At 42.8% G+C, this 72,089-nt stretch overlaps 2 protein-coding genes and 1 non-coding gene across 3 annotated transcripts; all 3 read left to right on the plus strand.

Annotated features, from left to right (window-relative positions):
- Positions 1 to 5,444: 5,444 nt before the first annotated feature.
- LOC122647761 lies at positions 5,445 to 5,551 on the plus strand. Its single transcript, XR_006330961.1, has one exon. It is a non-coding gene; the product is annotated as a small nucleolar RNA R71 (small nucleolar RNA).
- Positions 5,552 to 19,945: 14,394 nt separating this feature from the next.
- On the plus strand, positions 19,946 to 21,001 carry LOC122647759. The gene has a single exon (XM_043841083.1). The coding sequence runs from the start codon at positions 19,946 to 19,948 to the stop codon at positions 20,999 to 21,001; it is 1,056 nt and encodes a 351-aa protein (XP_043697018.1).
- An 882-nt stretch (positions 21,002 to 21,883) lies between these two features.
- On the plus strand, positions 21,884 to 23,648 carry LOC122647760. The gene is made up of 2 exons (XM_043841085.1): positions 21,884 to 22,334; positions 23,545 to 23,648. The coding sequence occupies exons 1-2, from the start codon at positions 21,884 to 21,886 to the stop codon at positions 23,646 to 23,648; spliced, it is 555 nt and encodes a 184-aa protein (XP_043697020.1).
- The last annotated feature ends 48,441 nt before the right edge of the window (positions 23,649 to 72,089 follow it).

Here is a 72,089-nt window from a genome sequence, read left to right on the forward strand (position 1 = left end):
TGAGTTTCCTTCCAAGGAATTTCGATCAAGTCACCCTGCTTCATGAGGCACAGTGCCCTGTCTAGTCCCAAGGAATTCCACTTTCTTTTCTATTCCTTATTTTTTTCTTTTTCTTTTTTTCATTCACTTCCACTTTCATGCCTTGCCTTGCCACAAACAAATTGGTCTCAACTACTAGCCAAAAGATCAAAGGGTCCATAAAACACATAGAGGAATCTAGCCATCAAATGAAATAACGCTCATATTTTTCAATTCAATCCCTCTCACCGGATACAAACCAATTACCGTCCTTGAAAAGGGATTTTTTATTATTTCGCATGCTAGGATACCTAATTCCCTCTTTCTCTCGCTTTGTAAATCGAAGAGACTTATGCACATACCTAAAAACTATCGCCACAATCAAAATTCACAAAATTCAAATTCATAAAATTCACAATTAAAGTCCAACACACCCCCCCACACTTAATTCATGCAGTGTCCTCAATGCATGCAGAAAAGAAAGAATAAGGACAAGGGAGGGGATACATACCAGGATATCAGGGGTCAAGGTAAAGAGGCTCATGGAGATTCATGACCTCTTCGTCAACTGGAGTAGGCATCTCTATGTACGGCTTCAATCTTTGGCCATTGACCTTGAAAGTAGCTCCTGTACTTGGATTGAGGACTTCAACAGCCCCATGAGGATAAACTTTTTGAACAATATAGGGCCCATCCCATCTAGAACGCAGCTTACCTGAAAAGATATGCAAACGAGAATTGTACAACAAAACATTCTGGCCTACCTCAAAAGATTTTCTCAAAATGTGCCTATCATGGAAAGCCTTGGTTTTTTCCTTGTAAATTCGGGCATTCTCATATGCCTCATTCCTAAGCTCTTCCAACTCAGATAGTTGGAGTTTCCTATGGGCACCTGCAGTGTGTAGGTCAAAGTTAAGCTTTTTGATAGCCCAAAAGGCCTTGTGCTCAATCTCTACAGGTAAGTGACATGCCTTTCCATACACCAGACGGTACGGAGATTGACCAAGATCGGTCTTGAAGGCTGTCCTATGGGCCCACAATGCATCTACCAATTGGTTAGACCAATCCTTGCGGTTCGGGTTGATGGTTTTCTCAAGAATTTGCTTGATCTGCCTATTTGAAACCTCAACCTGGCCACTGGTCTGGGGATGGTAGGGTGTGGCCAACTTATGGAAGACACCATATTTTTTCATGAGGGCCTCAAAAGGCCGATTACAAAAATGCTTGCCCCGATCACTAATGAGAGCCCGGGGAGTACCAAAACGGGAGAAGATGTTCTCCTTCAGAAATTTCACAACCACCTTGTGGTCATTGGTCTTACAAGCAACTGCCTCAATCCATTTGGACACATAGTCCACAGCAAGTAATATGTACAAGTTACCAAAAGAGTTAGGCAAAGGCCCCATGAAATCAATACCCCATACATCAAATACCTCAACCACCAGAATTGGGTTGAGGGGCATCATATTTCTCTTAGTAAGACGCCCTAAGGATTGGCATGAAGAACATGCCCTGCAATAAGTAAAAGCGTCTTTAAACAGACTAGGCCAATAAAATCCACACTGTAAAACTTTGGCCGCAGTCTTATTAGGCCCAAAATGGCCTCCACAAGCCTGATCATGGCAAAAAGATAAGACAGATTGTTGCTCATGATCAGGGACACATCTCCGGATTACTTGATCCAGGCAGGTCTTAAAAAGATAAGGATCATCCCAAAAAAATACTTAACTTGTGAAAAGAAAGCGATTCTTATCTTGGGTGGACCAATGTGCAGGTGTCACACCGTAACGGATAATTAACAATGTCGCAAACCAAGGTTCACTAGACACTCGCCATCGGATACTCATCAGGAAAATTCTCGTTGTTGGAGAATCAACGATCAAGGAATTAGACAGGATAGATGGTCGCACCAAATTTTCACACCCTTTCTTATCCCTAATTTCAAGATCAAATTCTTGTAACAAAAGGACCCACCTAATGAGGCGAGCCTTAGCATCTTTCTTCTGCACAAGATATTTGATAGCTGCATGGTCAGTATAAACAATCACATGTGATCCAACCAAGTAGGGCCTAAACTTCTCTAAAGCAAACACAACAGCTAAAAATTCTTTCTCAGTGGTGGTATAATTAAGTTGTGCATCATTAAGAGTCCTACTTGCATAATAAATCACATGGGGCAATTTATTGATTCTTTGCCCAAGAACAGCCCCTATAGCAAAATCAGAGGCATCACACATAAGTTCAAATGAAACTGTCCAAATTGGAGCTTGAATAATGGGGGCTGAAGTCAACGCTCTTTTCAATTGCTCAGAACTATCATGACACTCAGAAGAGAAATCAAATGGGCAGTCCTTTGCCAAAAGAGAGGTGAGAGGTCTAGCTATCTGGCTAAAGTCCTTGATGAACCTTCTATAAAAACCTGCATGGCCAAGAAAAGATCGAATGTCCTTCACACTCTTGGGTGGTGGTAAATTGGCTATAAGGTCTACCTTAGATCTATCAACCTTGATCCCTTCTTTGGACACAATGTGACCAAGAACTATACCTTGCTTTACCATGAAGTGACACTTCTCCCAATTCAGGACCAAGTTCTTTTCTATGCATCTTTTAAGAACCAAAGAGAGATGATGCAAACAATTAGAAAAAGTAGAGCCGTGAATAGAAAAATCATCCATAAACACCTCTAGGAAGTGCTCTACCATATCAGAAAAGATACTCATCATGCACCTTTGGAATGTAGCAGGGGCATTGCAAAGCCCAAAAGGCATACGCCGGTAAGCAAAGGTTCCATAAGGGCATGTGAAAGTGGTCTTGTGTTGGTCCTCTAGAGCAATATGAATTTGGTTATAGCCTGCATAACCATCAAGAAAACAATAATATTCATGGCCAGCTAGTCTCTCTAACATCTGATCAATAAAAGGTAAGGGAAAGTGGTCCTTCCAAGTTGCCGCATTCAATTTCCTATAGTCAATGCACACTCTCCATCCTGTTTGGATACGGGTTGGAATCAATTCATTATTAGCATTCTCAACTACAGTGACTCCTCCTTTCTTAGGCACAACCTGCACAGGACTCACCCATTGGCTATCAGAAATAGGATAAATGATGCCATGATCCAAGCATTTTAGGATCTCTTTCTTGATTGCCTCTTTCATCACAGGATTAGCCCTCCTTTGGGGTTCCCTAGAAGGTGTGGAACTCTCCATCAGATGTATATGATGTTGAACAATGGAGGGGCTAATACCTTTGATGTCAGACATGGTCCAACCTATGGCTTTCTTATTATCCTTTAGAAGCTTAATCAACTCTTCTTCCTGAATAGAAGTCAAATCAGAAGCAATAATAACAGGAAGAGTATGATCATGTCCTAAGAAGACATACTTGAGGTTGGAGGGCAATGCCTTCAACTCTAATGTGGGGGGCTCAATAATAGAGGATTTGGGAATGGAAGTGGATGGGGGTCCAAGGGGCTCCAAAGGTGGTTGGATGCTCCAGACCTCAGATAAGGGAGTATCATCAACACCCTCCAATTCTTGCATACATTCTTGAAATTCGAATCAAAATCAATCTCAAAGAACGTATCAATATCATCGGGAAATCCTTGAAGCATATGCACCTCTTCATCCATGTTAGGCTGCTTGCCCAACCTAAACACATTGAAGTCAACAGAAGTATTGCCAAAAGATAATTTCATGAGACCATTCCTGCAATTGATTAAAGCATTACTGGTAGCTAGGAATGGTCTACCCAATATGATTGGGATTTGGTCCTTGAAGTTGGCAGTGGGTTGGGTATCTAAAAGAATAAAATCTACAGGAAAAATAAATTCCCCAACCTTCAACAGGACATCCTCAATCATTCCTTTAGGAACTTTAATCGACCGATCTGCAAGTTGAAGAGTAATTTTGGTCGGTTTCAGTTCTCCCAATCCCAGTTGTTGGTAGACATGAAAGGGTAAGAGGTTCACACTTGCACCAAGGTCCAATAAGGCATGATCAATAGTAGTATGGCCTATAGTGCAAGAGATGGTGGGGCTTCCCGGATCCTTATGCTTGGCTGCTACAGGCTGTGAGATTAGAGAACTAATGTTAGCAGCCAAGAATGCCTTTTTGGGCACACTGGTGGTCCGCTTTTGAGTGCATAAGTCTTTGAGGACTTTAGCATAAGCGGGGATCTGGGCAATAGCATCCAACAAGGGGATATTCACCTGAACCTGTTTGAACACATCCAATATCTTCTCCACAGAAGGAGACTTCTTGCTAACCAACCTATTTGGGAAAGGGGGTGGGGTATAAATTCTTTCGGGGTTGGTCTTTTTAACTTCCTCAACAGAATCCTCTTTGGTTTCCTCAACCAAATCATCACGGTATATCTTTAGGTTCATCGAGCGAACCTGAAGCAATGAGGCACTTCAATGGCCTCTTGAGAAGGGGAGAGTCAACGAGTATGAGATGATAAAGGCGAGGTGCACTAGCTGTTGATACTCACGGCCACTCCTTAAAGCATAAACAACATTTAATCGGAGGGCCCTTGGTGCTGTTGGCCTTGTGCAACATTGGTTGGAGGAGCTTGGGTACCTTCTTGAATATGAACCTGATGCCTAGGATTTGGCTCAGGCTGGCTAGGTAACTTCCCTGTTTCCCTCTCATGCAGGATTGTGACAAGCTGGTTGAGTTGTTTTTCCATGTTATTGTGGCTTGTCATGAGAAGAGCTATCTTGTTGTCCATCTCATTCGAGTCTTGTTGCCTCTCCTATATTGGTAAACCACAGGGGTTCTTGATAAGGTGCAAGGAGAGGAGGCCTAGCGAGAATTAATAGAAGGTCTGGATGAGGACGAGGGGGAAAGGGGTTAGGAGACATACCTTGGCTTTGTGGTGCATAGTTGGTCCTTTGGGCACCAACCTGGCCTTGATGGTTAAAGTTGGATGGGCCTGCTTGGTTCCCTTGATTCCATGAGAAATTGGGGTGATTTCTCCATCCTGGATTGTAAGTATTGCTATATGGGTTATTTTGGTAGAGAGCACTTACATTCTCAGTGTTGGAATTGCCCACCAAGGTGTTGGGGCATTCCTCAGAAAGGTGTCCAGGGGTTTGGCACCAACTGCATACCGATACATGGTTGACTTGGTTGACCGGATTAACTGGTATAGACTCTTTAAGAACTATGGACTCTAACCGTTTTATGAGGCTATCAAGTTTGGCCTCCTTGGCTGGCATACCCTCAATGAGATACCCCTTAGTGGTCCTTTCAGCCTCTTGGGAAGATTCCCATTCCCTAGTCTTATCAGCCAAGTTGGTTAAGAATGTCCATGCATCATTCTCCTCAGAAAAAGAAGTAAAGCCTGTTGGACACATAGACTCTACAAGTTGCTTGGTCTGATAATCAATACCCTCATAAATAATTTGGCATAGCTGCCATAAGTCAAAACCATGGTGAGGGCATTCTAAGAGGAGGTCCTTGAATCTTTCCATGAATTTAGAAAAAGACTCATGTGGTTTCTGCCTGAACTGGAGGATGTCACTTTTAAGCTTATTGGTCTTGTGAAGAGGGAAGAATTTTCTCAAAAAGACAATGGTGAACTCATCCCATGTATTAATGGAGTTTGTTGGCAGTCCATAGAGCCACTTCTTGGCCTGGTCTTTCGGGGCAAAGGGTATAAACCTAAGCCTAACTGCATCATCGGTCAAATTACGGACCTTAATTAGAACACAGACCTCCTCAAATTCCCTAAGGAAGAGATATGCATCCTCATTAGCCATCCCATGGAAATGGGGTAGCATCTTGATGAAGTTGGTCTTGAGTTCATAGTTATTCCCTGTAACAACAAAGTGAGACTAATGCATGAGGGTGTGCAGCCCTGGTGGGGTAAAACCTATCCTTAAGAGTCTTGGGTTGTTGGTCACCCATGGTCAAAGGTGGTAGAGAAGGTGGTCTTCTAATAAGACGATTACTTGAATCACGAGTCCACACCTTAGCCACCTAAATAGATATGAGGTCTCCTTTAGAAAAATTAAAGAAAAATAAAACACTTAAAAAAAAAAAAAAAAAAAAAAAACTAGAAACAAGAGGGACCCCAAGGTAGATAGTGCATCTCTATCCCTCAAAAATCGAAACAATGGTTCAAAAGCTGTAAGGATGCCATATAGGTTGTGACAAGGGAACCCGTATAGTCTTCTATAGCCACCTACGTGCGACTCCAATATGGATTCTAATGTAGAATGGAGGTCTACTATACGTTTATGTTTCCAACACTCTCACTATGTCGCTTTCCTGTTATCAAGAGTGGTCACCTCCAAAGATAAGTCACATGTCAATCCACCCAACCAAGTCAAGATGTAGCGTCATAGGTAACTTAATCCTATGAGGGACACCAAAAGATGGAGGGTTGAAGCATATGAAGGACTTTAGATTGGGCGCACACTATTTGAAACAGAAGAGAAACAAGAAGAGGTTTTCAAAAACTGATTTTTTTTTTTTTTCAAAAAAAAAGAAGAGAAAATAATAAACTAAAACACTTCGAACTACTAAAAAATCAGATAAATAAAATGGACAATAATCTCCCCGGCAACGGCGCCAAAAACTTGTTTGAGTTAAAATAAAACCGCAAGCGTACGGGTCAATCGTAGCTACGAGTCGAACACGAGGAGATATATGCCACTCTATTTAACTAACTTAAAAGTAATGCAAAATGAACCAAATTAAAGTGTTAAATTAAACTAATTAAACTAACGAAAATCAATGCATCCTAACTCATAAGCATCTAACAAAATTAAGGGATTAAATCGGCGTCCTAACACATGAGCATCTAACCTATCAAACTAAAGCGAATTGAAAGGAATAAAAATGCAGCCACACATACTAACCACATAAAAAGAAATAAGGGAATAAAAATGCATCCATAAACCACAATCATATAAAATTAAAATAAAAGAAATAGAGGGGGAAGAAGAAGAAGATAGAGAGAGATAGAGGAGATGGAGAATGAGATTGAGAGTTTAGATAGTAAAACCTGGATGTGCTTGCATGAATGTAAATGAAAAGCTTGAATACTTGCATAAACTTACCATGGCCTCCTCTTCTAAATCTTCAAGTCTTGTCATCAACTTAAGAACTTAGACTAGAAGGCTTAAAACCTAAACTAGAATTAAGAAATTACAACCCAATTGAAGACTTAAATTGAAATTAAAGCATAAACTAAACCTATTATAAGCATTAACTAAAAATTATAAAAGCAAACTAGAACTTAGAAAAGCCAAAAATCACAAATTAGAAGGAGAAGAAGAGAAGAAATTTCACTAAGTGAATGAGCAAATTTTTACAAGAGAGGTAGGGGGGTATTTATAGGTGGAAGAGAGGAGAAGAGAGAAGATGGAAGTGTAGGAGAAATATTCCCTAAGAAAAGAGAATATTCTCTTCTCTTTCCTCTTTTACAATGCCTTGAATCCTAAGAAAAAAGAAAAAAATAGAAAGAAGAAGAAGAGAAGATTGTTTACATAGAGCTTCTATTTCTAGAAAAATAAACTTCCAATTTTAACAAGTGCTTCCTTTTCTTTGTAGATATCTTCTCCAAGCAATAAAATCAAAGCATCTTTGATTTTTCAACCTTCCATAGATGAGAAAATATAAATCTATCCCAAGTAGAATTTGAAGTGCCCTTGAGAAGTTGGAGGAGAGAGAGAGTAAGGGTGATGACTAGGATTCCTTCAAGAATAAATAAAATACCCATTCTGTCCTTCAAAAAATGTGGAGCATGGGGTGCTTATATAGGTCTCACCATTGTGTTCCTTGCGAAAAATCACACAAAATAGACCCAAATTTCATCCAATTCGGAGTTGGGGAGCCCAAGATATCTCAAGTTGAAGTTGGACTGTCCAGAGCCTTCCAAATGGAATCTTTCGGGTACAGTAAAGTAACTTCTGATAATTTCATTAAGGCCCCTAAAATCTGAACTTCAGTTTCACTTTGTCCCCATCCGACTGTCAATAATTATAAATAAACCCCTGCAGACCATTTTCACGCGTCGTTACGGAAACGGCCATAACTTCTTCGTTTCAACTCAGAATTAAGTGTCGTTTGAACCATTGCGAAGCTGACTCGATGGGCTATGCATCTATTTACACTTCTAAAAAAGCTTAAAAACATCTCCTTAGCATCATCTCCTTCATTTTCACAAGAATTCACCTAAACCCTGAAAAGCACAAGAAAGCACCGAGTAACTCTGTCCAATGTGGTAAAATGTATAATTTATGCCCTAAAATTTCACACATAAATGTGCTCATCACGAGACTCCACTCTTTTCAGCATCTTGGGTTTTAGGAGCATCTTTTCAAATGCATCATAATATAGGATGTCTGTCAAACCCTGCTCCTGACTGGCTGGAATTTGATTGAAGGATAGAAACCCCTGACTAGGGAACCAAGAACACTGTGGAGTATCACTCCAGCGATTTGGATTGATGAAGAAACCCTATGTGGATCATCCTACATGCCTGTCAGTAGATGGATCACTGACCCTTGTAGCTACACAGCTCACAGCATTATGTATGGCCTGTACTCTAGGTAATCTCTCTCCTCTCCATAACTGTGGGACCCACCCCTGGAAAAGTGTGTAAAAAACTCTAATTGGCATGTGGGGACAATGCCCTAACCATGGGTCAAACCCCTGTGCAAGCCCCACTAAGATTCAGCCTTGCTGAAATCTCTGGGCAATGCACTGGGCGATGCAGACAAGGCCCAGAGACATCACCCAGAGTGCAAAATAGCATATTAAATTGATTTTAAATTATGGGGACCACTCATATTGGACATGGGCACCCTCCATAGGTAGAGGGGAATCTGAGGGACCACCTCATACCCTTGATTCACTGTGAACCCCACTAGTATGCCCAAAATCATTGAGAAATAGTCTAAAAACTCATTTTGAAATAGGGCCTTAGCAGCCAAATAGACCCTAGTATGGGCTGGGCCTATATATACCAGTGCCATGGGTTCATTTAAACCCCTTGGCTACTATTCAAATCGTGGGGAAGGGAGAAGGAAGAAAAGAGAGGAAAAGAGAGGGAGAAGAAGAAGAAAGGGAAGAAGGAAGGAAGGGAGGAGTAGCTCACACATCTGAGCTCAGATTTCGTGGCACCCAAGCTCAGCTCAGGCATATAATCACTGCCCCTACTTGCTGCTCCCCTTGAATGCCTATGTTTTGGGTGATTTTCTACTCTCTGGCAGCCCAGAACAGCTGGGAACTACCTAGAATTGCTCTAGATCTACCATGTAAGTATAAAGCATGGAAGATCTGAGAATTTTAAGTAAAAATACAGATCTATTATGCTGGTCTTGGAGCCAAAATATGGCTATGCATGGCTGCACGGCCAGATGCACTATTATTTGGGTATTTAAAGTCTTGGATGCAAGCCTTGGCTGCATGGGACCTATCCCTAGGTGGTAACAGCCCTAGATTATCATTTGATATGTAAATACAGCTTTGCATGTGACTGAAACCAAGTTCTGAGGCTGGGAAAATTTGTGGGTTACTATTCATTGGGCTGTCTAGACAACCTTTGGCAGCCAAGTGGTGGGCCCAGTGGAGAATCCACATGGACCAAAATGAAGATCACCCCTGGGGTCACCTAACACCCTAACATGCATGGGGAGAAGATTTGGTCACTGCCCATAACCAGCAGCCTTGGAAACTCAGCCAAATCTCGGTTTGAAGACTCTGGGCGATGCACTGGGCGATGCACCCAACGCCCAAAGCCATCGCCCAATGAATGATTTGCTATTGTTTTGATGTTCTGACTTGGGGGACCTCACCCAGTGGCCATGGAACTTATGGGAAGGTGGAAAATGACCTAATTGCCCCTCTCCACAACTGTCCATATAAGGGAATGCTTGGGAACCCAAGTGGGCCCCGTAGGACTTAGAAACCCTGCCTGTATTTGGTCCTACAACATTGTCAAGTTGAGGACAGCACTGTAAGTCTATTATGACCTAGGGTCAGGTACTAATACTGTAAATGACCATTTTACCCCTAGGCCACCATCTCTAGATGAAGCACTAGGACATAGTCCTAAGGCCCAGTGCAAGGCCCAGAGAATTCCAAGTGAAAACCAGCTGAACACCGGGTCAACCCAGTGAGCTCAGGTTAACCCTAGAACTACTAGAGATAGAATGGAATATTAAAATGACAATTTCTACTTTATATCTAGGATTTGATCCCACGCTCAAGGCCTACAACCAAACTGCAGTTGGAACTGAATTTGCAATCGAGTTCTTAGAACTAAACCCAGGTGAGTGAAGTATTATCATATGTGTATGTGTAACTGTGATAATATGCCGGCAGTTAAGAATCTTAAATTATAAATGCTGTGTTATCTAATTTTGTTCAATTACTCAAATTACTACACATTGATTGTCTGTTGATCAACACTGTGAATTTTATCTGATGAATGTGAATGTTAGACTAGATGCCACAGTCGGCTTGGAAATGAGGCCTATGGTAGCCCGTAGAATGGGATACTATTAATACCGCCCGACTCATACGATGCCATATAGACATGGGGCTAGAGTTTCATCACCCATACTATGCACCCTTGCCAACAAGGGTTAAGGTGTTGGATGCCTGTGAGGGTGACCATATGTGTATATGAGAAAAGAAAAAGAAATGAAAAAGAAAGAAATGTGTTTGCACCGGAATGGTGATTATGGGCTATAAGCCAGAAATTAAAAGAAAAGAGAAAAGTAATGGATTGCCCTATAGGTTAATCACAGAGGGTTGGTCGGGTTGACCTTGGTGAACGAATGCGGGAGCTAACTCTCCGACAACTCAATGGGTGTATCACAGGAAGGGGTAACCAAACCCGCACCAGGGATACATGTATTGGGGATTGTAGTAGCACTGACCTGATTTAGTTGTATTGTTAGGTGGCTAATAAATAAACTAGACTTGCATATCATGTAGGATCATGTGGATTGTGGTTGCATGTGCATGCATGATGATATGTTTTGCTCACGAGCTCAGTGGGGCTCACACTCTATTATATATGTTTTTCTTAGATGATTTTGCAGATCGATGTCGCTGTGGCATGGAGGCTCATTACGAGGAGGAGAGCCCTGGTTATTATGATGATATTGGTGTGGACCTCGACGGAGGCCATGCCGATGAAGCGTGCATTCTCGGTGGTCATTGATGAAGACCGTTGAAGAGTGCACCTGATGCTTTTTGTCTTGGGGACTCCTTTTTGTTTTTGTTAGGAGTTTACCCCCCCCCCCCCTTGATTGTGGTTTTGCTGTAGTTTTTCTTACTTCCTTTTTGGGGTTGAGACAGCTCACCCTGTATATATATATATGTATTTTCTTGGCTTTTGTCCTTGTCAGCTTTACTCATCAGTTTGTGGGTAGTTTGGGGAATGTATCAGGACAAACACATGTATGTATATATTATCATCATTTCCCGTATTGCTATGCTTTCTCTCTTTGTTATTGTAATTGTAGTTTATCTGCAGCACTCTGATCTTACCTGTAGTAATGTGATGAATGTGGGACTGTGAATGTAATAACTGCTTCTAGATCCGTGGGATTTGGCAGATTTCCATTACGCAATTCGGGTCACCTACCTAATCCTCCCAGGGGGTGGTTTGGGGTGTGACAATATCAGTTGAACTCCCATTGTCCACCAGGATCCTCCCTACCGTGCAGTTGGCGATGACCATCTTAATCACCAAGGCATCATCATGGGAAGATTGTATATCTGCCCAGTCTTCATCAGTGAAGGTTATGTGATAATCATTTCTCCTCCTTTTAACTATTGCCTCAGCCTGGAGTACAATCCGAGCGTGTTGCTTTCAGGAGTTTGAGGTTTCTCCTCCCATACCAGGCCCACCAAATATGGTTGTTATCTCCCTCAGGGGTACATTCTCGGCATGGGGCTTACCTCAGTGTGGTTCCTCTTTATCAGCTCTGGGGGGTGATCTCTGTCTTCTCTCTGGCTCCCAAGCACGGTAATCTAGCCTACGGTCATTCCCTTCTTTCTTGACGAATCGGCTTAGGCGCCCTCTTTGGATGAGAGCCTCTATCTCATCCTTCAGCTGTCTGTACTCCTCGGTATCGTAACTGTGGTCCTGATGAAAGCTACAGTACTTATTCTTGTTGCACTCATACGCCAGCTTGACCATCTTGGCCGGCCAACGTAGGGTCACCTAGTCTTTGATTTCATTTAATATGTGTGCTCGGGTATGAGTCAAGGCCATATAATCCGGCTCGGATTCCAGATCTGCAGCTTTGGGGACCCAAGCTTTCCTGTCATCTTTCTTTTTCCTACCATCCTTGTCATCTCGGCTGCATTTTGCGCCAACTTCTCGAGGGGTCTCCTCCTTCGTTTCCTGAGCTTTCTTCTCGATTTTATCTTCTTTCTCAGCCGTAAGAACTTTGGCCAAGTTGATATACTTTTCACATCTTAAAAACAACTCATACATGTCTCCTGGTTCGTCTATGATTAAGGACTTTTTCAACTTAACATCTCGGATTCTGCTACGCAATGCCTGGAACATCACCATTTGATCTCAGTTTCGTCCCTCCAGGGTTTCTTTATTGAACCTTATAAGAAAACCCCTGATGGATTCGTCGGGGTGCTGCTTTATGGCCAGAAGATTGGCAACTATTTTCTTATGAACTCTACTACTCACAAAGTGAGCCAAGAAGGCCTGGCCCAGATCTGTGAAATTGGAGAGAGACCATGGAGGGAGCCGAGAGAACCACTGTCGCGCTGCTCCCTTCAGGGTGGAGGGGAAGGCCTTGCACATTATAGCATCTAAAGCGCCTTGGAAGAACAGGAGGGACTTCAAATTTTCCAGGTGATCCTCAGGATCCGTGGTGCCTGCATATTGCTCTATGGTTGGCATCTTGAACGCTTTTGGGAGGGGCTCGAACCGAACCTCATTCGTGAATGCCAAGGCCATAGTGAAGTGAAAGTTGTGAATCAGGGCTTGGTTCTTTCCCCTTATGACTTCTTGAATTTGGTCTTGGAGTTCCAAGACTTTGTCCTTTAGGGCTTGCTCTAACTTTGTCATGTGCGAATCTTAATTCTTGGCATTTCTCGGCATCTCCTTGTTCCTTTGTCGGGTGTTGTTTGCATTACTATGGTTCTCACTCTGCTCCGGGGAACGAGATCTTCCTTCGTTTGGCGGTGGTGGAGGAGGTATGGGGATCCCTTGCAGGACACCATGCTGCATCTCCAACATCTGCTCCATCTTATCAACCCAGCGGCCTGCATTGCGTCGAACTGTTCCACTGTTATGTAGTGTGGTGGGTCCCCTCAGAGCCTTGGCTGAGTCTCGTCCTGACTCGGCAGCTCCTGGTCTTCTGCGATAAGATCTTCACCTTCTTGTCGGGAAGCAGTTGGACGGGTTAAGGCTCCTCCCTGACCAGCGGCAAAAGGTCCTGGAGGAGGAATAGCCGCTACGGCGGCGGCGGATTGAGTGATCCTTGACTGGTTTCTTGTATTGGTCATGGTGGGATCTTCGTAGGTCTTTATTCTCCAGTTCCCACAGACGATGCCAAATGTTGTGTAAAGATTTCTGCCGGAGAGAAATCTATCGGCGGCACAACTGATATGCTAATGAAATAACTAGAGGGAATTTGGAATAACGGAGATGAGACTATGAAATACTCTTTCTTTATTGAACACTGAATATAGGTAATTGAGTTCTCTCTTTACATGAGGGTCTAGCCCTTAATTTATAGTAATGGATGCAAGGTTGGGCCATCCTTCCCCTTTCTGTAGTTTCCTTTTTTGGGTGCACAGTCTTAGGAAAGCTCCCATTCCTATTGAGATTCCCCCGTGAATCTTGGGATCTCCACGATTCTTGATGCAAGTGGGACCTTCTCTTGGTGGTTACGTAACTACCGCAGTGGGGCCTAACTTCATAACCATCAAGCGTGTGGGAGTGTCTCCAAGCACGCCTGCAACTTTCTTTGCTTTGTGAATTGTGGGCAGTCCACATGTATAGTCAAGATTTGAAGTACAAATTATGGCGTATTAGAAACCTTAAGGCAAGGAGCCAAAGAAGGATTTTTCAATTTCATTATGAGGTTTTGCAAGAAGGCATCTAGGATGTGGAAACGTCGGAATGAAGCAAAGCAAGTATAAATGATACTAGAGAACTTATACGGGGAGTACCATGACCATCTCTACTGTCAGCACATCAAAACCTTAGAAGCACTCATCGCTACAGGAAAGCGGATTGAGGACAAGCTCTTCAAAGGAAAGCAAGCCCAGGCTTCGACCAAGGAGGCCTCTAGATCTTACCTTAACAAGAACAGCAAAGTAGGAAGAGGGAAGGGTCCTGAGGTGAATGCAGTCACTACTAGCCAATACATTGAGAAGAGGATTTTACAGACAACCACTGTGCCACTGGTTATCCAAGCAGAACAGCCAGCCTCTCCTAGATAGTTTACTTTTGATAATATGACTCCTACTCGCCTCTTCTTCAAGCTCAAGAGGGAAGGGATGCTGGATGTCATACGGCTAAAATATGTAGATTTGGCCAATCCACCTTCAGGATACAAGCCAAAATTTCATTGCTACTACAACAATCAGAAAGGTTATTAGACCGATAGATACATACACCTTAAGCATGCCATACAAGACTTGATTGACGCAGGGAAGATAGCATTGAAAGTGGAACAACAGCCCAATGTAACTACTAACCCTCTGCCAAACCATGGGGTGAATATATTGCAAGAGGATGTTCCTTGTGAAAACGCAACATTCATGATCCAACCTACAAGGTAAGGGAGGAAATTGATGGATTCTCAAAATTATAGGGCTATCCTAGCAGTCCAAACCAAGGAAAATGAGAAGAAAAGAAAGGAATTGGAAGCTCTGAGGCACAGGTCGAATGAAGGATTCTCCGACTTTGTCAGAAGATTCTGTGAAGAAGCAGACCAAATGCAACCTCGTCTAATGGAGGAAGAGCATGCAGGCAGAATCCTAGAAAACCTACATGGAGTTATCATGAGTATCTTTACCCTCAGAGGTGTGAGATACTGGAAGCATTCTCCACCTTGAAGGGGTCACTTAATGAAAATGAACTTGACTCCCTGAGATAATCCATGGAATCTATAAATGCCTTGGAAGAAGGGACAACGGGTGTAGACCCAACCACTCTAATTTGGCCTGTACGAGGTCTCTTGAAGGAGTTAAAAAGAATTTGGAGGGATAAGGTGCGTCACATGGGGTAAATGGACCTCCTAGCAGAAGCTAGAACCAACATCAGCAATTTCCTAAGAGACATGTATAGGAGAGAAATGATTAAAGCTCAACCAACACCTTTACACGGCCAAAGCCGATACGCTCAGAAGAGGAGGGCAAAAAGGATGATGGTATGTGTTTACTATGCAAGAACCAACTGTAATGGAAAATTTCGAGAAGGTGGACAGCGGTGTGACCGAGGGAAGGGAATAGCTTCCAACCATCTTACGATGTAGCTGGAATACCTAGAGAATCGGTTAGACAGTCTTGGGCCTCATGCACAATTGAGGAAGTTTGGATTCACCGACTACAAGATCAGCCACATGGCATATATGGAAAACTCAGAAGATGAAGAAGAATGTGCTAACCCGACGGTTCACATTCAACCCATTAGGGGAGAGCCACCTGAAGATAATATGAAAGACATTGAAGAAGTCACACCAAGCTTGATCCAGGCCGTATCTGCACTGGCCATTGGCGAGACTCTCTCTGGAGACACTTTCCTTATCCAGAGGGGAGGAGGTACCGATGACAGTGAAGAAGAAGACTTTGAGTCACATTCTGAACATGAGTTCTCCATTGAAACTGCAATAAACAATATTGGAGCATATGATGATAGAATCGACCCAACTGATCTCATCCAACCCATACCTCCCAGAAATGAGGGAAGTAGCAGCAGCGAGGGAGAAAGGTCCCCCGAAAATCCAAGAAGAGCATGGTTCATCAAAGAAGAAGACTTCGATAAATGGGGAATGAGCATCCAAGTGCAAGACATCCTTGAGCTAATATCCATAGCTAACAACATCATGTATCAAGCAACTTCCAGCTTCCCGAACATGATGTGCGGCCATTTGGTAAAATAAGTTGAAAAGATAGAATTACCTATAGAAGAAGATGCACTTTAGAGAATGTTGCATGAGCTGAGGAACATGGTTTGGCTGAACCTGGCATTAACCAAGGATTTTTTTGGGAACCCACCCTAATATCCTATGTTATACTCAGTTCAGTTCCCCTATGCCGATCCACCAAGAATGATGGAAGAGTGGGACAATTGGGTCGGTAACATGAATACCGACGACCCGTACTTTGATCCAACCAAAGGGATTCACCCTATTGATAGTAGTGGGGAAGAAGAAGAGGACCCAAGTCATCAGGATTCTGAAGAACAGTCAGAGGAAGAAACATCTAGTGAAAGTCTGAACGACAAAGTAATGGATGAAGACCCTGGTAATGAACTACCCAGGGAAGCATCTGAAGCAGAGGAAGAACCTAATGCCAACCAGTATGAGGAAATTTGTGGGCCAAGAGCTTGGTCCCTCTCATTTGAAGTAAGGGGGATCCTCAGAATGGTTGATAAGATTCACCAAATGCTCTTTAAGGTAATTCCTACCGACAAAAGCTATCAGGAAGAACTGCAACGGCAATTGTAATACCTCGACCCAAGAATTTTATTTTGATATTGGTTTATTGCCTTACTTTTTATATGACTGGACTGGATGGTAGGGAATCGATTTTCATGTTGATATTGTTAATTTATGGTAAGATTTCATGTAATTATGATTTTTACATGTTTTATAATGAATTATAAGCATGAGTATGATTGTTGGTCATGTATAGCCATGTAAGGTTATTTATGTGATTTTATAACCCTTGATCTACGTATATAGACTATGTATTGATTTTATACATTATGGTACATTTTTATACACTATGGTTTATAATTTAAAGTGTATGAAAGATATATTTGGTTCACTTTTTGATTCATAGTTTACTATTTGGTTCATGTTGGTTCTTTGTGAGTTACTTTTTGGTTCAATGAAATAGGAAAACAAGGACATTATAGAAAACTCACTAGAAGGATTCCAAATACTAATTCACTATAGGTTGTGAACAAAAGGAAAAGAAGAGTTTAAGTGAGGGTTTAATGGGAAAATTACAAAAGGAAAAGAAGAGTTAAGTGAGGACATAAAGGAGATTTCAAGTAAGATATATATTAATGAGGGGATATAATAGGAAAGAAGAAGATAATGAAAGGGCATAAAGGAGATTTCAAGTAAGATATTAATAATGAGGGGATATAATAGGAAAGAAGAAGATAATGGAAGGGCATAAAGGAGATCTCAAGTAAGATGTAAATTAATGAGGTGATAAGATGGGAAAGAAGAAGACAATGGAGGGGCATAAGGGAGATTTCAAGTGAGATAAATCTAAGAAAGAGAGGGAGTCATTTTAAGAAAGAGGGAGAGTTATTCTAAGAAAGAGAGAAGAGAAAGAAAAACAAGAAAAGAAAAGAGAGGGAAGGAAAATCGTGGAAGAGGGGAGTGAGTCCTTTTGGGATTCGAGTGTCCAAATTCCAGGGTTTTGTGCGAAGATTTCCAAGGCTAAGTTGAAGATTGGAGCTTGGAATATTGTGGAGTGAAGGGCCAAAGCTAGGATCAAGACTTGGTTCTTCAACAAGGTAGGTTCCCCATCCTTGAATCCTCAATTTTTGTCTCTTGAGAGAAGATTTCATAAATGGAATGGAAGAATAGGGCTTTGATGCTTGAGGATGCATTATGAATTTTATATGGATTCAGGCATAAATTATTCATGTTATATGGATGTTTTTCTAAATCTAAATCATGGTATTGAAGCATGGAAAATTCGGATACAAGAGGTGATGAGAGAAAAAGTAAATGATTTTTCTTGTTTCTGAAATTTCTGGGTTGGACAGAACAGTAGCCCAAGATTATTCATGCTATCCATTATAGTTAAGGAACCATTAATGGTCTTAAATAATTATTGGGAGTATATATATGTGTTAATATGGTCTCCTGTAAATTTCATTAAGAAATAAGTTGATTTGATATGTGTATAAATTCGTGCTCCCAGACAGGTAACTATTAGGGTAGTTTTCTGTACCCGACATTGAGAGATGTGTTTGAGGTACCTATAATTTGAATTTTAATCTAATTTTTGGAATGAATGAACTTTAATCAGTCTTATAAACCCTCAAAAAATATTGAAGACATTTGAATTCAGGAGAATGGATTTATGATTTTTACAAGTTCATGACTCCAATTCTGTCTTAGTCAGAAGGGTGTTTTTGATATATTTGGAACTCTATGTTAGGAGGGGTTTCAAGATGTATGGTCTTATTATGAAACAACTAAATGGATGTTAGCTTTCAGTATCCACTGACCTTGTGCAATATTAAGCACTTTAAGTATTTATTTTATATTTTTATATCACACTAGGTAAAACAGTGACATAACAGAATTTTACAATTGATGATTTCCACTAGAATCTATCTTGGATTGAAGAGATTTTAAGCTTGTTTAAGGATCTGAGATAAAAACCCTAAGTTTTGGGGTTTTGTTAGAAGAACAAGGACCCTCGAAAGGCTGACATTAATTGGACGATCGGAATGCAAAAGTGTTTGTAAGGAAGCATTGTTAATCGATGATTAATATTGTAGAATGAATACATATATGTTTATGCAATGTTTATGGTGATATTTAGTAAAGATTCCTTGATATGACTATGTTAGGCCTCTATATGCTTGAATGTTGAATGATCTTATGGTTATTAATGAGAATGTAAATGGTACATGGTTCTATGAATGATGACAAAAAAAAAAGATTAACAAAGAATGAAAATGAAAAGAAAGTTAAGTGCCGACAAGCCCAGCCAACATACAACCCGGTGCTCATGAAGTGCCTATGAAGATGGGTGTTGAGGCCATCACTGAACCTATTCCAGTGGTTTGTAACTGGAGCCATTTTGATGGTACGACTGAACCCATTCTAGTGGTTTGTAACTATAGCTACTTCGGTAGTACGACGGAGACATACTAGATAAAGATTTAAGACTGAAATGAAATGAAAATGATAAAATTAATGAAATGTTACTGATAGATAAACAATTGAAAGATTGATGGAAATTGGCTGATTGAATGAGTATTATTCAAATGATAAGGAATGATGCCATGCTTATATATAAAAAATGAAATTTTAATTGCATGTTATATTGTGAGCATGATTGGCAATGTCATTTCTTATTGGGTGTTAGCTCATTCCTTGAATGATAATCTTTTTACAGATAAGACAGGCGTGAATAAGGACAAGGGCATTGCTATTATCGAGCAAGATGAAGACTGATGATCTGAGGATCATTTTGGAGTCTATTACTTTAAAATAGATAGAACTCTTCTATCGTAAAGGATATTTATGTTGAAGGAAAATCTTGAACCCGGATGACTGTAAATATTTTTAAAGTTCTATTCCTCTCCTTGGAGAGTATGGATTGTAGACGTTAGAGCCATCAGTACCATGTTTTAAGTTTTAAATAGTTATCTTCCACTTACTATTATGTCTTTAATTTTATACACTTTGATTATACTGAAGGCTTAACCGAATGTTTTCCTGTGCGGTCCCGACTGGACTTTGGTGTCATGGGCCCCACCTAGTCCTTGGATCGGGGTCGTTACAGTCTTGGTATCAGAGCGATGGGTTTAGATAGATTCTGTAGACTAGTGGTCTGATGGCATAGAAATGCTAACTGAACAGAACTGAATTGAATGAGAACTGGATGGAATTGATTATCAATGTAAATGGACTGTTTTGAATGATGGATGATATTGAATTGATAGTCCTTTTTATGGATGAGGAATTGATTGAATCCATGTTTTTGGTGACCTGGTAATGGCACCCAAGAGAAGAAGAGGTAGAGGCCAGATTGAAGTGCCCCAAGAGAGCCCTGCAACACCAGTGAATGAAGGGCAAACTCAGATGGAACCAGTACTAGATGCTATTGGCAACCTTGTGGGGGCATTACAGAACCAAACTAATTGGGTAGAGGTGACTGCTCAAGCTACACCAACTGTTGGTAGTGGCAGCAGAAGGGAAGTGACTGAGACTGAGGACAAGCATGTCCTTATGGATTTTAAGAAGCTCCATTCGGTAGCTTTCAAGGGAACAGATGCTGATCCAGCTGTTTCCACACAGTGGATTAGTGACTTAGAGAAGGTTTATGAAGTGATCAGGTGCACTAATGCACAAAAGGTTATGTGTGCCACCTTTATGCTTCAAGGAGAAGCGGATCAGTGGTGGAAAATGACTAAGCCCATATTGGAAGCAGGTGATAGGCAAATCACCCAGGATGAATTCAAGGTAGCTTTTGATCATAAGTTTTTCCCACCTTGTGTAAAGCAAAAAAAAATCTTTGAGTTCATGCATTTAACTCAAGGAAGCCAAACAGTGATGATGTATGAGAGGAAGTTTGAGGAACTATCTAGGTATGCACCACAGATGGTGAGTACAGAGGAGATGAAAGCTCAACAGTCTGAGCAAGGCTTAAGGGTGGAGATCCAAAAGAGTATCTCTCCTATGCAACTAAAGACATATGCTGAAGTAGTCCACAAATCTCAGATTTATGAGGCTGTGGAGAAGAATGCAACAAAGGATGAAGAAGTTGAACCAAAGAAAAAGTTCAAGAAGAGTTTTGCTACCCATACAGCAAACAAGGACAATTGGAAGAAATTCCATAAGAAAAAGCCCCAAGGAAATGTTGACTGCAAGAAGTGTGGTAAGAACCACAAGGGTGATTGTTTGGGGGGAACGTTCATTTGCTTCAAGTGTAAGGAACCTGGACATCTTGCAAGGAATTGTCCAACTCTGAAGGAGCAGCCAGAGCGAAACCCCCAAGGAGGGCAAGCCAATCAAAATTCCCAGAACAGAAAGGACACTCAGGGAAACTAGAAGCCAAGAGCCCCTGGTAGGGTTTTTGCAATGACTAAGAAGGATGCAGAGGCGTCTCCCTCTGTTGTGGCAGGTATGCTGAAAATCTCTGGAATACCTGCTTATGTCCTATTTGATTCGGGATCCACTCATAGTTTTGTATCAAGTACCTTTGCTACTAGATTGAATGTTATGCCAAAAGTTTTGAATTACCGATTGTGTTTGTCTACACCTTCTGGACGAATGATAGAAACAAAATTATTTTGTGAAGCATGTGATGTAGAGATTATGGAGAGAAAATTGGCTGTAGACTTAATTCTATTAGAAATGAAGGATTTTGATGTTATACTTGGAATGGATTGGCTAGCAGCATATTATGCTAGTGTTCTTTGTTTTGAAAAGAGAGTAGTCGTAAGACCTGTGAAGGAACCAAAGTTTGAATTTTCTGGGATGATGATAGGAACTCCGCCATCGGTGATAATTTCGATGATGCAAGCCCGAAAGTTGCTAAGGCAAGGATGCCAAGGATTTTTAGCTTCAGTTGTTGACACTTAAGTGAAGGGATCAGTTTTAACTGATGTACCTATTGTGAGGGATTTTTTTTTCGGACGTGTTTCCAGAGGATTTGGAAGAATTGACACCCGAAAGAGATATGGAATTTGATAATGAGTTGGTTCCTGGTACGGCGCCAATATCCAAAGCACCGTACCTGATGGCTCCAGTAGAACTGAAAGAATTGAAGAATCAATTGGAAAAGTTGTTGGACAAGGGTTTCATATGGCCTAGTATTTCACCGTGGGGAGCTCCAGTCCTATTTGTGAAGAAGAAGGATGGTACTATGAGGATGTGTATAGATTATAGGGAATAATGACTGCCCTTAGTCGGTAGAAAAGCTATGCAGATATGAGAATGAGGCCTTTAGAATTTGAGGAAGGGGATAAACTGTTTCTGAAAGTTGCACCAATGAAGGGAGTTATGAGATTTGGCAAGAAAGGAAAGTTGAGTCCGAGGTATGTAGGATCCTTCGAGATTCTTGAAAGACTTGGACCAGTGGCTTACAAGTTTGTCTTATCGTCGGAGTTGTCCAATGTTCACAATGTTTTAGACATGTCAATGCTGAAGAGGTACATTGGTGATTCATCTCATATTTTGGACTACCAACCGTTACAATTGAATGAAGATCTATCTTACGTGGAAGAACCTGTGAAGATTCTAGACCGGAAGGATAAAGTTTTGCGAAATCGAGTTGTCCCATTGGTGAAAGTCTTGTGGAGGAATCATACAAGCCAAGAAGCATCATGGGAGCTTGAATCCAACATGCGGGATGAATATCCCCAGTTATTTGATGATCAAGGTATGTCAATTTCGAGGATGAAATTTTTATCAGGAGGGGAGGATGTAATACCCTGACCCAAGAATTTTATTTTAATATTGGTTTATTGTCTTACTTTTTACATGACTGGACTGGATGGTAGGGAATCGATTTTCATGTTGATATTGTTAATTTATGGTAAGATTTTGTGTAATTATGATTTTTGCATGTTTTATAATGAATTATAAGCATGAGTATGATTATTGGTCATGCATAGCCATGTAAGGTTATTTATGTGATTTTATAACCCTTGATCTATGTATATAGACTATGTATTGATTTTATACACTATGGTACATTTTTATATACTATGGTTTATAATTTAAAGTGTATGAAAGATATGTTTGGTTCACTTTTTGATTCATAGTTTACTATTTGGTTTATGTTGGTTCTTTGTGAGTTACTTTTTGGTTCAATGAAATAGGGAAACAAGAACATTATAGGAAACTCACTAGAAAGATTTCAAATACTAATTCACTATAGGTTGTGAACAAAAGGAAAAGAAGAGTTTAAGTGAGGTTTTAATGGGAAAAATACAAAAGGAAAAGAAGAGTTACGTGAGGACATAAAGGAGATTTCAATTAAGATATATATTAATGAGGGGATATAATAGGAAAGAAGAAGATAATGGAAGGGCATAAAGGAGATTTTAAGTAAGATATATATTAATGAGGGGATATAATAGGAAAGAAGAAGATAATAGAAGGGCATAAAGGAGATCTCAAGTAAGATGTAAATTAATGAGGTGATAAGATGGGAAAGAAGAATACAATGGAGGGGCATAAGGGAGATTTCAAGTGAGATAAATCTAAGAAAGAGAGGGAGTCATTTTAAGAAAGAGGGAGAGTTATTCTAAGAAAGAGAGAAGAGAAAGAAAAACAAGAAAAGAAAAGAGAGGGCAGGAAAATCGTGGAAGAGGGGAGTGAGTCCTTTTGGGATTTGAGAATCCAAATTCCAGGGTTTTGTGAGAAGATTTCTAAGGCTAAGTTGAAGATTGGAGCTTGGAATATGGTGGAGTGAAGGGCCAAAGCTAGGATCAAGACTTGGTTCTTCAACAAGGTAGGTTCCCCATCCTTGAATCCTGAATTTTTGTCTCTTGAGAGAAGATTTCATAAATGGAATGGAAGAATAGGGATTTGATGCTTGAGGATGCATTATGAATTTTATATGGATTAAGGCATACATTATTCAGGTTATATGGATGTTTTTCTAAATTTCAATCATGGTATTGAAGGATGGAAAATTCGGATACAAGTGGTAATGAGAGAAAAAGTAAATGATTTTTCTTGTTTCTGATATTTCTGGGTTGGATATAACAGTAGCCCAAGATTGTTCATGCCATCTACGATAGTTAGGGATCGATTCATGGTCTTAAATAATTATTGGGAGTATATATGTGTTAATATGATCTCCTTTAAATTTCATTAAGAAATAAGTTGATTTGATATGTTTATAAATTCGTTCTCCCAGACAGGTAACTATTAGGGTAGTTTTCTATACCCGAGATTGAGAGATGTGTTTGAGGTACTTATACTTTGAATTTTGATCTAATGTTTAGACTGAATGAACTTTAATCAGTCTTATAAATCCTCCAAAAAGATTGAAGACATTTGAATTCGGGAGAATGGATTTATGATTTTTACAATTTCATGACTCCAATTCTGTCTTAGTCAAAAGGGTGTTTTTGATATATTTGGAACTCTATGTTAGGAGGGGTTTCAAGATGCATGGTCTTATTATGAAATAACTAAATGGATGTTAGATTTCAGAATCCACTGACCTTGTTCAATATCAAGCACTTTAAGTATTTATTTTGTATTTTTATATCACACTAAGTAAAACAGTGACATAACATAATTTTACAATTGATGATTTCCACTAGAATCTATGTTGGATTGAAGAGATTTTGAGCTTGTTTAAAGATCTGAGATAAGACTCCTAAGTTTTGGGGTTTTGTTCAAAAAACACGGACCCTCGAAAGGCTGACATTAATTGGACGATCGAAACGTAAAGTGTTGGTAAGGAAGCATTGTTAATCGATGGTTAATATTGTAGAATGAAAACATATATGTTGTTGTAATGTTTATGGTGATATTTAGTAAAGATTCCTTGATATGACTATGTTAGGTCTCTATATGCTTGAATGTTGAATGATCTTATGGTTATTAATGGGAATGTAAATGGTACATGGTTCTATGAATGATGACAAAAAAAAAAAAAAGATTAACGAAGAATGAAAATGATAAGAAAGTTAAGTGCCGACGGGCCCAACCGACATACAACCCGGTGCTCATGAAGGGCTTATAAAGATGGGTGTTGAGGCCATTACTGAACCCATTCTAGTGGTTTGTAACTGGAGCCATTTCAATGGTACGACTGAACCCATTCTAGTGTTTTGTAACTAGAGCTACTTCGGTAGTACGACGGAGATATACTAGATAAAGATTTGAGACTGAAATGAATTGAAAAAGGATAAAATGAATGAAATGTCACTGATAGATAAACGATTGAAAGATTGATGAAAATTAGCTGATTGAATGTGTCACGCCCCTATCCCGAGCTTATGTCACAAGCACAGTCAAGAGGTTGATTGAAAGGCACTCGTCCCCAATACCTACCAGGATCAACGACACAGTGTCCTAGCGTATGATCATCACCCAAGGACCCACCCAATAAATACATTGAGTAAAAAAAAGGAATACAATTCCAATATTTGTCAGAGTCATAATGAGCCAAAGCATTTAATTACATAAGCAGTTACAGTATGTTCAGCCATCTAAATGATAATATAATAGTAGTACTAACATCAGCTGACCATGACATAACTACTCAAAGACTATAATAAGTTATTACAAAAAAGTGTATAACGGGTACCATACACCAAAAAAATCAAAAGTTAGGGAAGTATCCCTGAAAGTGTCAGTGCCCATAAGCACAGTCATCACAGGGGCAACCATCGCCGTGTTCCTCCGACACGTACTCAGGTTCCCCGGTCCCAATACCATCATAATCCGTCGACTGTACATCCAGACTGGCCAAGTAACCATCACTTGCATCAAAATCTAAAAAGTTGTGTACACGGGGGGTTAGCTCCACTAAGCCAATGAGGGGAAAGGGGAGTGCACATACACACAATCACACATAGTCTATGATGCATGAAATGTTAAATTCATATTTTTCACCTAACAAGTAATCTAAGGCATGGCGTATGCTATTGTGATAACTCGGGAAACACTGAGGGTCACTTATCCTATCGTCCCAGTGAAACCTCAATTATCACATGGGACTTGCACCGGTAGAAGCCATTATGACCACCCAGTAGCAGACCCTGATAGCCATCACTACCCCTGTCCCGGCCTCTCCCACCTCCACAGACCACAGGTGCTAAGACTATCCAACACCTAAACTTTCACATCCCAAACCACCCCCTAGGAGGATTGGGTAGGTGACCCGAATTGCATAACGGCAGTACGCCAAATCCCACGGATCTAGAAGCAGTGCTTACATTCACGAAACCACATTCATTCACTTTACCAAAGGCAAAATCAGAGTGCTGCAAATAAACTACAATTTCAATAATAAAAGGAAGCATAGTGATACGGGGAAATGATGATAATATATACATAAGAAAGTTTGTAAATTTCTCACCAACCCACAAACATAGAAACAAAGCTGACAAAAACAGAATTACATACATAAATATATACAGGGTGAGCATACTAAACCCCAAAAAGGAAAAGAAAGTAAAAACTACAACAGGACCACAGTCAGGACGGGGATAAACTCCTAAAAAAAACAAAAAGGAGTTCCCAAAACAAAAACCATCAGAAGCACTCCTCAACGGTCTTCATCAATGACCACCGAGAAAGTACGTAGGATCGGTATGACCTCCGTTGGGGTCCACACCAACATCATTGTAACAACCAGGACTCTCCTCCTCGAGATGAGCCTCCAGGCCACACTGGCATCTATTTGCAAAATCATCTAAAAAAAAAACAATGTATAACAGAGTGTGAGCCCCACTGAGCTTGTGAGCAAATAACATCAATCATGCATGCACATGCAATCACAATTCACAGTTCATATGTTCCTATATGATGTGCAAGTCCAGTTTATTATTAGCCACCTAACAATACAACTAAGTTAGGTCAGTACTACTACAATCCCCAATACATGTATCCCTGGTGTGGGCATCTAACCCCTTCCCGCGATACACCCATTGAGTTATCAAAGAGGACCAGTCAGCTCCTGCATCAATCACCAAGGTTAGCCCGACCAGCCCTCTGTGATTAACCTGTAGGGCAATCCATTTCTTTTCTTTGGCTTACAGCCCATATTCACCATTCTGGTGTTCTTTCATTTCCTTTCATTTCTTTTCTCATAAACATATGGTCACCCTCACAAGCATCCAACACCTAAACCCCTATTGGCAAGGGTGCATAGCACGGGTGATGAAAATCTAGCCCCATGTCTATATGGCATCGTATGAGTCGGGTGGTGTCAACCACATCCCATTCTACGGGCTACCACAGGCCTCATTTCCAAGCCGACTACGACATCTAATCTAACAATCACAATCATCATATAAGAATTCACGGTGTTGATCAACAGACAATCATTATGCAGTGATTTGAGTAGTTTGAACAGAAGTAAATAACACAGCATATACAGTTCAATTCTTATTAGCTGGCATAGCATCATAATTACACATGCACATATGATAGTGTTATTCACTCACCTGAGTTTGGTTCTAGATACTTGTTTGCAAACTCAGTTCCAACAGCAGTCTGGTTGTTGATCTCGAGCGCGAGATCAATTCCTAGATATAAATCAAAAGTTGTCATATTAAGTTTTCAATCTATCACTGGTACTCCTAGGGTTAACCTAAGCTTACTGGGTTGACCCGGTGCTTGATTGGTACTCATTTGGGATCACTGGCCTTGCTCTGGGTCTTAGGCTCACGTCCTGGTGCATCATCCAGTGTCAATAGAAAAAGGGTAATATGGTCATTTTCAATAACTATACTTGACCATAGGTCAGATCAGGTCCACAGTGCTATCCACAGCTTGCCTGTGCTACAGGACCAAGCACAACAGGGTTTCCTTCACCTATGGGGCACACTAGGGTTCCCAAGTATTCCTCCACCAAGGACAGATGTGGGGAAGGGCTTTTTGGTCATTTCTCAACCTCCCACTGCCAATGGGTGAGGTTCCCATAGCCAAATCAGCATTCCAAAAATTTTTCGTTCACTGGGCGATGGCTCTAGGCGATGTCTACATCACCCAGTGCATCGCCCAGAGGCTGCAATCAACAAATGGGCTGAGATTCCAAGGTGGGGCTTCTTAGGCAGTGTGCTCAACATCACCCCATGCATGTTAGGGTACTGTGTAGCCCTCGAGGTGGCCTACCTAAGGGTCCAAATGGATCATCCATCAGGTCCACCATCAGGCTGCTAATGGCTGCCCAGGCAACCTAGTGAATAGTATCATAGGGTTTTCTCCAAACTTTAAATTCGATTCCAGCCACATGCAAGGCTAGAAATGGATGTAAAACAGTGGTTCAAGGCTGTAACCACCTAGGGTTTGGTCTCTGCAGCCATGGCTTGCATCCAGGGCTTCAATCAGTCAACCAGAAGTGAATCTGGACAGTGCAGTTGTGCACAGCCAGAATCGGTTCCCATAAACAGCAAATCAGAATTATAAAATTACATAAAAATTCTAGATCTTCCATGCTTAAGGCTTGCATGGCAGATCTGGTGCTGTTCTGGGCAAACCCTAGCTATTCAGGGCTGCCCAGGGAGTAAAATCACATCAAACATAGAGAAGAAATGGGGACAGCAGGTATACATAAGTATTTTATACCTGAGCAGGTCTGATAGAGCTCGGGTTCAGGCCTGGTGCAGGGCTGCAGCAGCTCCCCTTCCTTCTTCCTTCTTCTTTCTTCTTCTCCTTCCTCTTCTTCCTCTTCTTTTTCTCCTTTTTCTCTCCTTTCTCTCCCCACGGTTCCAGCAGAAATAAGAGCTCTAAATGAGCTCAAAAACCTTCTATTTATAGGCCCAGCCTTCACTGAGGCTTGTTTGGCTGTGAAGGCCTCTTTTGAAAATCAATTTTTAAACTGATTCTGATTGATTCTGGGCACACTGGTGGGGTCCATAGTGAACCAAGGGTATGAGGTGGTCCCTCAGACTTCTATCAGTGGAGGGTGTCCATGTTCATATTGGGTGGTCCCCATAAATAAAAATCAATTAAATATGCAGAATCATCCACTGGGCGATGTCACTGGGCCTTGTTGCATTGCCCAGTGCCATCGTCCAGAGAATTCCAGCAAGCTGAAATTCAATGGGCTTGCACAGGGGTTTGACCCTTGGTCAGGGTATTGTCCCCACATGCCCCATTGGAGATTTTTATACACTTTTACAGAGGTGGGTCCCACCATTATAAGGAGGAGAGAGATTACTTGGGATCCAAATCATATATCAGGCAATGAGCTATACATTTACAGGGATCTGCTGTCCACCTACTGACAGGCATGTAGGATGATCCACACTGGGACTCTTCATCAATCCAAACCACTGGAGTGATACTCCATAGTGATCCTGGTTGCCTGGTCAGGGGTTCCTGTCCTCCAATCAAAATTCCAGTCAGCCAGGGGGTAGCGTTTGACATTTCTCCCCACCTTACAAAAATTTTGTCCCCGAAATTTGGTTACCTTGCATTTTGAAGAGTTGAGGATATTTCTCTTTCATTTCATCCTCACGTTCCCATGAAGCTTCATCCACTTGGTTGTTTCCCCATTGAACCCTTACAAAAGTGACGGTGCGGTTATGGAGGTTAAGCTCCTTTCTGTCCAATATCTCCGTGGGTTGCTCTTCGTAGGTCATATCCACATCCAACTCTTCAGGTTCAGTTGACAGTACATGTGTCGGGTTGTTAATGTACTTTCGCAGCATTGACACATGAAAAACATCATGGACGCCTAACAAAGATGGTGGTAACGCTAGTCAGTATGCTACGGGTCGCACTTTATTGAGTATTTCATAAGGACCAATGAATCTTGGGCTCAACTTGCCTTTCTTGTTAAATCGTAGCAATCCCTTAGTTGGAGATACTCGAAGGAATACTTTTTCCCCGACTTCAAACTCGATGCCCTTCCTTCTATTATCCGCATAACTTTTCTGTCTTAACTAGGCTGTCTTGATCTTTTCTCTTATAATATCCACCTTGTCGTAGGTCGCTTGTATCATCTCAGGTCCAAGATACTTCCGCTCGCCAACTTCATCCCAATATAATGGAGTTTGGCATTTTCGGCCATATAGAGCTTCAAATGGTGCCATGCAAATGGTGGAGTGATAACTATTATTGTATGCAAATTCCACTAAGGATATGTGAGCATCCCAACTGTTATTCATTTCTAAAACACAGGCTCGGAGCATGTCCTCTAGAGTCTGAATGGTTCTTTTTGATTGTTTGTCCGTTTACGGATGGAAAGCTGTGCTAAGATTTAGTTGAGACCCCAATGCCTTCTGTAAACTTCTACAAAACCTTGAGGTGAACCGAGGATCTCTGTCAGACACAATACTAACAGGCACACTGTGTAAGCGGACTATGTTTTCAATATATATGCGGGCAAGCTTCTCCATTAGGTAACTTATCTTGATTGGTATGAAGTATGCTGCCTTTATTAGTCCGTCTACAATAACCCAAATTGCATTTATGCCTTTCCTGGTGTTGGACAGATTTGTCACGAAATCCATAGTGATTCTCTCCCACTTCCACTTAGGTATGGGAAGTGGCTGCAACAATCCATACGGTCGGTGTCTCTCTGCTTTTATCTGCTCACAGGTGAGGCACTTGGACACGTATATTGCTATGGTCTCCTTCATTCCCATCCACCAGTAATATTTCCTCAAATCTTTGTACATCTTTGTACTCCCGGGGTGGATTGTGTAGGGTGAGTTGTATGCCTCTTTAAGGATTCGGTCTTGGACGTCAAAATCATCAGGCACGCACAGTCTATCTCAAAACTTCAATGCACCATCATGGGCCAAGGAAAAATCTGGGTCCTTATGGACACCTTGTTGAACTTCTCAAATTATCTTGGCCAGCTCGGGGTCCAATGGTTGCTTCATAATTATTTCCTCTCGTATCAATGGCTATAGGTCCATAGCTGCTAATTGCATAGCCGTTCCTTCGATCATGAGTTCCAGATCAAATTTCCGAGCTTCTTCTACTAACTGTTCACTTACAATTAAGGATGCGAGGGTTGCAGTCTGAGATTTTCTGCTTAATGCATCCGCAACAATGTTAGCCTTACCGGGGTGGTACTAGATTTCACAATCATAGTCTTTCACCAATTCCAACCACCGTCTCTGTCTCATGTTCAACTCTTTCTGGGTGAAGAAATACTTCAAACTTTTATGGTCGCTGAAGATTTCACTCTTTTCACCGTATAGGTAATGTCACCAGATTTTTAACACAAAAACTACTGCTGCCAATTCAAAGTCATGAGTGGGGTAGTTCTTCTCGTGTTCTTTCAATTGTCTGGAGGTGTAGGCAACTACTTTACTTTCTGCATCAGGATGCCACCCAATCCCGTTCTAGAGGCGTAGGCAACTACTTTACCTTTATGCATTAGGATGCCACCATTCCTCCAGTGCCATCCGGAATGGTTAGAACTGGAGCTGTTACCAAACGGTTCTTCAATTCTTGAAAACTTTTCTCACATGCTTCATTCCATTCAAATTCTCGATAAATCGTCGGTAATATCCGGCCAGTCCTAAGAAGCTTTATATCTCAGTGGCACTCTTCAGAGTTTCCCATTCAAGGACTACTTTCACCTTGCCTGAGTCTACTTTGATGCCATCGTTAGTAACGATGTGTCCCAAGAACCCAATTTGGTGAAGCCAAAATTCACATTTGCTGAATTTGGCGAAAAGCTAGTGTTCTCGCAATCGCTGCAACACGAAGGTAAGGTGTCACGCATGTTCTTCCTCATCCTTAGAGTACACCAGGATGTCATCAATGAATACTATGACGAACTTATCCAGCACGTCATGGAATACTCTATTCATCATGTCCATGAATGTTGTCGGGGCGTGGGTTAACCCGAACGACAAAACCAGGAATTCATAATGTCCGTATCGAGTTAGGAACATCGTCTTATGGATATCACCGCTCTTGATCTTCAATTGATGGTATCCTGACCTAAGATCAATTTTGGAGAAAACTCGTGCTCCTTGTAACTGATCGAATAGGTCATCGATACGTGGCAGCGGATATCGATTCTTGATGGTCAGCTTATTCAACTCATGGTAGTCGATACACAACCGCATACTTCCATCTTTCTTCTTAACAAACAGCACGGGTGCTCCCCAGGGTGATACACTGGGTCATATAAATACTTTCTTCAATAGGTCTTGAAGTTGAACCTGCAACTCTTTCAGTTCGATTAGCGCCATCCGGTATGGTGCCTTGGATACTAGTGCTGCACTAGGAATCAGATCAATCGCAAATTCTATATCGCGGTCAGGCGGTAGCTACGTCAGATCTTCTGGAAAGACATCCAAAAATTCCCTGACAACATCTAGTTCCTCCAATGGTTTTATCTTTACCTCCATGTCTATTACTATGGCCAAAAAGCCTTGGCATCCATTGTCAAGCAACCTTTACGCCTGGAGGGCTGACAAAGATTCTCCTGGGTTTCTTCTTGGGTTCACTTTGATAGGTGAAAGTTGACCCATCTTTCAAGTTGAACATTATCTTCTTTTCCGCACACAAGACGTTTGCACCATTGGCGGATAGCCAATCCATGCCTAGTATTACGTCAAAATCATTCATATCCATCTTTATCAATCGTGCGGTTAGTTTCTTCCCACAAATTTCAATCTGACAAGGGTTGTAGACCTTCTTCAAGCTCATGACACTTCCTGTCAGCGTGCTGACTACTAGCTCATGCCCGATGTCTTTCGGTTGATCTATCATCTTGCTTGTAAAGATCAAGGAGATGAAAGAGTGGGTCGCGCCCGAGTCGAATAATACTCGTGCGGGTATGGTCGAGACATTTAGGGTACCTAGGGTTTGTAGGTAATTTAGGTTACATGTAGTAAGCCAATTAGTTCCTATAAGTTAGTAATGTTCAGCAACTTACCTGTTAATACATTGGGATTCGCCTCAGCTTCTTCATTCGTCATCGTAAACACCTTTCCTCGCATTCGATTGTCCCGTGGCTGGAAAGACCTAGTGTAGGGCTGATTCTACGAGTTGTTGCCGTACCCAATCATTTTACAATCTCTGGCCATATTCCCTTCCTTGTTGCACTAGTAACACTTAAAGGGTGGAGCAGCAGGTGTTGAGGCTTAGCTCACTTGACTCGTTGTTAGTCGGGCTGGCGAAGCTGTTGTTGTCGCTTGACTCATCGTCGATTGAGCAGGTCGATTAAATGTGGGGCGGAAAGGGTTCTGACCCACGTTCGACCTAAGATATGGAGTCGAGATGGAATTTTAGTTGGTTTTGCGGTAAACTTTATTTGGCCAGGCATAGGTCTGGAAATTGTTTGGCCTTTTGGCCACGGACGACGTCATAGCTTTCTCTTTTTCTTTCTCCTTAAATCTATCTTCCATGGTTTTTGCCTTGTCGACCATCTGAGCATAATCCCTAATGTCCATGATTGACAACACTGATCCGATCTCAATCTTGAGTCCTTTCTCAAATTTCTTCACCTTACTAACTTCCCCTTTCAGGTGCTCTGGAGCAAAATGGAACAAGTTCTCAAATTGCTGTTGATAATCCAGTACTGACTTGCTTCCTTGCACCAGTGCGATGAATTCTGCTTCTTTTCTATCCCTGAAACCCTCTAGAAAGTAGTTCTTGAAGAAAACTTCTTTAAATTGCTCCCATATGGGATTCAGGTGAGTGGCTTCCAGATTAGGTTTTGTAGCTTTCCACCAGGCTTCGGTTTCATTCTGCAATTGATAACCCGCACATATCAACTTTTGTGCATCCGTGCACTCAAGTACTTCAAATGCCTTCTCTAGTGCACTAATCCACCGTTCCAGCTGCATTGCTTCAGAAGTTATTTTGGAAAATGTAGGTGGTTGGAGTTTCTTAAATCTTTCCATAACCTTGGCGGTAGAGTTCTTCACTAAATGTTGAGGCACAAGTGGTGGAAATAGTACAGGCCGATTGGGTGGTGGTGGTGGTGCAGCACGTTCGTGCATCATGATTACAAACTGTGTGGACATTTGACCAAGCAATTCTTGTTGTTGTTGCATGGTCCGCATCATAGTGGTCATGAATGCAGTCACGTCACCAGCTACCATATTTGGCTGAGGTGTAGCAGTAATGGCTTGAGCAGCTGCTGGTGCCTCTGGTGAAGCAGCCAATGCTTCAGAATTTTGAGCCTCAGTTCCGTTAGGTAGCTCAACCTCTGGTACAACTCAAGGTTATTTTCCTTTACGACCACCACGAGAACCTCTTCTGATGTTAACCATTGTTGCTTCTCTAAAAAGAGGAGCGTGTTCAATATTCCAATATCATCCGTATGGATCAACAATTATTTCCTAGCTAGAGCAGGTACAAATCTAGTTCACAGTTCCAATGAGTTTCATGAGTCACACCAGTATGGTGGATTGTTAGATTCATTATCTTGGTTTATTATGTGATGTGTCTTATTGAGTGCATTATGTTTCACTTTCTTATGCATTTTATGTATCAATATGCTATGCATGGCAATATATGAAAGATTTCAAATTTTTAAATAGAAGACTTTTAATTATTTACCTGATCTAACAGGCAAGCATCTCCAGCTTCTTCCTGGTCACAAACTCCATCGCAAGCAGAAGTTCTATGTCAGCTCTTACCTCTTCAGCTAAAGTCATAAAATACTCTCGCTCTTCTGGTCCACTAATGGCAGCAATGGCTAAATAAAAATCCAATCGATTCTCGGCTCGGGCCAACACTAGTCGTATCTGTCTCAGTCTCTCTCGTAGATGTCTAATATAAATCATATTGTCGGGGTCTCCAGTCGGGGCTGAGGCAATAGGCCCTGTAATAAAGAACGGTTCTAAGCATCAGGCTATACTTAATTAAAAGAATTAATTTCATATCTATTGGAATTTAAATAAATAAGGATCAGTGAAACTAATTCTTGGGTTGGCTCAAGGTACCCTAACGTCTAGATGTTTCGATTGGCTAAATCTTCCCTTAGAATCCTATTCTCAGCTAACCTAGTCAGTGATTTGGGCAAGATCTACGCTTCCCACACGTAATACATATGTATTACAACATACCTATGTAACTATGTCTGGTTTACACAGCAACACCCCAGTCAGTTTGTACATCACAATATTCGAGCATGTAATATAGTACACACCATATGTCATTATACACATCTATTTATATTTACATATATTAAATACTTATTATAAATATATCAACAAAATTTCCCAAGCCCTTATGCTTTACTCAACCCTCAAATAGGAATTTCACCCCTTTGGGTTTAAGAAGGTTGTGTTTGTTTAATAAAGTATTAGTTAATATTATTATTTTTTTTTATTATATATTTTTTTTCTTTATTAGTTTTTTTGATTAATTAAGATAATTCATATTTTTATGTCCATTAAGGTTATTATGGTCAATTCTTAAGTCTTTGTATGCAAATAGCCCAAAACAACAAAATTACCTTCACTGGGTGATGTCTCTAGGCGTTGCCACATCGCCCAGTGCCATCGTCCAGAGAATCGAGATGCAGGTTTTTAAATCCGAGAGGGGCCCATTTGCATTCCAACTTCTTCTAAACTTCTCTAAACACCTAGGAAAAGTCTTTGGAGGGTGAGGGGACCATTTCTACACCAAATCTTAGTGTTTCCTCAAGTTCTTCGCGTGCCTACACGTGCCTTGGTAAGATTTTTGGTTGTTTTCCTATTTTAACTCTTCCTTTTGCTTCCCCAATGTTTTGGCTAGGGTTTTGCTAAACTTTCTTGCCCTAACCATGTTATTTTCTTCTCTTTTTGTAGGAAATGTCTACAAGTCATCGCACGGCTAGGAAATCAGTAGCCCAGAAGCGGCTACGGGTTGAGTCAGAGGATTCTTCGGCATCCTCAGTACCTCCTTCATCTCCTAGTGATGATTCTTCTTCGGAGGAACCCAACTTTGATCATTTCCTCTTCTCTAGGTATGAACATGATAAGGAGTGGAAAAATTTTGAATCTCTAAAGATTGTGAATGGTTGGGTAGTCCGAGTAGAGGACTTTCACCAACACAATCTCTATACTAGGTTCATCATTTTGGGTTGGACTCCCATGTTGGCACCCACCGACCCATGTTATCCCTACTTGGATCGGTACTTTTACTGTAACCTAGTGCCTTCTAGTACCCAGGAGTTCGGAGTGGAGAGTAGGGTAAAGGGAGTGGATATTAGGCTGACGACTACCCTATTAGCAGAGATTTTGGGTTTACCTGACTCAAGAGAGAGGATTTACTATCAACCACAGATGGACATTTCAGAGATGTTGTCTTTAGAGACTAGGAGGACGGTCTTCAAAGCATTGACAGGGTCACAGAGCACACCTAGGTCTGAGACTTCTTACAAACCTAGTGCTAGGGTGATCAGTAGGTGTGTGACCTACAACATTTATCCCAAGGGTGGGAACAGAGGCAGCATATCCATGCTAAGGGCGTACATCACTTACTGTCTCTTGGGAGCTGGGAAGGGAGGTCCAGTCATAAACCTTCCATATCTATTGCTTCAGGTAATGCTTTACCATGCTAGGAACCCAGCTGATGGGAACCTTCCTTATGGGAAGTTCCTTACTTCAATCTTCCAGCACTTTGGGGTTCCATTAGAGGGTGAGTACGCAGAGAAAGATAGATCCTGGCCTATTGATAAGACCTCGATCCTGAAGATGAAGGTGCTTGGGGAGGATCCACCAGAAGATGAGGGCAGATAGGGATGTAGCAGGGAGAGGGGCATGGTATGGAGCATGGTGGAGATGACCAGGGAGAGATCCATGGTGGAGATGTCCATGGTGAGGGTATTCAGAGTGTGGAGATGGGGAACATTGAGGGAGACACCCAGGGCTTACATGCAGAGGAGTAGGGCATAGGTCAGGGTGACTTCGAGGGTTTTGACACTCAGTTTACTGACTTACCTTCCTATGAGGCGACCGGTGCCACTAGTTCTTAGGTGCCAGGGCCTTCTGACTGGGTGCAGATGATGACACATTTCTAGAGTCTCGGTACCCAGCTTTCGAACATGGCAACCTAGATGGACCAGGGCTTCTCTTCCTTGGAGAGTAGAGTGGGATCTATGGAGCGACAACTAGATTTCGGGGACAAATTTTACAGAGTTGACTCTCACCAGACGCAGCCTCCTCCAGATGACTTACCTCCGACTATGTAGCTCCTTGTTCAGTTTTCCAGCAGTTGATGTCACATGATTAGACTTTTTTTTTTTTAAGCTCATGTGCTTTTCTTTCTTTGGAATGTACTCAGTTTAGTGTTTCTTTTATCAGCTATGTAATTATTACATTTTCTATTTACCAGTGAAACTTATGTAGTGGCTTGGCCACAGTTGTCTCTTATTTAACAGAATTTATGCATCTTTTATTTATTTATATCTACCTCCCCTGTAGCTTTTAATTATTATAAATTTTATTATTTTAAAGCTTATTAGTCCTAGTCTGCACCCCATGAATGAAAGAAGAGCCTCACACTCTAATACCAAGCTCTGTCACACCCCAAACCACCCCTAGGAGGATTGGGTAGGTGACCCAAATTGTAGAACGGCAATCCGCCAAATCCCACTGATCTAGAAGCAGTGGTTACATTCACGGAACCACATTCATTCACTTTACCAAAGGCAAGATCAAAGTGCTGCAGATAAACTACAATTTCAATAATAAAAGGAAGGATAGTGATACGGGGAAATGATGATAATATATACATAAGAAAGTTTGTACATTTCTCACCAACCCACAAACATAGAAACAAATCTGACAAAAATAGAACTACATACATAAATATATACAGGGTGAGCATATTCAACCCCAAAAGGGAAAACAAAGTAAAAACTACAACAGGAGCACAGTCAGGACGGGGATAAATTCCTAACAAAAACAAAAAGAAGTTCCCAAAACAAAAACCATCAGAAGCACTGCTCAACGGTCTTCATCAATGACCACCGAGAAAGTACGCAGGATCGGTATGACCTCCATCGGGGTCCACACCAACATCATCGTAACAACCAGGACTCTCCTCCTCGAGATGAGCCTTCAGGCCACACTGGCATCTATCTGCAAAATCATCTAAAAAAAAAACAATGTTTAACATAGTGTGAGCCCCATTGAGCTCGTGAGCAAATAACATCAATCATGCATGCACTTGCAATCACAATTCACAATTCATATGTTCCTACATGATGTGCAAGTCCAGGTTATTATTAGCCACCTGACAATACAACTAAGTCAGGTCAGTGCTACTACAATCCCCACTACATGTACCCCTTCCCGCGATACACCCATTGAGTTGTCGGAGAGGACCAGCCAGCTCCCGCATCAATCACCAAGGTCAGCCCGACCAGCCCTCTGTGATTAACCTGTAGGGCAATCCATTTCTTTTCTCTTTTCTTTTCTTTGGCTTACATCCCATATTCACCATTCCGGTGTTCTTTCATTTCTTTTCATTCACCTTTCCAGGGTTCTTTCATTTCCTTTCATTTCTTTTCTCATAAACATATGGTCACACTCACAGGCATCCAACACTTAAACCCCTGTTGGCTAGGGTGCGTAGCATGGGTGATGAAACTCTAGCCCCATGTCTATATGGCATCGTATGAGTCGGGTGGTGTCAACCACATCCCATTCTACGGGCTACCACAGGCCTCATTTCCAAGCCGACTACGGCATCTAATCTAACAATCACAATCATCATATAAGAATTCACGGTGTTGATCAACAGACAGTCATTATGCAGTGATTTGAGTAGTTTGAATAGAAGTAAATAACACAGCATATACAGTTCAGTTCTTATTAGCCGGCATACCATCATAATTACACATGCACATATGATAGTATTATTCACTCACCTGAGTTTAGTTCTAGATACTCAGTTGCAAACTCAGTTCCAACAGCAGTCTGGTTATTGACCTTGAGCGCGGCATCAATTCCTAGATATAAATCAAAAGTTTTCATATTAAGTTTTCAGTCTATCACTGGTACTCCTAGGGTTAACCCAAGCTTAATGGGTTGACCCGGTGCTTGATTGGTACTCATTTGGGATCACTGGCCTTGCTCTGGGTCTTAGGCTCATGTTCCGGTGCATCATCCAGTGTCAATGGCACAAGGGTAATATGGTCATTTTCAATAGTTGTACCTGACCCTAGGTCAGATCAGGTCCACAGTGCTATCCACAGCTTGCCTATGCTGCAGGACCAAGCACAGCAGGGTTTCCTTCACCTGTGGGGCCCACTAGGGTTCCAAAGTATTCCTTCACCAAGGACAGATGTGGGGAAGGGCTTTTTGGTCATTTCTCAACCTCCCACAGTGTCCCATAGCCAGATTAGGATTCCAAAAATTTTCCATTCACTGGGCGATGGCTCTAGGCGATGTCTACATCACCCAGTGCATCGCCCAGAGGCTGCAATCGATAAATGGGATGAGATTCCAAGGTGGGGCTTCTTGGGCAGTGTGCTCAACATTACCCCATGCATGTTAGGGTGATGTGTAGCCCTCGAGGTGGCCTACCTATGGGTCCAAATGGATCATCCATTAGGTCCACCATCAGGCTGCCAATGGCTGCCCAGGTAACCTAGTGAATAGTATCACAGGGTTTTCTCCAAACTTGGAATTCAATTCTAGCCACATGCAAGGCTGGAAATGGATGTAAAATAGTGGTTCAAGGCTGCAACCACCTAGGGTTTGGTCTTTGCAACCATGGCTTGCATCCAGGGCTTCAATCAGTCAGCCAGAAGTGAATCTGGGCAGTACAACTGTGCACAGCCAGAATCGGTTCTCATAAACAGCAAATCAAAATTATGAAATTACATAAAAATTCCAGATCTTCCATGCTTAAGGCTTGCATGGCAGATCTAGTGCTGTTCTAGGCAAACCCTACCTGTTCAGGGCTGCCCAAGGAGTAAAATCACAACAAACATAGAGAAGAAATGGGGACAATAGGTATACATAAGTATTTTATACCTGAGCAGGTCTAATAGAGCTCGGGTTCAGGCCTGGTGCAGGGCTGCAGCAGGTCCCCTTCCTTCTTCCTTCTTCTTTCTTCTTCGCCTTCCTCTTCTTTCTCTCCTTTTTCTCTCCTTTCTCTCCCCACGGTTCTAGAAGAAATAAGAGCTCTAAATGATCTCAAAACCCTTCTATTTATAGGCCCAGCCTTCATTGAGGCTTGTTTGGCTATGAAGGCCCCTTTTGAAAATCAACTTTTAAACTGATTTTGACTGATTCTGGGCACACTGGTGGGGTCCACAGTGAACCAAGGGTATGAGGTGGTCCCTCAGACTTCCCTCTATCAGTGGAGGGTGCCCATGTTCATATTGGGTGGTCCCCATAAATAAAAATCAATTAAATATGCAGAATCACCCACTAGGCGATGTCACTGGGCCTTGTTGCATCACCCAGAGCCATCGTCTAGAGAATTCCAGCAAGCTAAAATTCGATGGGCTTGCATAGGGGTTTGACCCTTGGTCAGGGTATTGTCCCCACATGCCCTCTAGGAGATTTTTACACACTTTTACAGAGGTGGGTCCCTCCATTATAAGGAGGAGAGACATTACCTGGGATCCAAACCATATATCAGGCAATGAGTTGTACATTTGCAGGGGTCTGTTGTCCACCTACTGACAGGCATGTAGGATGATCCACACTGGGACTCTTCATCAATCCAAACCACTGGAGTGATACTCCACAGTGATCCTGGTTGCCTGGTCAGGGGTTCCTATCCTTCAATCAAAATTCCAGTTAGCCAGGGGCAGGGTTTGACATAAACCCCTGTTGGCAAGGGTCGTAGCATAGGGTACGGTAGATCCTAACCACAGATATACTACATGCATTTCTATCTTCCCGAGAGGTATTCCGGGTGCATAAACGTCCCATTCTATCTAGTACCCGGGTACCAGCATGACACGGCACATATAGACCAGGATGGCAATCAATATCAATAATAAGAATTTATGGGGCCCCGACACCGTAACCTGATATCACAATATAAAACATCATACTTGCCTCTCATCAATTCATGTCCACAAGTTTCATATGCAAGATGCAACATAGCAAGAATGAATGCACGCACAGAGATCAATATATTAGTCTAGATAATCCATTCCCATAATTATATATATATATATATCAATCCCAAACATCACCCAACTCCCACTCACATATTGTTTGATTGTTGTTTGGTGAAGTTTGGTCAAGTGCACGTACTCCCGTATAGATTCCAAGGTCTGAGAATGCATGAAAGTAGCGTTAGGAGCATATAGGTGGATCCCACAAAAGGTCCCAACAAATAAATGCGATTTGGGCTAAGACAGCAGGAACAGATAAAGGAACGGCGCCAGACGGGTGAATCCGATCGTGGATCCGCCCAGGTCATGCCCAGAAAGTATATGGAACGAACTCAAGGGCAGATGCAGAACGTGAGTCCGCTCGTAGATCCGTTCTAACCCTGAGACACACCCGAGAGCAACTTAAGGATTCTAGGTTTTGGCGGATTCATCTTAGGTGAGTCCACTCGTAACTCCACTCAGGAGGAGAGCCAAATTAGGCTGAACGGACTAACGAACCGATACACGACAGTGAGTCTGATCGTTCATCCGCTGCCCTTCCTTTGAACAGTTGTGAAGAGCATCACCTCCTGCCCTTCATTCATGGATCCATTAGGGTTTTGGGGTTGGGGAGGTGAGCTTAGAGCTTCGTTGGAGGTCCAATGTATGAGGGCCTACACAAAGATAAGGGGATTTAGGGATTTTAGGTCCATTCTCAAGATTCTTCCCAACCTAAGTTAGGTTTCCAATGATTGAACAGCATAGGGGTCAATCACAGCCATGAATGCATTAAGGTGAAAGGGATTTAAGTCTAAAGGAGCATTAACTAGGTATTGTTGAGCTCCCACGAGAAAACCCAACAAAGAAGTCGATCCCAAGGGATCCCCAGACCTAGAAATGGAAGAGAGGAAGAGGTAGGTGAGGTCATTTACCTCAAAGTTGAACCAATCGATGTCTCTCCCCTCCACAGCCTCTCAAGCCCTTCTTCTCCAAGCCTTCAATGCTCCCACAGCTCCAACTATTTGGATAGGTGATAGGAGAAGTGTTTTGAGACTTGAGAGTGAAGTCTTGGTTTTAAGACTAATCTCCCACTTAAGGTGTGTTTGGTCTGAAGCTTAATGAGCCAAAACTCATTAAAAAGGCTTATTTAGCCAATGAGTCCACCCAATGGAAACCCTTCAAACCAAGGAAAGACAAGGATGAGGCCAACCTCGTTCAAAAGACTAAACTAGAGTGCCCGAGGTATGAGGTGTAGGTCCCACATAAGAAAAATACACAAAACTCAAAGACAGCACGGGCGGACTAACGGAGGGTTGCGGTGCTGATGAGTCCGCTCATGCGTCCGTTGTTGGTGTAAAGGCAGAAACATAAGGGAAAAGGGTTGGGCTTTGGCCCACACTCCAAGGTCGACTACTGTTTGAGTTAAAAAATTATACCGCAAGCGTACAGGTCAATCGTAGCTACGGGTCGAACACGAGGAGATATATGCCACTCTATTTAACAACTTAAAATTAATGCAAAGTGAACCAAATTAAAGTGTTATATTAAACTAATGAAACTAATAAAAATTAATGCATCTTAACTCACAAGCATCTAACAAAATTAAGGGATTAAGTTGGCGTCCTAACACATCAGCATCTAACCTATCAAACTAACGTAAATTGGAAGGAATAACAAAAACGCAGCCATACTTCATAATCACATAAAAAGAAATAAGGGAATAAAAGTGCATCCACATACCACAACCATATAAAAAAAATAAAAGAAATAGAGGGAGAAGAAGAAGAAGATAAAGAGAGATAGAGGAGAGGGACAATGAGATTGAGAGTTTAGATAGTAAAACCTGGATGTGCTTGCATGAATGTAACTGAAAAGCTTGAATACTTCATAAACTTACCTTGGCCTCCTCTTCTAAATCTTCAAGTCTTATCATCAACTTAAGAACTTAGACTAGAAGGCTTAAAACCTAAACTAGAATTAAGAAATTACAACCCAATTAAAGATATAAATTGAAATTAAAGCATAAACTAAACCTATTACAGCCATTAAATGAAAATCAAAAAGCAAACTAGAACTTAGAAAAGCCAAAAATCACAACTTAGAAGGAGAAGAAGAAAAGAAATTTTACTAAGTGAATGAACTAAAAATTACACTAAAAACTGAATTAAAATTGAACTAGAAACTAACTAAAAACTGAAATAACAAACTAACTTCTTACAACCCAGAGGACAAGGAGTATTTATAGGGGGAAGAGAGGGGAAGAGAGAACAGGAAAGTGTAGGAGAAATATTCCCTAAGAAAAGAGAATATTCTCTTCACCTTCCTCTTTTACAATGCCTTGAATCCTAAGAAAAAAGGAAAAAAAATAGAAAGAAGAAGAAGAGAAGATTGTTTACATAGACCTTCTATTTCTAAAAAAGTAAACTTCCAATTCTAACAAGTGCTTCTTTTTCTTTGTAGATATCTTTTCCAAGCAATAAAATCAAAGATGCTTTGATTTTTCAACCTTCCATAGATGAGAAAATATCTTTCAAAATAAATCTATCCCAAGTAGAATTCCAGAAGTGCCCTTGAGAAGTTGGAGGAGAGAGAGAGTAAGGATGATGACTAAGATTCCTTCAAGAATAAATAAAATACCCATTCTGTCCTTCAAAAAACATGGAGTATGAGGTGCTTATATAGGCCTCACCATTGTGTTCCTTGCAAAAAATCACCCAAAATAGACCCAAATTTCGTCCAATTTGGAGTTCAGGAGCCCAAGATATCTCAAGTTGAAGTTGGACTGTCCAGAGCCCTCCAAATGGAATCTTTCGGGTAAAGGAAATATAACTTCTGGTTATTGCGTTAAGGCTCTTGGAATCCGAACTTTTGCTTCACTTTGTCTCTGGCCGACTGTCAATAATTACAAATAAACTCCTACAGACCATTTTCGTGCTTCGTTACGGAAACGGCCGTAACCTCTTCGTTTCAACTCAGAATCATGTGCCGTTTGAACCGTTGCGAAGCTGACTCGATGGGCTATGGATCCAAGCCATTAACACCTCTAAACAGATTAAAAATATTTCCTTAGCAACATCTCCTCCATTTTCACAAGAATTCACCTAAAACCTGAAAAGCATAAGAAAGCACCGAGTAACTCTGTCCAATGTGGTAAAATGTATGCTTTATGCCCTAAGATTTCACACATAAATGATCTCATCAGATTCCCCCACACTTGAACGTTACTTGTCCTCAAGTAAAGCAAAAACAAAAATTAACCTAGAATGCAGAAAATCCTAACTCACTTTCGTAGCAATCACGGTTGCACTTAGCATGTGCAACAAGCCTTTAAACCCCTAGGTTACCCCTAGTGGACGAGTTTTGTCTCGTGGGTGTTTATAGTGAATGTACACCTAAAATTCAATTGTAAATAAATGCTGCAAATTTTAATCATGGCATAAGTAGGACAGTGCACATAATCCCAAAAAGTGTTCAACTAAAGATCAAGGAGCCAAAGGTTCCCCCACACTTGAATTTTATCACCCCACATCAATTCAAGTAATAAGCATGTATCAAGATTAAGGAATCTCCTCATATTTTCTGAACACTACTCACCTTCAAGTAAACCCCCCATAGCATCGATGGAACCAAAGACTTAGGCATTGAGTATTGTTGATCATACTTTTTTTTTTTTTTCAGGCATGAAGGTAAAAGTTTTTTCTTTATCAACCACAAACTCTATTTCTACTCCACTACTGTTCTTTGAATGACATGGTGGAGCATACACCAGACACCCAAATACTTGGTAGCTTCGCTTTTTGCATATATCCATAAGACATTGTGACGTTGATGCAAGAGTTTTTTGAGTTTTCTTCCAAGGAATTTCGATCAAGTCACCCTGCTTCATGAGGCACAGTGCCCTGTCTAGTCCCAAGGAATTCCACTTTCTTTTCCGTTCCTTGGTTTATTTCTTTTTCTTTTCTTTCTTTTTTTTTTTCATTCACTTCCACTTTCATGTCTTGCCACAAACAACTTGGTCTCAACTACTAGCCAAAAGATCAAAGGGTCCATAAAACACATAGAGGAATCTAGCCATCAAATGAAATAACGCTCATATTTTCAAACTCAATCCCCATCACTAGATACAAACCAACTACTGTCCTTGAAAAGGAATTTTTTATTATTTCGCATGCTAGGATACCTAATTCCCTCTCTCCCTCATTTTGCAATCAAAGAGACATATGCAAAAAATCAAACTATTGCCACAATCAAAATTAACCAATTAAGCCCAACATCCCCCCCCATACTTAATTCATGCAGTGTCCTCAATGCATGCATAAAAGAAAAAAATAAGGACAAGGGAGGAGATGAAGGGGCTTACCAGATATAATCAACAAAGAGGATCATGAAGAGTCATGAGCTCTACAAAAAGTGCTAGGAGCAGCAATAGAAATCTCAATCCATGGCCAGTAAATGGAGAAATAGCTTCAGAACCAAAAAACACTCGACCATGAATTTTAGTAAAGCGAGAAATAATACAGAAGTTAAGCACAACTGAGAAATATCCAATAGAAAAATCTGTCCTCATGGGACAGTGAAAAATGAAGGCAATAAAACTCAGGCCATAAATCCTTCCCTTCTCTCCCATTTGCAATGTAGAACACGTATCATTCTTTGAAATACCAACAAAAAATGGATCACAATAAGCATAAAAATGATTATGAATAACCTCATTTAAATAATCATAAAAAACTGGAGGTTTACTTAAATCAATCCTAGCAATACAACTATCCACTCTTTACATAACTTGGTTTGCCAAATAAGGATCATGGAAATATGCTTGAAAGGCATTATGACTAACATTGTCCTCCTCAATAAAATCGTCAAACCTAGGAGGTTTGGACAAATCAACATGTGAGACAATGAAATCCTCAAAATGGCAATTATCTAAGTTTTCCAAAGAGAGAGGGGGAGATCGAATTTCCTGGGTTTCTATGTTATCATGAAAATCTGATTCTAAATCAATAAAAATACTAGGCTCAGTAAAATCAAAATTTCAGGAAAAAGTTGGACTTCCCCAGGTAGCTCATCAAATCTCACTTCACTAATATCCTGAGGAGACTCAATCTCAACAAATAAATCATCATGAAAAGCAGCTTGTTGGGAATGACTCTCATTAACCTCAAACTGAGGTGGTGGACTTTCAATATCATTAAACTTGGGATGGGGTGGTTCATTCTGAACAGGAATCTGGTAACATAGACTAGGTTCAGGCTGACTAGGTAATGTACTCATTTCCTCCCGCTGTAACATGGTGATCAGTTGAGAGAGTTGTTTCTCCATGGTATTTTAGCTTGTTGTGAGAAGGCCTATGTATTTCTCAAGCTCATTCAGTCTGGCCTCCTCACCCATGTTTTGAAACTCAAAGGGTTGGTGATATGGTTCAAGGAGAGGTGGCCCATTGAGATTTAATGGAGGGTTGGGCATTGGAGCACCAAACTGACCATGATATTGGAAATTGGGTGGTCTAGCTTGGTTATTCCATTGATCCCACAAGAAATCGGGATGATCACTCCACCCCTGATTGTAAGTGCCAAAAGAATTGTATTGAAATTGAGGACTCACATTCTCATCACCATAGCTACCCCCATAAAGATTAGGGCATCCTTCCAGAACATGGATTGTCTGGGGAAGTGACCAATCAAAATTTTTTGAAAGCCCATAGTTGGGTTGGGGAGCAAAATTGTACTGGGGTGGTGCAAAATTGTTCTCTATCTCACTACTTTTGGCTTCCCTAACCTGTTTAAACATTTCCTCCAAAATCATGGTTGCCTTAGCATAGGTCCATCTTTCCCCTAAGTCTTATATGGAAGTGTATCTCCCATTATTCTAAATTAACCACCTATCCCAAATTGAGGTCTCCCATAAAAAAAAGTTTAAAGAAAAATAAAAGACTAGAAAAAAAAAATACTAAAAACAAGAGGGAGCCCAAGGTAGATAGTGCATCTATCCCTCAGAAATCGAAACAATGGTTCCAAAGCTGTAAGGTTGCCATATAGGTTGACAGCAAGGGAACCCGTATAGTCTTCACGAGCCACCTACGGGCAACTCCAAATGGATTCTGATGTAGGGTGGAGGACTACTATACGTTTATGTTTTCAACGCTGTCACTATGTCGCTTTCCTGTTATCAAGAGTGGTCACCTCCAAAGATAAGTCACATGCCAATCCAAACCATCCAACGAATCAAGGGGCACCAAAGTTTGGCTGGGTTTGGGCATATGAAGGACTTTAGATTGGGCACACTATTTGAAACAGAAGAGAAACAAGAAGAGGTTTTCAAAAACTTTTTTTTTTTTTTTTTAAAGAAAGAGGAGAAAGAGAAGAAACTAAAGCACTTCGAATTACTTAAAAATAAAAAAAATAAAGTGGTCAATAATCTCCCCGGCAACGACGCCAAAAACTTGTTTGAGTTTAAAAATTATACCGCAAGCGCACCAGTCAATCGTAGCTACGGGTCGAACACGAGAAGATATACGCCACTCTATTTAACTAACTTAAAAGTAATGCAAAGTGAACCAAATTAAAGTGTTAAATTAAACTAATGAAACTAATGAAAATTAATGCATCTTAACTCATAAGCATCTAACAAAATTAAGGGATTAAGTTGGCGTCCTAACACATGAGCATCTAATCTATCAAACTAACGTAAATTGGAAGGAATAACAAAAACGCAGCCACACTTCATAATCACATAAAAAGAAATAAGGGAATAAAAGTGCATCCACATACCACAATCATATAAAAAAAAATAAAAGAAATAGAGGTAGAAGAAGAAAAAGATAGAGAGAGATAGAGGGGAGGGACAATGAGATTGAGAGTTTAGACAGTAAAACCTGGATGTGCTTGCATGAATGTAATTGAAAAGCTTGAATACTTCATAAACTTACCTTGGCCTCCTCTTCTAAATCTTCAAGTCTTGTCATCAACTTAAGAACTTAGACTAGAAGGCTTAAAACCTAAACTAGAATTAAAAAATTACAACCCAATTAAAGACTTAAATTGAAATTAAAGCATAAACTAAACCTATTACAACCATTAAATGAAAATCAAAAAGCAAACTAGAACTTAGAAAAGCCAAAAATCACAACTTAGAAAGAGAAGAAGAAAAGAAATTTTACTAAGTGAATGAACTAAAAATTACACTAAAAACTGAATTAAAATTGAACTAGAAACTAACTAAAAACTGAACTAAAAAACTAACTTCTTACAACCCAGACGGCAAGGGGTATTTATAGGGGGAAGAGAGGGGAAGAGAGAACAGGGAAGTGTAGGAGAAATATTCCCTGAGAAAAGAGAATATTCTCTTCTCCTTCCTCATTTACAATGCCTTGAATCCTAAGAAAAAAGGAAAAAAAAATAGAAAGAAGTAGAAGAGAAGATTGTTTATATAGACCTTCTATTTCTAGAAAAGTAAACTTCCAATTCTAACAAGTGCTTCTTTTTCTTTGTAGATATCTTCTCCAAGCAATAAAATCAAAGATGCTTTGATTTTTCAACCTTCCATAGATGAGAAAATATCTTTCAAAATAAATCTATCCCAAGTAGAATTTCAGAAGTGCCCTTGAGAAGTTGGAGGAGAGAGAGTAAGGGTGATGACTAGGATTCCTTCAAGAATAAATAAAATACCCATTCTGTCTTTCAAAAAACATGGAGTATGGGATGCTTATATAGGCCTCACCATTGTGTTCCTTGTGACAAATCACCCAAAATAGACCCAAATTTCGTCCAATTTGGAGTTCAGGAGCCCAAGATATCTCAAGTTGAAGTTGGACTGTCCAGCGCCCTCCAAATGAAATCTTTTGGGTACAGGAAATATAACTTCTGGTTATTGCGTTAAGGCTCCAGGAATCCGAACTTTTGCTTCACTTTGTCTCCGGTCGACTATCAATAATTACAAATAAACCCCTATAGACCATTTTCGTGCTTCGTTACTGAAACGGCCGTAACTTCTTCGTTTCAACTCGGAATCATGTGCTGTTTGAACCATTGCGAAGCTGACTCGATGGGCTACGCATCCAAGCCATTAACACCTCTAAAAAGATTAAAAACATTTCCTTAGCATCATCTCCTCCATTTTCACAAGAATTCACCTAAAACCTAAAAAGCACAAGAAAGCACCGAGTAACTCTGCCCAATGTGGTAAAATGTATGCTTTATGCCCTAAGATTTCACACATAAATGTGCTCATCAACTAGAGTAAGATACAGTATCATTTATAAGATTAATATCTTACCCCTCGGTCGTCACGACGTGCCCTTCGTGATCCCGAATAACTTTTTGATCGCGATACTAAGTTGATCGCCAAAGGAGGTACCTAACTGTGGGGACACGAGTAAGTCTTTCGGTACTCCTCACTTCGTGGACTCGTGCTGGGAGGATGATAGACGAAATCACCATCGATAAATCTCCCCCACTATCGGTTAAGGAACCTCTCCTCCATAGGTAGGCCCGTGATATGGTCATTGATCTTGTGACTAGGTTTGACCACAAGCGAAAATAGTTTGTCAGCATACACGGCAGTAGAATCTACACGTCACACGAGAGAGAAAACATTATTAAATAATAAATCCGGGCGCTGGTGTAACATCCTCCCCACCTTACAAGAATTTCGATCTCAAAATTGTCGTACTTTGTAGGAATCCAAGAGAAGGTTATTTTGCTCGTATTTCCACCTCGACTTCCCAGGAGGCTTCTTCTTCAGTGTGGTTGCACCACTTCACCTTCACATAATGAATGGGTCAGCTGCGGAGATTCACCACCTTACTGTCTAAAATATTCTCAGGCTGTTCTTTATAGGACATATCTGCCGCCAGCTCTGGCAATATGACTAGGGTCATGTACATACTTCTGCAACATAGATATGTGAAAGACATCGTGTACGCCGTTGAGAGATGGTGGAAGTGATAGCCGATAAGCCATCGGTCCAACCTTTGCAAGAATCTCATAAGGTCCAATATACCTTGGGTTTAATTTACCCTTCTTGCTGAACCGCATCACACCTTTTGTAGGCGACACTTTGAGAAATACTTTATCGCCAATGGGGAACTCCAGATCTTTTTGCCTTTGATTGATCGTGTCGTTGAACCAATCAAAAATAAACCTAACTAAAATCTAATATAGTGGAAAGTATGGGTATCGAACTATGGGGAACAAAGGCTAAGTTGCACAAAATTAAATCAAGTCTAAGATGAAACTAAAAATGCAAATTAATTATCTTAAAGCTAACACTATCAACTGATTAAAGCGAATAAAAAATGCTAAGAAAATACTATTTTTATGTTGAATCAACTTTAATTTAGATTCATCACTCAATCTCTCTCATATTCGGCTCATGGCGACTACAAGCCCCATGACAACCACAGAAAATAGGGTCCCTTCTAGGTATAAAGTATCTTGGTGAAATTATCGTCCGATCGCCACAATGAATCGAAAGTTCAAAGAACTCGGGTATGCACAATACACTCAGGTATACCGTATCATCGATACAACCACATGAATCAATTCAATACCATTGCTTGGTAGGTTAACTTGAATCACAGAAACAAATTATCCTAACTAGATATAAACATGAGTACATAAAAATCATAAGGAGATGCCCGGGTCTTTTCCAAGCAATCAATAAGAAAAGATAATGAATAATTAAATCATCTTTAAAGTATCATCTTCCCAAAAACAGCAGCAAGTTTAGTTACTCATTTAATATGAATTAAATAAAGAGGGGTTAGGGATACAAGCCAAAGAATTAGAGGGAAGAAGAGAGTAGAAGCGATGGCAGCAATGGTGATTCAGGTGTGTGAAGGTGCTGGATGGTGGCGATGGTAGATGCTCTTCCTCTTCTTCTTCTTCTTCTTCTTCTTCTTCAAGCCTTCTTCTCCCAAAACTGCGAACTAGCGAAGCCCAAAGCCAAGAACGAACTCCTTTTTTTCTTAAAATCCCTTATAGCTTGCTATCTCCCTTTCTAATACCCCTTTTTTTCCTCCTTTCCTATTAATAGTTTCCACATAAAGAATGAGAGAAAAATCTTTTTCCAATCGTAGAGGAGAAATATAAAATCTATGGAGGGTTATGGAAGGAAGGGAATTAGGAATTAAATATGGGAGACAGAAATATGGAGAGGCAAATATGGGAGAGAGAAATATGTGGGACCGAGAGGTGGAAATGTGGAGAGAGATATGTGTGAGAGTTTATTTATGTAAGAGAAGAGAAATCAGGGAGAGATATCTATCTTCTATTTTTTTTTTTTCTTTCTTCTCACTTTCCAACTTTGTCATAATCCATTTTTTGGCCATAATCCCTCCTTCCTTGAACCAAATTGACTCGACCCAAGAATTAAATGTTAACCATTTAATTTTTCTGATGCAATGAGTCCATTATAGACTTTTCTTGAGAAATCTCCTCTTTGTCAAATTACGATAATGCCCTTGAGATGACGATTTGCACACATGCGGACCCTTGGCTGCTATTGAACATCCAAAATCGGCTAAGGGGGCTGATTCTATCACTGATTCATGCTTTTCTCCTTCCAGGCCTGCAATCATAGAAATCACATAGAAGTATCAAATCCTTCATAAATATTCAATAAAAATTGTAAGTAAATTGTGATTTCTATCTAAGATTATAGCCCAATCACACTCCCCAACTTAGCCTTTTGCTCGTCCTCGAGTGAAAGAGAATAAAGAAAATAACTGACTTGACTCTCAGGCTCATAAACAGTCTATATACAGATGATACATTCAAAGAGATAATGATAGTTTACTATTGCACATCAACTCATAGGATGCTTGGCTCATGGAAACACAAGAGCTAAGCAACGAACGAGGACTTCTCCTAAGCCATTAAGCGCTCACTTTCTGCTTTTTCAACCCACTGGTTCACCATGAATTGTGACATCTAAACCTTTTACAAATGCATATGCTAGCTTGTGTAACACCTCATAATCAATGTGGCTCACTTATTTTTCTCTTTTTTTTTTTTTTTTTTTTGCATTACGTGATTCTCAGATCCTTGCAATGTTCTGGCCTTTTAAGCTTTCTAAAAGGCTCATGTAACTAGCTTTAAGCCAACCACTCCCAAGCCAGATGACTTTAGGGGATTGAGTGTGAAACACTCCTCGGGCTTACTCACTCGAACCAAAAAGGCTACAAGCCCAAACTGGATTCAAGAATACTAGTAATAATAACCTAATTGGTCACTGCAACTATTTTACGTGAGACTCCGAGCTTGTGCCCTAGATGCCCCGGCTACTAAGTTGAAGCAACAGAACTAAACTCTCATGAATTTTTTTTTCTTTTTAAAAGGGAGAGGATGCAAACACAATTAAGCAGTGCTCTGCCTAAACATTCAAAATATCACAAATCGGGTAGACCTATGTGTTAGAAGCATTAAGCAAACTCACAAATGACAGTCGGAGAAATAAATGTTCATTACTTAACACTGTGTTGAATTAATTTTCTCACAACCTAGAGTCAAATGCACTACAAAGTAAACGTATCATTATAAAAATGAGTGCAAGAAAATTTTTCAAGAATGTAGATGAATTAGAGAGTCATATGCAAAAAAATTTCAAAATCCTCCCTCCCCAACTTAAACGGCATTGTCCCCAATGACGACTAGAAATAACAGAAAGTGAAAAATATGGGAAACAAAGGATGAGGAACGAAACCACCTGGGGTGTGGGTGTACGGCAACGAGTGACATCACTGGAGATAACAGCACAATGAGAATTTAACTCTGCTACGGGAGATGGTTCTACAAAATAAATAAAAAAAAAACACCAAACAACGTAAAAAGGAAAACAACAAATGCGGTAAATAAAGGAAATGTTGGCTGACTCCCAAGAGCGCTAAGTTTTACATCTTCAGCCAAATGCTAGTAAAGCTCAGGGTAGTCCATCAGAAGCATGATCATAATCCACGTCCACTAGGTCTAAAGACCCAATTAATTGGCCAACAGTAAGGCCATCAACATAGGGTTTCAGTCTTTGACCATTAACCTTGAAAGTTTTCCCGTTCTATGGATTCTTGATCTCAATAGCACCAAGCGGGGCAACAAAAACAACCACAAAAGGCCCATCCCACCGAGATCTCAATTTCCCTGGGAATAAATGCAATTTAGAATTAAAGAGCCAAACACGCTGATTCAGCTCAAAAGGACTTTCGAACTATGTGTTTATCATGAAACGCCTTAGTTCGGTCCTTGTAAATGCGCAAGCTCTTAGAGGCATCATTGAGCAACTCCTCCAATTCAGATAGCTGGAGACGACAAGTGGAACCAGCCTGAGTCATATCAAAATTAAATGTCTTTATGGCCCAATATGCTCGGTGTTCCAACTCAACCGGAAGATGACAGGCCTTACCAAAAACTAGTCGGTATGGAGACATACCTATAGGAGTTTTATATCCAGTTCGGTAAGCCCACAAAGCATCATTCAGCCGAGTAGACCAGTCCTTACGGTCCGGTCTAACTGTCTTCTCCAATATCCGTTTTATCTCTCGGTTCGATACCTCCACCTGACCAGATGTCTGGGGATGATAAGGGGTGGTCACTTTGTGGTTAATAGAGTACTTCTTCAGTAAAGCCCCTACCCTCCAATGTCGAAAATGAGAGCCACCATCACTATTGATGGCCCTGGGAAATCCAAAACGGCTAAAAATGTACTCTTGAATAAAAAAGATAACCACCTTGTGGTCATTGGCCTTCATAGCCTTGGCTTCTACCCATTTCAAAACATAATCAACTGCCACAAGAATATACTCATTACCGAATGAGGCAAGAAAAGGGCCCATAAAATCGATACCCCAAACGTCAAAAATCTCAACCACTATGATAGGGCTTAGGGGCAACTCAACACGTTAGGATAGATTGCCAACTTGTTGGCATCTCACACACGCCTTCCAGAAGGTGTGTGCATCCCAAAATAATGTGGGCCAATAGAAACCAGACTGCAGTACCTTGACAGCAGTTTTCTTGCCACTATAGTGTTCCCCACAGACGAGAGTATGGTAAAATGATAATATGCTCTGAAACTCACTCTCAGGGACACAACGACGAACGACTTGGTCCGAACAGTATCGAAACAGCTCTGGATCCTCCCAATAGTAGTATCGCACAGTAGAGAGAAACTTATTTTAAGCTGCTTTATCCCAATCAAGAGGTAGTTGTCCAAAGCGAGATAGTTCACTATAGTTGCGTACCATGGAGTCGATTTTGACGAAATGGAAAATAACTGCTCATCAGGGAAAGTTTCTCGAACCAACTCCAATGTGGGAGAGGAATCCAGAAGAATTCGGGATAAATGGTCTGCTACAACGTTTTCTGACCCCTTCTTATCCATGATCTCCAAGTCGAACTCTTGAAGGAGAAGAATCCACCAGATCAGCCTTGGCTTGGTGTCATGCTTTGAAAGAAGGTGCCCAAGGGTTGCATGATCCGAGAAGACTATCACCTTTGAGCCCAAAAGATAGGAGTGAAATTTATCCAGGGCAAAGACCACTGCTAGGAGCTCCTTCTCAGTAGTGGTGTTGTTTAACTGAGCATTAGACAAGGATCTACTAGCGTAGTAAATAACAGATGGCTTCCCATCCACCCTTTGACCAAGTACAACACCCATGGCATAGTCTGAGGCATCACACATGATCTCAAATGGTAGAGACCAGTCTGGTGACCGGATAATAGGTGCTTCATACAATGCAGTCCGAAGGGTATGGAAAGTAGTCAGGCACTTTTCATCAAAGACAAATGGGGCATCCTTGGCAAGGAGATTGCACAAGGGCCTGGAGATGAGACTAAAGTCCTTGATGAAACGCCTGTAAAACCCGGCATGGCCCAAAAAGGAATGGATCTGCTTAACAGTCGTGGGAGGGGGTAGTTTGGCAATCAGATCCACTTTGGCCTTGTCTACCTCAATGCCCTGAGAAGACACTACGTGACCAAGTACATTACCCTTACGAACCATAAAGTGGCTCTTCTCCCAACTTAGAACAAGGTTATTCTCCACACACTGCTAAAGAATAAGAGATAGACGATGGAGACATTCATCAAAAGATGACCCAAAGAGGGAGAAGTCATCCATGAAAACCTCAAGTGAATGGTTGACCATGTCAGAAAATATGGCCATCATGCACCTTTGAAAGGTGGCCGAAGCATTACACAACCCGAATGGCCTCCTCCTAAAGGCAAATGTACTAAATAGGCAAGTGAAAGTGGTTTTCTCTTGGTCACTGAGAAAGATGGGGACTTGGTTATATCCTGAATAACCGTCAAGAAAATAGTAGTAGCTCTGCCTAGCCAATTTTTTCAGAAATTGATCAATAAAGGGCAAAGGGAAGTGGTCTTTAAGCGTGACCTTGTTTGACTTTCTATAGTCGATACAAACACGCCAACCCGTAGTGGTACGAGTTGGGACAAGGTCACCTTGGTCGTTAGGGACGATCGTGATTCCGGATTTCTTTGGGACAACTTGAGTTGGATTGACCCACTGACTATCCGAAATAGAGTATATAATACCCGCGTCAAGCCACTTTACTACTTCATTCTTCACTACTTCCCTCATATTAGGGTTAAGGCGCCTCTATGGATCTCGCACGGATTTAGCTCCGTCTTCACAATAGATACGGTGCATACAAATAGAAGGGTTAATATCCTTCAGATCAGCTAAAGACTAGCCAATTACGGCTTTGTGAGCTGATAAAACCTCCAACAGGAGGGACTCTTGCCTTTCAGTAAGCTCAGAGGATATGATAACCGGCAGAGTCTCTTCCTTGCCCAAAAATGCATATTTTAAGGTATGAGGAAGAGGCTTGAGTTCCAGTTGTGGAGGGGACTCCAGAGAAGAGGGCTTAGGGGATGTAGCCAAGGCTGGCAGAGGTTCATATCTATAGGTCCAGGGAGGCTTCCCAAAAGAGGGTTTAAGATCTAACATGGCGTTCACCTCTTCAGTATAGGCCTCTTCATCAAAGTCTTCTGCCCCAAAGGACATCACAAGCTACAGAGGATTATAAGTAAGGATCTGGGAAGTGTACTGAGATATAACTTCATCAATCATGTCCAGAGCAAAGCACTCGTCTTCTCTATAGGGTCCTAGGCATGCATTGAAGATGTTTAGTCGAAGCTTCTTGTTCCCAAACGATATGTCCATGGCACCTGACTTGCAGTTAATGCAAGCATTGGCGGTCGCCAAGAATGGACGCCCTAGTATGACAGGGGGGAGCTTAGCTGAGGTAGATTCCATATCAAGGACTAGGAAGTCCACTGGGAAGTATAAATCATCTACTTTCACAAGAACATCCTCTAGAAGTCCACGAGGTCTTTTCATAGAACGATTAGCTAACTAAAGTATGACTTCAGTGGACTTCAACTCTCCTAATCCAAACTTCTCAAAAACCGAACCAGGTAAGATATTCACACTAGCCCCCAGATCCAGCAATGCTTTGTCAATGGAGAGGTCTCCAATGACACAAGAGATGAGTGGTGCATCAAGATCCTTTAGCTTGGGGGGTAGGTCAGTGATAACTGCACTTACCTGTTCTGTGAGGTGTATGGTTTTGGGAGTTTGGTTCCTCACCTTACGCTCTGAGTGCATAAGTCTTTCAGAAACTTAGCGTAAGCTGGAACCTGCTTGATTGCATCCAATAATGGAAGGTTGATGTGGACTTGTTGAAACAAATCCAACATCTCCTTCATCTTCTCTCCTTGCTTCCCAAATGGGGGAGAGGATGGAGTTTTGAGAGCATCAGGGAAAGGGACTCGGGGTGTATACTTATCCGATTGAGGTCCCTCCCCAACTGGTCACTCATTCTCCTTCTCAGTATTTTCCTGGGAATGGACCAAAGAAGGTGTAATGGTTCTATTCCCATCAATGAGAGGCCTCAGTGCCTCTGATTCAACTTCTACCTGGGCCGGGGTTAACTCTGCTGGTGTGGTCTGTTGAGGGGTATTAGAGGGGAAGTCCTCATTGGTAGGTGGTGTGTCATGTATTTCCACCCTCTTACCATTCCTTAACACTCTAATGGACTGGACTTGTTCCTTACCCCTCCCTATTTGAACATTATTGGGGTTCCCAATAGGTTGGCTTAGTAGTTGGTCAGTCTCTCTCTTATTGAAAGCTTCAGCAAGTTGACCAATCTGGGTCTCTAGCTTGCTGATAGATTGAGTGTGGGAGTGCAATAATTGGTCGTTGATTCCCACTTTCTGGTCAATACCTTTCAACACCTTCATTACCTCACTCTCAAAAGATGGGGTATGTTGAGAGTAAGGTTGTTCTTGTCCACCCCTATAGGCATTAGGTTGGGCATTGAACGAAGGCCTAAAGGGATTGATTAGGAGGGTTTTTCCATGAGAAATTGGGGTGGTTTTGCCATCCCGGGTTATAGGTTTTGGAAAATGGGTCGTTACCCGGGTTGTCAAAACCCTGAGCGACTTGTACCTTTTCTTGTATAAATTCAGGATATTGTGCTGCTAAATAACAATCGATCACATACTGATTCGGGTCAGCACAGAGGGCACAAGCTTCAGCTTGCTCAGGGGGAGAAAATCCCCTTGAGATTGATGGGGGTTGGGTAGGACCTCCTGAGAACAGGTAGTCCATTTTTTTTGACAGCAAGTCAACCTGCGCCTTTATGTCAGCACTCTGGTTGATCTCATAGAGTCCACCTTTTTTTGGTTGCCCAAGCATGGGGACTTCAGTCCTTGAGGCTGAAGCTCTGTGTTGGGAGTTTTCACTCAGGGTCTCAAAAAGATCCCATGCTTCATTCTCACTCTTGTGCATAAATGTTCCTCCACAAGAGGCATCCACTATGTGACGATACTGGTCCCTAAGACCATCATAGAAGCACTGTACCAATTGCCATTTTGGTATAGCATGGTGGGGGCATTTCCGAAGTAGTTCCTTCAGTCTTTCCCAATACTCATGAAATTCTTCACCACTATTCTGGGAGAAGGTGGTGACGGCCCTTCTAATGGTATTGGTCCGGCCTATTGGGAAAAACTTCTTCCGAAACTGCTGTTGCATTTTCGCCCATGTGGTTACTTATGCAGAATCCAAGGAGTGCAGCCAATGCTTGGCTTTATCCTTGAGGGAAAATGGAAATAGCAACAGTTTTAGGGCATCCTCTGAGAGGTCTTGGACTTTTACTGTAGAGCAAATTTTCAAAAACTCATCCAGGTGCTTATAGGGCTCTTTATTATGATGTCCATAGAACGATGGCAGCATTTGGATAATGCCTGACTTAATTTCATAATGAGCAGCCATAATTGTAGGTAGCCTAATGCCGGTTTGGGGTAGGTATGCAGTTGGAGTGAAATGATCACTCAGTGGCCTGGCCTGGTCACCCATCCTGATACGGTGTCTAATCCTCCTACAGGTACGTTCAATTTTGGGGTCAAAATCTAATAGGTCAGGTCGGGTCGAGCGCGTACCAAACATACAATGACCAAACTAAACTAGGCTGGGATCGAGCATACAAGTGTATCAACCTAGCTATCAGGGTCCAAACGTAGTAAGTGTAGGGTCGAATGTCCTAATGTGGGACCGATCAAAATAGGGCAACTAAGCTTGTGGGACCGCACATAAAAGGGTAACCTATACTAAAAGAAAAAGAAAATTACAAAAGTGATAAAGAAAAATTACAGAATAAAATTAAAATGAAAATTACAAACGTAAATTGAAACTAAAATTAAAACTATCCTAAAAAAAATGAAAAGTTTAAACTACCCTAAATAAAATGAAATCCTAAACTAGCATAGATCCAAGCGTACCAAGGTCAATCCTAAAGTGGTATGGGACAGAAGCATACAAGGGTAACTAGGCCAGCGTGGGACCGAATCATACAAGGCTGAAATTAGCTACTAAAAGAAAAATAAAGAGAAAAGTTAGAGAATATCACAGAGGCTATCCAGACTGCATCGGTGTCTTTTTGAAAGAACCAAATCCAGCTGAACCTTATCCCCTCTCAAACAACCTCCAACGATTCAATACCTATAGCAAAAAATAAAACTGTGAGTCTATCACTAATACTAATAGACAAATTTAGAATGAATAATAAAGTAAGCTATGTTAACACCAAAAAGAATTCAAAATTAACGCTACTGTAGGCTGTTAACTAAGAGATTCTAAAATCTGAAATACCTAAAATGAAATTCAGAAATAAAGATTAATGCAAGCTATTGAAAGAAAATTAAATGACTCGATAAAACTCTAGCAACCGTGCTCTAGTTCCTCGGCAACGGCGCCAAAATTTGATCGTGTCGTTGAACCAATAAAAAATAAACCTAACTAAACACTAATACAGTGGAAAGTACGGGTATCGAACTACGGGGAATAGAGGCTAAGTTGCACGAAATTAAATCAAGTCTAAGATGAAACTAAAAATGCAAATTAATTATCTTAAAGCTAACACTATCAACTGATTAAAGCGAATAAAAGATGGTGAGAAAATACTGTTTTTAGGTTGAATCAACTTTAATTTGGATTCATCACTCAATCTCTCTCATATTCGGCTCATGGTGACTACAACCCCATGAAAACCACAGAAAATAGGGTCTCTTCTAGGTATAAAGTATCTTGGTGAAATTGTCGTCCGATTGCCACAATGAATCAAAAGTTCAAAGAACTCGGGTACGCACAATACACTCAAGTATACCGTATCATCGATACGACCACATGAATCAATTCAATACCATTGGTTGGTAGGTTAACTTGAATCATAGAAACAAATTATCCTAACTAGATATAAACAAGATTACACAAAAATCATAACGAGATTCCTAAGTCTTTTCCAAGCAATCAATAAGAAAAGATAATGAATAATTAAATCATCTTTAAAGTATCATCTTCCCAAAAACAGCAGCAAGTTTAGTTACTCATTTAATATGAATTAAATAAAGAGGGGTTAGGGATACAAGCCAAAGAATTAGAGGGAAGAAGAGAGTAGAAGCGATGGCAGCAATGGTGATTCAGGTGTGTGAAGGTGCTGGATGGTGGCGATGGTAGATGCTCTTCCTCTTCTTCTTCTTCTTCTTCTTCAAGCCTTCTTGTTGCGTGTGGAAATCTCCGACGCTTGGTTCGCCCATGGATGAGCCTGCAAGGACCAAGTGATGAGCACAAGAGAGCCGGTGTAGCTCCGGCCTAGGACTCTCCGATGCTCAAGTTAGATCACCAGTGCAACAGCGTAACAGCTAGTAAAAAGCCAGATCAGGAATGGTACTCCATACCTGGGTATTTATAGAGCGAAGATGAGATGAGGCGGTTGGGAGAGTCCTAGTATGGTAGGAGTCCTTCTTTCGGAAGGTTCTCTCGCGTAGAGCGGAGTGGAGAGCTATTATCGGGGTCGGACTCTTATTAAGGTAAGAGTCCATGTAGGGTGCGATTTCGTATTGCGCTGGGATCGTGGCTCGATCCTTATCCTGTGATTCTTGGGATGCGCTGACGTGGCCCGGAGATCCCCGGTGGGGTGCTATGGCAGGTTCAGTGGAGGAGGGCTTGGCCTCGGAGGTCGGCCCAGGGGGTCGGCAAGGGAGGTCAGCCCGAGAGGTTGGTCTAGGCCGCAAGCTCGGCCAGGAGTCTATGGCTGACCTGTATGAGCTCGGCCTTAGCCACCGGCTAGCTCGCTCGAGTCTGGCTCTGTCAGGTGACTTATCGGAGATGGGGTCGGCCCGATCTCTTGCTCGGCCCAACTCGGTTCTCAAACTGAGGTCGGGTCGGCCATGTGGCAGCCTCTGATAGGAGGGGTGTTTTATGCCTCATCACAGGCACCCCCACTCATCAGAGGTTGGCTCGGCACTGATGAGTGAAGTTTCCTGGTCTGCTTGTCTGGAAGATTTTTGCAGTCGAGCCGAGCTTATTTTTTACCACGGATTTGACGTTGCACGGTCTGACGGTTGGGTGTCAGTGCCACATCAGCAAAGTCATTATGGTAGACTCGGGAATTCGAAACATCCTTTGATCTGGGCCATTGAATTATGCTGAGCTCCGTTCGGCCATTGGATTAGTTCAACCCAAGAATTATAAATAGGCGACTCCTAACTATTCATTCTTCACTGCTCTAAATTATTGACTCCTCGGCAAGCTCGGATTCTTTAGCTCTGTAGCGCTCGGTGTTTACTGGTTCATGATCAGCTCAGCCTTTGCTTCGTCCGCGCTCAGCTCACCTCAGCTCTTCTTCAACCAGTAAGTCTTCTCCGCCCAGTATGTCAGTTGGTAGTAGTCTCATGGGTGAGCAGTTCGTCGAGGCGGTAGAGGGCGCTAGTCCGAGCTGAGAGCTCCCTGCTCGTTCTCCCACCATAGACTTGTTGGGCTCGACTTCGGATGAGCCCGATGTAGTAGAGCCTCGTCAGGCCGAGGTGGCCGAACCTCCGTTGCTCTTGGAGGTCTACCACGTGGCCCAGCCAATTGCCACGGACCGAGCCAAGAACTCTGGATCGTCCTCATCCGATGAGGAGTCAAGTGAGGGAGATTCGTCCAAAGTGGGGGTTGGCTCGGTCAGCTCGTCCGCTGATGCCCCTGAGCTCGAAGAAGGGAGTGTAGGCACCGTTCTGAGCACGATCGTGGATGCCGACCTCGACTATCTGAGGATGACCTACGCCATCCCCGAGGACATCCAGCTTCGAGCTCCTAACCCAGGGGAGATGGCCTGCTACATCAGGCCTGACGAGGTGGCTTTGTATGAGTTGCCCTTCAAGTATGCGTTCAGGCTCCCCGTCCTCGGCCTGGTGGACCAAATCTTAGACCACTTCCATCTATCCTCGGGTCAGCTGGTGCTGAACTCCTGGCTGGCCGTGTACGGCTTCTACGCCCTATTTTGTGAGATGGGCCGAGGCGCAAGCGTAGCGCTCTTCTCTCGGCTCTTCTTCTTGAAGAAGTCTCCAAAAAAGGGGTGGTATTATTTCAGCCGTCGATCTGGGAAGAGTGCGTCCCTAGGCGGCCACAAGTTTTTGGTTGGCACGCCGAGCTTCAATAAGCAGTGGAAGCCCCACTTCTTCTTTACTTTGATCCTGAACAGCCCTCTCCGAGCCGAGTGGAAGGAGATCCATTTGAATTATGTCAATAGGGTACTACCCCTGACCGAGAACGAGATGACCTCGCTTGACCTGATCCTCCAGCGTCCGCCCTTCGATGTCCTCCCACTTCAGGACGAGGGGTTCTTCAGAGGTGGCATATGACCCCTGGTAGGAGCCCGAGCCGAGGTGAGGGAGAAGGCCAAGGAAGATCTGGCCATGACTCGGGACGAGGCGATCAGCGACTATCTCCAATCGAAGGAGTACGCTGATGTGTGCCATGAGATCAGGAAGCCTCCCTACGCCGAAGGTTTTGAAGCAGGCCGGGCTGAGCTTTTGGCCGAGATCAAGGCGGTCTAGCCCGATCTCAATCTCTCTCGTTTTGATGATGACGCGACTACTTTTGCCAGGGAGTTGGGAGATGAGGAGGGAGCCAAGGTCACCCAGGCTCTGTCCCTTGAGGAACCTACTCAGGCCGACGTCTTCCCTCTTGATGCTGGACCAAAAGACCCCCTTGCCGAGCCTACTGCCGTGGAAACCGCCGAGGTTACCTCCAAGTCCAACGCCGAGGAGATCGAGATGTAAAATTTTGTTTATTGTTGTTGTTGTTGTTGTTTTTTTTTTTTTTTTTTTTTTTTGGGGCCGAACTGCCCATCTTGTAACCGTGCCGAGCAATCGGCTTATAATGAATGAAAAAATCTATTTTTGCCAGAATTTATCCAAGTGTTTTAGCTCAGCGCTCTTACCCTTCTCTTCCTTGTGTACGCTGTTCTATTTGAGGTTGTGGCCGAACTGCCGAGTCGTTCCGCTAGCCGAGCTTAGGAACTTGTCTCTTTTTTACCCATGCTTCACGTGGTCGGTGGCTCGGCCATGCCATGCCCGAGGTCAATGTGATCCTCGCTTTGGTTGGTTAATTCGCCGTTCCCATCGGTCCGATTGGACAGGCTATCATATAAGCGGACGCGTGGCCGAGCAGCCTTCCTGGCCGAGTGTAATGCCTTAGCTTAGTTTCAAACTTTGTTAGGCTCGGCCAAAGGGGGAGTTTGCTCTTGAGAGGTCGGCCAGGTCTATGAGGACCGGGCTTACGACCTTGCTGCCGACCTATGAGGATCGGTCTTCGAGGTCGGCTAGGTCTACGAGGACCGGTCTTACGACTTGGTTGCCGACCTATGAGGGCCGGTCTTCGAGGTCAGCCAGGTCTATGAGGATCGGTCTTACGACCTGGTTGCCGACCTATGAGGGCCGATCTTCGAGGTCGGCCAGGTCTATGAGGACCGGTCTTATGACTTGGTTGCCAACCTATGGGGGTCGATCTTCGAGGTCGGCCAGGTCTATGAGGACCGGTCTTACGACTTGGTTGCCGACCTATGAGGGTCGGTCTTCAAGGTCGGCCAGGTCTATGAGGATCAGTCTTACGACTTGGCTGCCGGCCGATGAGGGTCGTTCTTAGAGGTCGGCCAGGTCTATGAGGACCGGTCTTACGACTTTGATTTAGGAGCTTGCAAATACATTCATTGGTGGAGAAAGACTTTATTTAATTGAATCAAACGTCGGGGCTGAAGCTGAATACAAGTATGCTCAGTTATTAAAAAAACTTCTTCAAATTTTCGGAGTTCCAAGGTCTCGGTACTTTCTTGCCCCCCGGAGTCTGCAAGCGATACGTGCTAGAGCGAATTTGCTTGGAGACTATGTACGGGCCTTCCCAATTTGGTGCTAACTTTCCTTGCTGCCTCGGCTGGGATGCGCTAAGCTTTCTGAGAACAAGGTCCCCTTGACGGAAGTGTCGCTCTTTTACTCTTGAGTCATAGTACTTTGCCGTCCTCTGTTGGTATGCCGCGTTCCGGAGTAGGGCATTTTCTCGAACTTCATCGAGAAATTCAAGGTTGACTCTCAGTCCATCTTCATAGGTCTTCTCATCGAAGTTGAGTACTCGGTACGATGAGGCCATAATTTCAACCAGGGTGAGGGCTTCGGTCCCATAAGCGAGGCGAAAAGGACTCTCCCCCGTTGGAGTTCTTACTGTCGTCCGATATGCCCATAGGACACTTGGGAGTTCTTCCACCCATCTCCCTTTGGCCTCGTCTAACCTTCTCTTGATGCAGGCGAGTAATGTTCGGTTGGACACTTCTACTTGTCCATTTGCTTGCAGATGAGCTACTGAGACTGGTTGGAAGTCAATGTAGAAGTGTTCGCAGAACTCTTGGAAGGCCGGGTTATTGAATTGCGTGCTATTATCTGTGATGAGCACTTTCGATAGCCCGAATCGGTAGATGACCTTATCTCGGAAGAATTTCTCAATGTTCTTCTCGGTGATGGTTGCAAGGGGCTCAGCCTCGACCCACTTGGTGAAGTAATCGATCGCCACTACCACGTACTTTCTGTTTCCCGATGCCGAGGTGAAATCTTCGAGAATGTCCATTCCCCACTTAGCGAAAGGGATTGGGATCAGCATTAAGGTCAACTTTGTTGCTGGTCGGCTTGGGATTGGTGCGAACAGTTGACACTTCTCACACGTCTTCACATACCTCATGGCCTCTTCTTGCATTCTTGGCCAATAGAATCCTTGCCGAAGTATCTTGTATGCAAGAGCTTGGCTACCCATGTGACTCCCGTATATCCCTCATGCACCTCGACCAAGGCATACTCGGCTCCTTTCGGTCCAAGGCATCGGAGAAGAGGGGCCGAGATCGCTCTTTTGTAGAGCACTCCGTCGATCATGGTGTACTTGGTAGCTCGGATCTTGACCTTTCTTGCTTGGTCTCGGTTCTCCGGGAGCAGGTCATTCTCCAAGTAGTTGACAATGGGGTCCAACCAGGTCGGCCCGTCCTCTTCAATGTGCTTTACGCTTTCTTCTTATAAGGAGGGCTTCTCCAAGATTTCTATGTATACTGATTGGCTCAGATATTGGAGGTCGGCCTCGGCCAACCTGGACAAGGAGTCAGCCATGGCATTCTCTTTTCTTGGTATTCAAGTCATCTCAAAGTGCTCGAGTTTGGAAATCAGATCTCGTGCTCGGCTCAGGTAAGCTATCATCCTTTCGTCTTTCGCCTCATAGTCACCATTGACCTGGTTGACCACGAGTTGGGAGTCTCCTTGCACCTTCAACCACTTTATGCCCATTACTTTGCTGACTCAAAGTCCAGCTAGGAGGGCTTCATACTCAGCCTCGTTGTTCGAGGCGAGAAACTTGAACCTCAGGGCATATTGGATCAGAAACCCTTCGGGGCTTACCAGTATCAGGCCGGCCCCGCTTCCTCTGGAGTTGCTTGAGCCATCGACATTCATGGTCCAAGTCGGGTCGGCCGTAACCCTGACCTCTTCTACTGTCTTTTCTGCCCTGACTTCAAGGTCGGGCACTGTGCATTCGGCGATGAAGTAGGCAAGGGCTTGTCCTTTTATCATCGTCCTCGGATGATAGCTTATATCGTATTCACTTAGCTCAACCGCCTAGGTGATCAGCCGTCCCGAAACGTCGGGTTTGTGCAATATCTTCTTGAGTGGCTGGTCGGTCAGTACCACGATCGGATGAGCTTGGAAGTACGGCCTTAGTTTCCTTGCGGCCGTAACAAGAGCGAACGGTACTTTCTCAAACCCGGAGTACCTTATCTCGGCATCGACAAGAACGTGGCTGATGTAGTATACGGGTGTTTGAGTTTGACTTTCTTCCCTAATCAACACCGCGCTGACCGCTACAGGGGTAGCGGCTAAGTAAACTTGAAGCTCCTCTTTTGGTTCGGGTCAGCTGAGAAGAGGCGGGTTCTCCAAATATTTCTTTAGCTCTTCAAAAGCTTCCTGGCATTCGTCCGACCAGATAAAGTCCTTTGGGTTTTGGATATTCTTGAGGGCTTTAAAGAACGGTAGGCACTTGTCGCCCAATCTCGACATGAATCTTGCCAACGCCGCCACTCGTCCATTTAGCCTCTGTACTTCTTGGATCATCCTTGGAGGGCTCATCTCTTGGATGGCCCTGATTTTTGTCGAATTGGCTTCGATGCCTCTGATAGAGACCATGAAGCCGAGGAACTTTCCCGAGGTCACGCCGAATGCACACTTGGCGGGGTTCAGCTTCATTTGGTTCTCCCCCAATACGCCAAAGGCTTCTTTCAGGTTGGCCAAGTGGTGTTCGGCCTTCAAACTTTTCACCAACATGTCGTCCACGTAGACTTCCATGTTTCTTTCGATCTGCTCGCGGAATATATAGTTCATGAGTCGCTGGTATGTCGCTCCGGCGTTTTTCAATCCGAACGGCATGACCTTGTAGCAAAAAATTTCTTGGTCAGTTCGGAATGCCGTGTATGACTCGTCCTCCTCATGCATCATGATTTGGTTGTAGCCGAAATACGCATCCATGAAACTCAACATCTCGTGACCTGTCGTGGCGTCGATCATGAGGTCGATTCGAGGTAGCGGGTACTCATCTTTTGGACAAGCCTTGTTGAGGTCGGTGTAGTCGACACACATTCTCCACTTCCCATTCGGTTTGGGGACCATGACGACGTTAGCCAACCAGGTCGGGAATTTTTCTTCTCGGATGAACCCTGATCGGCGAAGCTTCTCCACCTCTTCTTTGATCACGGTTTGTCTATCAAGTGCGTAGTTCCTTCTCTTCTGCCGGATTGCTTTTCTATCTGGATCTACGTGGAGCCGGTGTTCAGCTATATGCCTGGGTATGCCCGTTATGTCGGCAGCCGACCAGGCAAAGACATCGGCGTTCGCCTTTAAGAAAGCTCCGAGCTGATTCCTTTGATCTTCACTCAGTAATGATCCGAGCTGGACCACCTTTGCTGGGTCATCTTCGCTGAGATGAAATGGGGTCAGGTCTTCCACGGGTCGTCCTCTCCTCTCGATATGCTCATCCCGCTGATCCTCGGGTAGGTGTTCGACGCACATTGCCATTCCTCAGACATTACCTTTGTTTTGCTTGACAAAAGTAGTATAGTACTCCCGCACCTTCTTCTAGTCGGCTCGAACCTCGCCGACACCATTCTCAGTGGGGAACTTCATCTTCAAGTGTGTCGGGGAGATGATGGCTTGGAGAGCGTTCAATGAAGGACGGCCAAGTATGGCGTTGAAAGCCACTACCGATCGTACCACCATGAATTTGACTTGGATCGTCGCCTGGCATAGAGCTTGCCTAATCGTGACCAGCAGGTCGATTGAGCCCTTGATGGTCGTGGCAGCTCCTGAGAACCCATGAAGTGAGGTGCCTTCCGACTTGAACGCTTCATCGCCGAAGCCAAATTATCGGTACGCTTCTAGTGACATAAGGTCCACGGATGCGCTGGTATCGACCAATACACGGTGGATGGGTCTCTTCGCAATTTCTACCTGCACCACTAAAGCATCATCATGAGGTAAACTTATACCTTCGAGGTCGACCTCGGTGAAGGAGATCGTCGCTGCTCTCTTGAGCTTCTTGGTGGGCATCTCGGTAACTCCGATAAATCGTGTGTTTGTCTTAGCCTTTTGAGTAGTCTCTTGTCCGGGCCCTCCGAGGATAGTGTATATGGGGGCTCCCTTGTCACTGCTCGGCCCGGACCCGTCCTCTTTCTTTTCAGCTTGGACTTGATCTTCATCTCATTCAACCCGCCTATTTTCAGGCCTCGGCTTGGCTCTTCTTTGATCTCGTTCTTCTGGCCGTCGACCCCGACACTCTTCTCGGCCTCCTTTGACATATCGCTTCAAATGGCCCGCTTTTATCAGCTCTTCAATTTCTCTTTTCAGCTGATAACAATCCTCGGTGTTGTGACCGGTGTCCTTGTGGAACTGACAATATTTGTTGGGATTCCGAGATGACCCCGCTTGCATCGGTCGGGGTCGGCAGATGTACCCACCGTCCTGTATTTGCATCAAAATCTCCTTGCACGAGGTATTCAAAGGGGTGTAATCGGGGGTCCGCGCTCGATCCGACCTGTCAGCTCGGTGATCCATCCTAGGCCGTTTGTCTTTTCTACGGTCGTCTATTATCGGCCTTTTCTTGTCGGGTCGGCCTTCGTTTCCCTTCCGGGCCTGGAGGACCTCGGCCATATTTGTAAATTCGTTGCATCTCTCCAAGAGCTCGACCAGGTTTTTGGTCGGCTTCCTGGCCAAGTCCTTGATGAGGTCCATGTCGGAGAGCCCGTTGCTCATAGCCGTACGGGCCGTGGCCTCATCCAGATCCTTGATGTCTAAGGATTCCTTGTTGAAGCGGGAGACGAAAGCTCGGATCGACTCGTCGGGCCTTTGCTTCATGCTGAGGAGGTTGACCGTTGTCTTCTTGTGTTTCATACTACTCTGGAAGCGCGTGAAGAAGGCTCGGCAGAGTTGAGCGAAGCTTATTATGGAGTTTGGCGGCAACCAGGAGAACCATGAGGTCGCCGCGCCCTTGAGGGATGTAGGGAAGGCTCGACAAGAAACGATCTCGGTTCCCCTGTACATGGTCATCATCGCATTAAAGTAGTTGATGTGATTTGTCGGGTCGGTCGTCCCGTCATATCGGTCGAACAGGGGAGGTTTGAACCCGGTTGGTAGCGGCGCGGTCATGATCTCAGGAGGATATGAGTGATGCCCGACCAACAAATAGGCGTCTGGGGTCGCTTGTTTCTTCAACCCCTCCACTTACTCTGCCATGTCTCATAGCAGCCGCTCCAGCTCGATTTCAAGTGGTTGGCCAATCGGCACATCCACCCGGTACAAATTGTTTTGCTCGCTCGGCCTAGGCTCATCCACCCGGTACAAATTGTTTTGCTCACTCGGTAGGCTGGTCGTCCCGTTGTGGTCAGCCATTCTGGTCAGCTCGGTCTGCACCATCCTTCCTTGTTATTCTTTCCTCCTGGAAGTTGGACCCATGGGGGCTCCCCTGTTCTTCTCGGGGGGCATGACGAGATCCTTCTCCTTATCTCGCAGCATGTCTTTCATTCGGCTCTTTCCCTTGTTCTCGGACTATCCTCGGCTATCTGTCCTCTCCGAGCAGTCCTGAAAATACCGACCTCCTCGCTACCAAGCCGGTTGGTTTGATCTCCTGCCCTGTTCCTGGGCTTCGACGATGCTCTTACTCATCCCGTCGAGTGCCTCTTCTAGGGCGCAGAGGTGGAGTCTTCTGACGAGACGGGTGTGAGGACGCGGCTCGACTAGGCTCGGCCCTACGCCTGCCACCATTTTGCTGTAAGTTTCTCTCTGCGTGGATTGGGGCTGGAGGGGGCGCGACCAGTGGTTGGCCCATCAGCCCGCCTTGGGCCATCTGGTTCATGAAGGTGCGCAGCATCTCGCTGGTATGGAGCATCTGAAACTGCAAGTCCATAACTTGTCGATTATTTGCCAGGGCTTCGGGGTCCAAACTCTCCGGCAAGGGCGGCAGCGCTGGTAGGCCCATCCCATCCAAGCTTGGCTCGGCCTGTACCCGGCCAGCCGCGGCCGTGGTTAGCACACCTCCCCTATTCCCACCCTCTGCTGGGGGAATGGGACTGATCATGGTGCCCGTGATGGGCTGCGCACGCCCTGCCCGAGGGGGTCTTTTGTTTATCCCCTGCCGAGAGGCTTCGGGGGGCGGTGATCGCCTCGTCTGCCCAACGGGTTGTGGCTCGTCCGTGCGGGAAGTCGAGCCATGCAGCCCTGATCTCGTGTGCACCATTATTGTGGCTCTTGAAGTTGGTAGAAACGACGATGCTTGCTGATGTCGTTCCCACAGACGGCGCCAAATCTGTTGCGTGTGGAAATCTCTGACGCTTGGTTCGCCCAAGGATGAGCCTGCAAGGACCAAGTGATGAGCACAAGAGAGCCGGTGTGGCTCCGGCCTAGGACTCTCCGATGCTCAAGTTAGATCACCAGTGCAACAGCGTAACAGCTAGTAAAAAGCCAAATCAGGAATGGTGCTCCATACCTGTGTATTTATAGAGCGAGGATAAGATGAGGCGATTGGGAGAGTCCTAGTATGGTAGGAGTCCTTCTTTCGGAAGGTTCTCTCACGTAGAGCGGAGTGGAGAGCTATTATCAGGGTCAGACTCTTATTAAGGTAAGAGTCTATGTAGGGTGCGATTTCGTGTTGCGCTGGGATCGTGGCTCGATCCTTATCCCGTGATTCTCGGGATGCGCTGACGTGGCCCGGAGATCCCTGGTGGGGTGCTATGGCAGCTTCAGTGGAGGAGGGCTCGGCCTCCGAGGTCGGCCCAGGGGGTCGGCAAAGGAGGTCGGCAAGGGAGGTCGGCCCGAGAGGTTGGTCTCGGCCGCAAGCTCGGCCAGGAGTCTATGGCTGACCTGTATGAGCTCTGCCTCAGCCACCGGCTAGCTCACTCGAGTCTGGCTCTGTCAGGTGGCTTATCGGAGATGGGGTAGGCCTGGTCTCCTGCTCGGCCCAACTCGGTTCTCGGATTGAGGTGGGGTCGGCCATGTGGCAGCCTCTGATAGGAGGGGTGTTTTATGCCTCATCACTTCTTCTCCCAAAACCGTGAACTAGCAAAGCCCAAAGCCAAGAATGAACTCCTTTTTCTCTCAAAATCCTTTATAGCTTTCTATCTCCCTTTCCAATGCCCCTTTTTTCCTCCTTTCCTATTGATAGTTTCCACATAAAGAATGAGAGAAAAATCTTTTTCAAATCGTAGAGGAGAAAGATAAAATCTGTGGAGGCAGAAGGAAGGAAGGGAAAAGGGAATTAGGAATTAAATATGGGAGAGAGAAATATGGAGAGGCAAATATGGGAGAGAGAAATATGTGGGACCGAGAGGTGGAAATGTGGAGAGAGATATGTTTGAGAGAGGATTTACGTAAGAGAAGAGAAATTAGGGAGAGATATCTATCTTCTTCTTTTTTTATTTTTTTTTCTTTCTTCACACTTTCCAACTTTGTCATAATCCATTTTTTTGCCGTAATCCCTCCTTCGTTGAACCAAATTGACTCGACCCAAGAATTAAATGTTAACCATTTAATTTTTCTGATGCAATGAGTCCAATATTGACTTTTCTTGAGAAATCTCCTCTTTGTCAAATTACGATAATGCCCTTGAGATGACGATTTGCACACATGTGGACCCTTGGCTGCTATTGAACATCCAAAATCGGCTAAGGGGGCTGATTCTATCACTGATTCATGATTTTCTCCTTCCAGGCCTGCAATCATAGAAATCACATAGCAGTATCAAATCCTTCATAAATATTCAATAAAAACAGTAAGTAAATAGTGATTTCTATCTAAGATTACTGCCCAATCGTTGATCTGCATAGCCCTTCTACCTAGACTGGGCAGCTCTAATTCTTTCTCGGATCAAATCCACCTTTTTACAGGTTGCTTGGATTAACTCCGGCCCCAGAATGCGCCGCTCGCCCACTTCGTCCCAATACAAGAGAGTTCGACACTTCTTCCCATACTACGCTTCAAAGGGTGCCATCCCAATAGTAGCTTGGTAACTGTTGTTATAGGCGAACTTGATAAGCGAGATGTGCTCATACCAGCTGCCCTGCATATCAATGGCACAAGCTCAAAGCATGTCCCCTAATGTTTGTATTGTTCTTTCCCACTGACCATTGGTCTGTGGGTGGAAGGCAGTGCTAAAGCTCAACAGGGTACCCATAGATCTCTGGAATCCACCCCAGAATTTGGAAGTAAACCTAGGATCCCGATCTAAGATAATGCTCATTGGAACTCCATGTAGGCGAACCATGTTATCAATGTACAAGCGGGCCAATCTATCCATAGAATAGGTGACTTTGATGGAGATGAAATGAGCCATCTTCGTCAACCTATCCACAATGATCCATGTAGCATCAATGCCCCTAGGCGTACGGGGTAATCCTGTGACAAAATCCATAGTAACATGCTCCCATTTCCATTATGGCATAGGCAATGACTGCAACAGGCCATGGGGATGTTGCCTATCTGCCTTTACTTGCTGACAAGTGAGACACCGAGCTACATATTTAGCTACATCCCTCTTCATTCCACTCCACCAGTAATGTCCTTTTAGGTCCCTGTACATTTTAGTACTACCTGGGTGAATTGAGTGGGGAGATTCATGTGCCTCTGCCAATACTTCCTTTCTTAGCTGATCGTCCTTGGGGACACATAGATGATCTCTAAATATGAGGATGCCGCTATTTGCCAATGTGAAGTCCAGATCACGCTACGTGTCATCCTGGATAGCTTCAATGATCTCCTTACAATGTTCATCCGAAGCTTGAGCGGCCTTAATCTTTTCAACCAAGGTTGATTGCACCGATAAAGCTACTAACGATAGGGTAACACCCTCTACTAATAATTCTAAATCCATCTTTCTAGCTTCTTCTATAAGTTTCTTGCTGACAGCTAGGGATGCGATGGATAAGGTCTGTGATTTTCGACTGAGAGCGTCAGCTACAACATTTGCTTTGCCGGGGTGGTAATGGATGGTGCAATCGTAGTCCTTCATGAGCTCTAACCAGCCCCTCTATCTCATATTAAGTTCCTTCTGAGTAAAGAAATATTTGAG

The sequence above is a fragment of the Telopea speciosissima genome, unplaced genomic scaffold (genome assembly GCF_018873765.1).
Source record: "Telopea speciosissima isolate NSW1024214 ecotype Mountain lineage unplaced genomic scaffold, Tspe_v1 Tspe_v1.0143, whole genome shotgun sequence".
NCBI lineage: Eukaryota > Viridiplantae > Streptophyta > Magnoliopsida > Proteales > Proteaceae > Telopea > Telopea speciosissima.

Coding starts and splice junctions, on each gene's coding strand:
- LOC122647759 (XM_043841083.1), top strand. CDS start 19,946: ATGGCACCCAAGAGAAGAAGAGGTAGAGGCCAGATTGAAGTGCCCCAA.
- LOC122647760 (XM_043841085.1), top strand. CDS start 21,884: ATGAGAATGAGGCCTTTAGAATTTGAGGAAGGGGATAAACTGTTTCTG. Junction 22,335..23,544: donor CCAGTTATTTGATGATCAAG/GTATGTCAATTT, acceptor TACATTATTCAG/GTTATATGGATGTTTTTCTA.